Source organism: Tasmannia lanceolata, unplaced genomic scaffold, assembly GCF_043159265.1.
Source record: "Tasmannia lanceolata isolate RefF3 unplaced genomic scaffold, GAP_Taslan_0.1 ptg000011l, whole genome shotgun sequence".
Classification (NCBI taxonomy): Eukaryota; Viridiplantae; Streptophyta; class Magnoliopsida; order Canellales; family Winteraceae; genus Tasmannia; species Tasmannia lanceolata.
This window is the reverse complement of record NW_027518688.1, coordinates 27,449,898-27,509,455: the sequence shown is the minus strand read 5'-3', so window position 1 is coordinate 27,509,455 and position 59,558 is coordinate 27,449,898. Positions and strand designations below refer to the sequence as shown.

At 41.1% G+C, this 59,558-nt stretch overlaps 4 protein-coding genes and 4 pseudogenes across 4 annotated transcripts; 7 read left to right on the top strand and 1 right to left on the bottom strand.

The window, feature by feature from the left end:
• Positions 1 to 3,997: 3,997 nt before the first annotated feature.
• LOC143886103 (transcription factor SRM1-like) lies at positions 3,998 to 14,872 on the top strand (annotated as a pseudogene).
• Positions 14,873 to 17,635: 2,763 nt separating this feature from the next.
• LOC143886347 (putative GEM-like protein 8) lies at positions 17,636 to 20,108 on the top strand. The gene is made up of 4 exons (XM_077390293.1): positions 17,636 to 18,050; positions 18,200 to 18,280; positions 18,648 to 18,922; positions 19,541 to 20,108. The coding sequence occupies exons 1-4, from the start codon at positions 17,894 to 17,896 to the stop codon at positions 19,721 to 19,723; spliced, it is 696 nt and encodes a 231-aa protein (XP_077246408.1). The 5' UTR covers positions 17,636 to 17,893; the 3' UTR covers positions 19,724 to 20,108.
• Positions 20,109 to 22,284: 2,176 nt separating this feature from the next.
• On the top strand, positions 22,285 to 23,157 carry LOC143886346 (kunitz trypsin inhibitor 5 pseudogene; annotated as a pseudogene).
• Positions 23,158 to 27,899: 4,742 nt separating this feature from the next.
• LOC143886885 (kunitz trypsin inhibitor 5 pseudogene) lies at positions 27,900 to 28,761 on the top strand (annotated as a pseudogene).
• A 4,640-nt stretch (positions 28,762 to 33,401) lies between these two features.
• LOC143886345 (kunitz trypsin inhibitor 5-like) lies at positions 33,402 to 34,193 on the top strand. The gene has a single exon (XM_077390292.1). The coding sequence runs from the start codon at positions 33,461 to 33,463 to the stop codon at positions 34,055 to 34,057; it is 597 nt and encodes a 198-aa protein (XP_077246407.1). The 5' UTR covers positions 33,402 to 33,460; the 3' UTR covers positions 34,058 to 34,193.
• Positions 34,194 to 44,089: 9,896 nt separating this feature from the next.
• LOC143886344 (uncharacterized) lies at positions 44,090 to 45,504 on the top strand. Its single transcript, XM_077390291.1, has 3 exons — positions 44,090 to 44,647; positions 44,977 to 45,095; positions 45,265 to 45,504. Exons 1-3 carry the CDS (start codon positions 44,489 to 44,491, stop codon positions 45,410 to 45,412), a joined length of 426 nt encoding a protein of 141 aa, XP_077246406.1. The 5' UTR covers positions 44,090 to 44,488; the 3' UTR covers positions 45,413 to 45,504.
• Positions 45,505 to 49,221: 3,717 nt separating this feature from the next.
• On the top strand, positions 49,222 to 50,118 carry LOC143886884 (kunitz trypsin inhibitor 5 pseudogene; annotated as a pseudogene).
• Positions 50,119 to 50,581: 463 nt separating this feature from the next.
• LOC143886882 (RNI-like superfamily protein) lies at positions 50,582 to 58,867 on the bottom strand. The gene is made up of 2 exons (XM_077391051.1): positions 58,293 to 58,867; positions 50,582 to 51,861 (listed from the first exon to the last, which is right to left on the bottom strand). Exons 1-2 carry the CDS (start codon positions 58,642 to 58,644, stop codon positions 50,930 to 50,932), a joined length of 1,284 nt encoding a protein of 427 aa, XP_077247166.1. The 5' UTR covers positions 58,645 to 58,867; the 3' UTR covers positions 50,582 to 50,929.
• Positions 58,868 to 59,558: the final 691 nt, after the last annotated feature.

The window sequence follows — 59,558 nt, the reverse complement described above, 5'->3', positions numbered from 1 at the left end:
AAAAGCCACTTGAGGTAGCTCAGGAGTTCAAGAATCTGGGTATACATCAATAGAGGGTGAGAGAAATCAAATAAACAGAGCCGTTAACTGTCAAATGTTGAACCTGTTGCTCTACAGTACACCACCTTGCTGTAATGCCAAAACAATTGGAACCAGTGCTCATCTAATTTGATTACAAAATTAGGCACAAATTGCACCCACAATCCAGTTAGATTGCATCCAAAAAACTAGCCCTTGGAGAAGGCGAATCAGGATGTCTCACCTCGTCAAAGGAGATAATATGCAGTTGCAGAGAGACTAGTGGTTATTGGTTAACGGTTAACAGCTAACTTTTCTGTAATTTCACCAAAATGACATCATTAACCGTTAACTTTTCTGTACTTTTGAGGGCGAGGAATTCCAAGTCTGGGACACTGTTGATATCTTCATACAGTTTAACTTCGATTTTACTACTGCAGCAAGAAACCTATTCCCAACAAGTGCAAACAAACCAAGACGGGCCATTGCAGCACATATTCAACACTCCCTCATGAGCATCTGCCTATGTTTACCCCAATTCCAACATGTCCCCCAGAATGGGGACTTTTTTGCCTCTGGAATCCATTAACACTTTAGCGAATTGGTAGCTGCCTTCATGCCGGTGGGATTGCCATTTTCAGCAATTTTTAGTTCTGACCTCATATGAACTGGTTGAGGTTTTGTATCTCAACCTTGAGGTCGCAGGTTCGATTCTGCTTACGTACCAGAAAAAAAAAACTGGTCTGAATTTCAGCAAGGATTCTCCCACCCGAAGAAGATATAACTTCCAAAGAAACTGCAGGGGCTGCTTCTGCACAGGCATTGACTGCTAGGAGCAAATCAGGGATCTAAAATTCCACCCTGAAATTTTTTAAAGAGGTTACTTTATGAGATTTAAAAGTAAAAATACAGCCTAATGAGGGGGACAAGATGATGCAGGAGCATCCCCTGGATTTACTACATCAACCCATATTTCTTCCCTAATGTAGTTTCCTTCATGTATGTTCATTTGTACTACTGTTCTATGTGGCAGGGTAGTTTAGTCATTAGACTAGTTGATGAGTTGTTTTATGTCATTTTACTTTACTAGGGATAGTTTGGTTTTTTTGTGATTACTCATATACTTTTTAGTCATTTTCCTTCACTTAGGGTAGTTAGGTCATTTTTCTAGTACATTGTCTATAAAAGGGACTTTCCCTCCATTTGTAATAGTTTTGTTTAAAATTGAATTTGAAAAGAGAGATTTTTCTCTACATCTTGCATCTAATGGGATTTAGAGGGAAAACCTCTTGCAAAGAGGATTTTCTTGTGGAATTTTCATCCAAGGGAGAAATTGGGCATGGAAATCAAGCTCATCCATGGAATTTCAACATCTTTTGCCTTGAAATTCAAGGTTTCATCTGTCTTTACCAACATTCACAACACCCTTGCTGAATTTCAAGCTTTTTTCATCAAGAAGAGATTACAAAATCAAGATTCTGCTCTAAGTTTCAAAGTTACTAGAAATTTGAAGGTTCCGCATGTTTTTCTCCGTCATAAAAGTGGTATCAAAGCCTTGCTGCAAGGCTTCCTAGCTCTTGCAGATCCTGAAGAAATTTCTGCAAAACTTCAAAAAAATGCAGATTTCAAAAAGTTTCTGTTCTGATCTCTGAATTTGAGCACAAATATAAAAGATTATGGCGATTTCATAGATCTGTTGTTCCGGTAAGCTTTACAATTCATATGGACGAGCTTCTGTTGCTGGTGAATACGTTTGAACACAGGCTTCAGGTATCGGAACCAAAAACCTATATATCTGATAATAACCCGAGAAGAACCTGTAGTTCTGAACTCTAGAAAAAAATGTTTGAAAGGTTTGTTTGTGGAATTGGCTGTGATCTGGAACCTTAATAGTGTGCATGCATCTCCTCAAAGCATAGATCTGAGTAATGAGTTGCAGGAAATGGCTTGTTTGCACGGTCATTAATAATAAGAATCAGAGCTGGTAGCTTAGACCTGGGCATACAGTTAAAGAGATGTTGATGATGGAATGATTATTTTTAATGGTCATCCAACTGGGACATTGAATGTTCTGCTTTGCATGCTAAGAAGGAAATAAATTTTCTGTCGCCAAATTGTGCCTCTTCCCTGTTATACGTTGCTGCACCATCACTTTAAAGCCCAATAAAATAAAAAACCAGTGACATTGCGGTTTTGCTTCTTGGATTTGAAATCCTATTCAATCCTCAAGGCACCTAGTTTCCTTCACACTTGGAATTCATGTTGAGATCATGCATGCTTGAGTGACATCTGTCCATGCATACTTGAGTGATACATGCTTGTGTTGTCATCTGTTGCACGCTTGAAATCATGCATATTTGGGTTGCCAATGATGATTTTACAATGGGACTTGTTTTGAAAAGAGCTGAAATACTCCATCTCTTCTTGCTGGTAGCTTAATATGTGTTGATTTGAAGGCATGTTCATGCAAGAGCCAAATTTTCATGTTGCTGATTACGGTTCCAAGGGAATTTTGAACTAGTGTCAATAAAGATGTTTGTTCATTAGACTTTGTTTGAAGCTCTATCCCAACTACTAGCAGAACCTATTAAGTCCCTCGGTTGAGTTAGGTGAGGTTAAGACCTTTAAAAACCTGATCTGGTTTAGAGGTGCCTGAGTTCTTGTTTCAGTTCTTCATCAACTGAAAGAAGCAACTGAGCATTTACACTCTCCTATTACTCACAGAAGTAGTTTCCTTAAACAATTTTGAAAATTGTTCATCATGAGTACTTCGCAATTGATTGAGAAAAGTACATTTGAGCCAATCCCTCTGATTACATTGTTTGAACTTTGAAGGGCTGCCATCTGCCACATTCAGTTGTGAAGTGCTGACATAATTCTACACCAACTACAGGTTTTGTTCCAGCAAGCTTTGGTGAACAGGATACTAAAGCAGCAGAGCCACACATTATTTTCTGAACTAGGTGAGGAGTCTTCTAGGATTTTCACAGCACCAAGATCGAATTGGTTGCCCTTCAAGCATACCGTTCATCCAAGTGAGTGCAGAATTTCCAGGTTGAGCACAATCTGCAGGTTCATGCTCCAACAGTAACCTTTCCTCATTCAATCCTTCAGCATTGCATCAGATTTTGGCATTGGAGAGTTGTAGAGTTTTATTAGAACTAGCTTATGGAGAGACTGAAAAACAAAATTGTTGAGATACATTAGACGACGATAGGAACGGCTAAATTCAGCTCAAACCCAATCTCTTCCCTTAAGAGAGCATGTTTTTCAAGAAGGGGAGTAGGATAGATGTATCGAAGATAAATATGAGCGGGACTTTGACACGTAGAGCAGTCCATGGACCTTCTTCATGCACATACGGTGACAAACAAATGGAAATCCCTGAGTGTCATTGGGGAATGAAAGCCGAAGAGATATTTGAATGGATGAGCACCGTTGAGTGGGTTTTTAACATTAAGAAGGTCATTTCAGAGACACGGGTACCCTTAGCCGCATCAAGATTTCGAGGCAAGGCCCGAAATTGGGGGCTTACTTTGATACATCAACGACGGGAGATCTTACTAGTTTGGTGACTCCCCTTTAGCCACCTAACAGTGTAACCTAAGCATAACTTTTTAACTGTTTGGTGTTCTTGTTTAAAACAAAAAAGAAGAGAGAGAGAGAGAGAGAGAGAGAGAGAGAGAGAGAGAGAGAGAGAGAGAGAGAGAGAGAGAGAGAGAGAGAGAGAGAATGTGGGGGGGGGGGGGAGGGATGTTGAGGACCCACTGTTATGACATAGGATCTTACTAGTTTTGTGACCCTTTTCTCTTAAATCTTGGGGAAGGCCTCAATTCATCATAAAAGATACATATTAGGACATTTTTTATTTTTTTTTGAAAAAAGATAATCTTCATTAAACAGAAAAAAACAACTACAACGTGGCCAGAGAGAGAAGTACATAACCAAGGAGAACTTAAATATTTCCAAGATTGTGGATATGGATAGTATACTGCCTTGGGTCATGGACTCAAATGAGGCGGAGGTTAGAGCTGTAGTCCAGAGCATCAGGCTTCCAGAGGGAACCGTCACGGATCTGGTGGTTATGGAAGAAGATTTTCTTAACGTTGTCAGGTGGCTGAAGGGGAGTCATCCATTCCCTTGGAGATTTGCCCAATGGTTCGATGAGATTCTAGACCGAGTGGGGTCTTCATCTATTTCCTTCCATCATATTAGAAGATCGGCAAACATTAATGCCAATAAGCTGGCAAGAGCAGGGGAAAATAAGGAGAGTTTAGAATTGTATGATTATCTTCCTCCTTGAGGTTTCTGATTATTTTTGTAATTAATTAATCTATAGCCTCATGTAATAGACCATCTCGGCCACGGTGCGTCCCTCCTTTTCTTCTATTTAATATTGTTGAGTTGGGTGTCTTGAATTCAAACCAGTTTAGGGTATGAAATACTGTGTGCGACTCGGATTAGGCCCGTCTATTCATCAATGTGTGGGCTTTGCCCACCATTGCCTGGGGTCCGGGGGCTTTGCCCCCGGCTGCTTGGCCCGGCCTGTTTTATGTGTTTTTCGGCCCAATAAGACTAACTTATGGCCCGCATTATATAAGGGAGCTTTTAGGCCTTATTTCGTGAGCAAGTCTTGTAAAGAGGGTTGAGAGCTCAAAAGAAAGTGGTAAAGGGTGTGCTAGGGTTTCTAGTGGGTTTGGTGTGTGAGAGAGAGAGAGAGAGAGACTGATCTTCTCTTGTAATCTCTGAATCTTATAGTGGATTTTCTCATCGCCTCTGCAGTGGAGTAGGCATTTGCCGAACCACGTAAATCTTTGTGTCTTTGTGTGATTGCTTGTGTTTATTCTTTCGTTTTACTTTGCCATTGAAATCACATATTGCTATTTGGGGTTTTTCACAACAAATACAAACAATTGCCATTAAAAACAAGGATAGTATTTTCTGCGAAGATTTATCCATGCACTCTAGTCGATCCGGAGTTTGAAATCAAACTTCTCCTCAGGAGGATAGATGGGGTGATTAAGGTGAGATCCAATGTAGATCTCACTTTCTATTCGCTCATGGGATCCGGCTATCTCTCGAGCACAGGTTTAGGTTTGAGACGGGAATAACGAATCTAGGATATCAAATTCCTACCAAGATAACTCGAAGTTCCAACCAATAAGAATCCTAGTGAACCTAAAAAAGGATACAAGCCCTCTATTAGTACATGCATTAGATTCTTACATAGATTGATTTTTTTTTTCCATATTATTTTGAACTGTATTGTCTGAGCGAAACCGACCTCTCTCACTGCTGTGACTCATAATCACCACTGTTCATGTAATTTTAGTTTCTTATTTTAATGTTTGGATGCTTATTATTTTTATAAAACAGGTTGTTTCTTCTTGGATTGCATAAATATGGCAAAGGCGATTTGCGAAGCATATTTGAAACTTTGTGGTATCGAGGACACCTACACAGGTAGCCAGCCATGCTAAAAAATACTTTATCTGTTTGAACTCAATGAACAACGACAGGAGACGAACAAGCATTCATGATATTACCAGTGTGGGCAATGGGAATGTAACTCCTCAAGGGCCTATCGCTAGTCAATCATATGGGTCTTCAAGAGTTTCTGAGAAATCTTCAAAGCAGTCATCTCAACCCCCATTGGGTGCTTCTGGAGTTAGCATGTACAGGATGACTACTATAGGCCAACTCATTGAAGGACCTCTTGTTTCTGCAGTTGGTACCCCAGTGAATCTTTCTGTCCCATCACACATGGGCTTAAAGGATTGATAAACCACAAACAACTAGAAGAACAAACTTTAAAAAATAAAATAACACACAAAAAGATAAAACGTCAGTTTTTATTTTTATTGATTCACTGTATCTTTTCACAACCACAAAGTCCCCTTTTATAGAATTATTTTTACTCGTTAACAAAACTCACGTTTCTAACTATAAGAATAGAAAGCTATTAACAACTGACTTAACAAAAGACTAACTTGCTAAAAAACACTACTCACTTGCTAACTCACAGCACCGACTAAATAACACAAAATAGAAAGATTCCATAAAGACCTGACTAAGTAAAAATAGCAAGACTAAAAAAAGAAAAACAGTGTCTTTCTAAAACATAAACTAGGTGGGCTCCACTTATCCCATGTTTGAATTAATTATTTCAACACGCCCCCTTAATTCAAAGTAGGTGAATGATTGTACTCCCATCATCTGACGAAATTTCTTGAACTTTTCTTCTGGCAAAGCTTTAGTAAAAATATCTGCCACTTGATCTTCAGTGTAGCAATGCTTCAAATCAACTTCTCCTTTGGCAGTGACTTCTCTAATGAAATGGTGACGAATCTCAATGTGCTTCGTCCTCCATTGATGAACCAGATTATTTGTCAATGCAATTGTGGATTTGTTGTCACAAAACATCCACGTAAGCCCGCTTTGTTTCTCCTTCAAATCATGCAAAATCCTTCGTAGCCAAAATTGCTTGACAAGCAGTAGTTGTAAGAGCAATATACTCGGCTTCCGGGCTTGAGAGCGCCGTAGTAAGTTGCTTCTTGGATGCCCATGCTATGACACCCGATCCAAGGCTAAAATAATAGCCCGTTGTGCTTTTACGATCATCAATAAAACATGCCCAATCACTATAAAAAAACAAACCAATTTAGAGTTAGTGACTTTTGTGTACACAATACCAAAATTGATTGTGCCTTGGATGTATCTCAAAATTCTCTTTGCTGCCCCAAAATGATGCTTGCTTGGACTGTGCATAAACCTGGAAATAATGCTAACTGCAAACATAATATCCGACCTTGTTTGAGTTAGATAAATCAAACCACCAACAATGCTTCTAAAATTCTTCTCATCTGCCTTTTCAACTCCATCATGCAAAGTAAGTTTCTTATTAATATTCATGGGTGTTTTAGCAGGTGCACAATTTGCCATTTCAAATTTTTTCAATAAATCCAAAGCATACTTTTTCTGACATATGAAAATCCCATTAGATCACTGAATTACTTCAATTCCAAGGAAATAATGCAATAAACCCAAATCTGACATTTCAAAAAATTTCAACATGCTTTCTTTAAATTCCTTTACCATATCAAGAGAACTCCTAGTGTATATCATATCATCAACATATAAACAAACAACTAAGATATCATCCCTATGAATTTTAACATAAAGAGTTGGTTCACTAGCACTCTTTTGAAATGAGCTTTCAAAAAAATACCTGTCTATTTTACTATACCATGCTCTTGGCGCTTGTTTAAGCCCATAGAGTGCCTTCTTCAATTTGTATACTTTATGCTCCATGCCTTTGATCTCAAAACCTTGAGGTTGATCCACATACACTTCTTCCTCAAGTTCTCCATTTAAAAAAGTTGATTTCACATCAAGCTGAAAAACTTGCCAATTCTTTTAAGCTGCTAAAGCCAAAACAGTTCTAATAGTATCCATTCTAGCAACATGTGCAAATGTTTCAAAGTAATCAATACCTGATTTTTGAATTTGGATTTGTAGATCCACTTAAGTCCAATTGCTTCTTTATTTGGAGGCAAATCCACCAATGTCCAAGTATTGTTCTTTGTAATTGCATCAATTTCTTCCTTCATTGCATCACACCATTCTTTCTTTTTCATTGCATCAACAAAACTAGAAGGCTCCATTGCAAAACAAGCAACACATGAGTCATATATACCAGCAAGACTTCTCATTCTTAAGGGAGTGGAATCATTAGATGAACTTAGTGACTCGTCAAGATTTGGTAAACAAATATCAAGAGAAGGTGTCTCATATGATGTGTTTTCATTTAGAACACATACGAGGCTTCAACATCATTTTTTCCAATTCCAAGCTTCTTTTTCATTAAAAATAACATCACGGCTTATGATCAATTTTTTAGAAATGGGATCATAAAGTCTGTACCCTTTTGTCTCTACACTATAACCAACAAAAATACACTTTTTACTTTTATCGTCTAACTTTTGTCTTTTTTCAGATGGAATAAATGCATATGCTATAGAACCAAAAAATTTAAAATGACTCACATTGGGTTTTCTTCCACTCCATACCTCATATGGAGTTTTTCCTTTAACTGCTTTTGTTGGAGCGCAATTGCATAGGTATACCGCCGTGGTTACCGCTTCAGCCCAATAATCATTAGGCAACCTTTTGTCTTTTAGCATGCTCCTTGCTGCCTCAACAAAGATTCTATTTTTCTGCTCTGCGACTCTATTCTGCTGTGGAGTATAGCTTGCTGTCAACTGTCTTTTGATTCCACTTTCTTTGCAAAAATTCTGAAATTCTTTGGAAATAAATTCACCACCACGGTCAGTACGAAGAGTAATAAGAGAATGACCACTTTGTTTTTCAACAAGAGCCTTGAACTGTTTGAAGGTCGAGAAAGCCTCATCTTTTTGTTTAAGAAAATAAACCCATGTCATTCTTGTGTAATCATCAACAAATAAGATAAAATATTTATTCCCACTCAAGGATAAAGTTTACATAGGGCCACAAATATCGGCATGTATAAGCATCAAAGGCTTATATGCCCTCCAAGACTTACCACTTGGAAATTTCTCACGGTGGTGTTTTTCCAAAACAAAAGCTTCACAGACTTTCCCATCATATTTCAAAGAAGGAATACCAACAGTCATATTCATTTTTTGCAATAAAGATAATCCACAAAAATTCAAATGTCCATATCTTCTATGCCATAACATAGAGTCATCATTAGATGCAGTAAAAGCATTGAATACTAGTTTTGAAAACACTAGTGGAAACATCTTATTTTCTATCATCTTAATGGAGAGAGCCAGTTTCATACTTTTCTTATCATAAAGTTTGCATTCTCCTTCATCAAAGATAGCACGATATCCCCTTTTTATTAATTGACCAAAACTTAGCAAGTTTTGAGTCAACTCAGGAACATACATAACATCTTGAATTTGTTTCTTACCAACCATTGTAGAAACTACAATGGGACCAATTCCATGGGCATTAACATGATTGTTATCACCCATCATTACTCGTGGTTTGACAGTTTCATCTATTTCTAGAAAATAATCCTTGTTTCCGGTCATGGGGTTATTACAACCACTATCTAAATACCATATTTCATCATCCAATTCAACATTAGTAGTAAAACATGATAAAAACACATTATCTTCTTTTTCAACTTTCTTATCACCTTTCTCTTCATGATAGTTTGTCTGTTCCCTAGCCCTTTGATAACAATTTTTTTCAATATGACCATATTTTTGCAATAAAAACATTGTGGTAAATTTCTATTTTGATTTCCACTATCCTTATACCAACAATCCTTATCAGTATGATTTGATTTTTTGCAAATTGAACAAAATAAAGAAGTAGATTAATGGTTACCTCCACTTTGATTTCTTTGATAACCACTATATTGACCTCTACCTCTTCCTCTGCTGTGGAATCCACCACGCCCACAGCCTTTTTTTCCTCGAAAATTTTTATTTGTATTCTCTGATTTTTCTTTAAATCCACTTTCGATTGAAACGCTTGTTCCAGTGGATTTTCTGCAGTCCTATTCAATCTCTGCTCATGTGCTTGCAAAGAACCCATTAATTCATTCATAGAGTATTTAGATAAATCTTTAGACTCTTCTATGGCAGCAACTACATGATCAAATTTATTCGGAAGACTCCTTAACACTTTTTCAACAATTTTTTGATCATCTAATTTTTCTCCATAAGTTCTTATTTGATTTACAGTAGAACTCACTCTAGAGAAAAAAACTTGAATTGATTCAGTATTTTTCATACTCAAATTCTCAAAATCACGACGAAGGGTTTGTAACTTAACAGAGATTACCTTCGAAGTATCTTGATATTCCTCTTGAAGCAAATCTCATGCTTCTTTTGATGTAGTTGCAGCCATGATCTTTAGAAATATTGGTTCATCCATGGCTTGTTGGATGAGGAAAAGAGCCCTTGCATCTTTCTTTTTGCTCTCCTTTAATTCGTTCTTCTGTACCGCAGTCAATCTTTCTACTTCTGTAAAATTGTTATACCGATTATCTACCAATTCCCATAATTCATAAGACATAAATAACGTCTTCATCTTCATTGACCAAAATTAAAAATTATCACATTTAAATAAAGGAACACTTTGCTGAAAATTTGAAGAATTGATGTTACCTGCCATGTTGCGAACTTACCGAACCCTTGCCGGTGTTTTTTGAATTCGCCCTGGCTTTTCTGCTCAATGAACTTAAGAACTTCTGCTTTGATACTACATTGAAGGATTGATAAACCACAAACAACTAGAAGAACAAACTTTAAAAAATAAAATAACACACAAAAAGATAAAACGTAAGTGTTTTTTTTTTTATTGATTCACTGTATCTTTTCACAACCACAAAGTCTCCTTTTATAGAATTGTTTTTTTTTTTTGAAGAAGGCAACAGAATATGAATATATAGATGAATAAGCAGAACCGAGATGGTCCTGAAGGAACAATGAGAAAAGAAAATAGCAATACAAGAATTCAAGGGGGGAGATAGTCAAAGCACTCCAACTCGGCCCGAGAAACACCGCTCTTAGCCAGGGAGTCGGCTGCCACATTGGCTGATCTCCGGACATGCTGAAAGACCATGGAGAAGCCCTTAGCTCTATCCTCTATCTCCTCAAAGAAAGGCACAAGTCGCCAAGGGGGAGAAGCGGCTCCCGAAAGCCAGCGAATAACATTTACGGAGTCGCCTTCGACTATAAGTCTGTTGCACTCCAAGCACGGCATGGAGAGAATCCCGCTGTGTACGGCTCTAACCTCCGCCTCAGTCGAGTCTACAAATCCAATAGGCCCCGAATAGGCCCAAATGATTTCCCCTTTGTAATTCCGACATAACCCCCCCACTCCTGCCGCTCCTGGATTGCCGATAGAGGAACCATCAAAATTGAGCTTCAGGGACCCCGGCGGAGGGGGAGACCAGGAAGGTCGAGTTTTCACTTTGGTAACTGTTTCCATACAGATGGTTGGCCACCCTTCCCAGAGGGCATAAGCAGAAACAAATCGAAAAAGAGGAAGAGAACGGGCCCAGGAGATGACCGCTGCTACCACCTGAATATAAATCCAATATGGGGACCTGACCTTCCCTTCGAAGACACGCGCATTCCGCTCTTTCCACAAGAACCACCAGGAGGCTAATAGACACATCTTCCACAGAATTTTGCCTTTCCTCTTCCACGGAGCCCAGTCCCAACTCCGAATAAATTCAGCCATAGAATTGGAAGGAACCCAACTGACTCCGAACCGAGTAAAGAGAAGACCCCAAATATATGAAGCAAACTGGCAATGTATAAAGATGTGGTCAATGGATTCTCCGGCGGAGAGACATAGAGGGCAGTGATCCACCAGCCACATTCCTCTCTTCCGCAAGAAATCCATCGTCTGAATTCGGCCCCAGCTTACCGACCACCCAAAGAAAGCAACTCTCGGAGGGCACGCTTGGCGCCAAACCGCGGAGGACGCATGTTCCACTAGATGGGGGATCAGATGGTGGTAAAAAGATTTGACGGAGAAAATCCCCGACGGATTCCAAATCCAAATTCGACGATCTACGCCCGAAGACTTGATGAAGCAAGAGTCCAATAAGGAGATGAGGGCGTTGTAAGCGCTTAACTCTCGAACAAAGAAGGCTCTTCGGAACTTAGGAGCCCACGCCACTTGCCCTTGGACCCGATCAAAACATTCCGATACCCAAGCCTCTTTCTGAGATGAAACAATAAATAAGTCAGGAAACAAAACTCGGAGAGAATCAGCCGAACACCAAGGGTCCTGCCAAAACCGAATTCGATCCCCTCTATAAACTCTGAAGCGAACTCCAGGGGCAAATAAAGACTTCAACTGCAAGATGTCCCTCCATACCGTGATCCCTTTGCTTTTAAAATTATCAACGGATTCCCAATTCCCAAGAGATGAACCATACTTACTGGCAATGACCCGAACCCACAAAGAGGAGTATTCTTCGCCATATCTCCATAGCCACTTGCCCATAAGGGCCTGATTAAAGAGCTGGACCCTCCTGATACCCAAACCTCAATTTTTAATTGGCGAGCAGACTAGACTCCATTTAAGCAGGGAGACCCCCTTGGAAGACCCTGAACCACCCCACAGAAATCGTCTCTGAATCTGCTCTATGCGCTTAGCAACGGAAGCGGGACAGTGAAAAAGGGATAGAAAATAAATCGGCATATTAGAGAGAACGGCCTTTATTAGCACCAATCTACCTCCTTTGGAAACCAACCGACGCTTCCAGGTGGCCAACCGACGCTCAATCCTTTGTATAATAGGAGCCCATAGGTTGTGCCTCGGACGGCCCACTCCGAGAGGAAGACCCAAATAGGTAGCGGGAAAGACATCTAGCCCACAGCCCATAATTCCGGCGAAGGAGGATGCATCGCTCTCAGAGACATTAATCGCATACAACCGAGATTTGCCAAAATTGGATCGTTGACCCGAGACCATCTCATAACAACGAAGCATGGCTTTAAGGTTGAGAAGCTGGGAAATGACCGGAGAACAGAAAATAAGGGTGTCATCCGCAAACTGAAGTAGCGAGACTTCCACCTTACTATCTCCAATAAGGAACCCTTTATAGAGCCCCATGGCACTACCTTTTTTCAGTAAACTGCACAGGGATTCGGCCACGATCAGGAAAAGAAAAGGAGAGAGAGGGTCACCTTGCCGCAAGCCTCTAGAGGATTTGAAAAATCCTCTTGCTGAGCCGTTGATGAGAACAGAAAACCATGCGGATGATAAACAATTCCGGATCCACCCTCTCCACCTTGCCCCAAAACCCATTCGACCCATAAGATAATCTAAAGCGGCCCAATCCACACGGTCATATGCTTTCTCCATATCAAGCTTGCATAAGATGCCGCCTTCCCCTATCCTCCGGTAATAGTCAATGGCTTCATTTGCTGTTAATGAACAATCAAGAATTTGACGATTGCCTAGAAAAGCACTCTGATTTACCGAGATAATAGATGGAAGAACCACTTTGATACGGTCCGCCAGTACCTTCGCAAGCACTTTGTAGAGGCTGCCCACCAAGCTAATCGGGCGAAAATCTGATACTTTTGTGGCGCCATCAACTTTTGGAATAAGGACTAGAAAAGTTGCCCCCGTCCCTTTGTCGAGAAGAGCACCCTCAAAAAATTCTAGAAAAAAACGAACAAGATCTGATTTGACTGTTTCCCAACATGTCTGAAAGAATGCCAAGCAGAAACCGTCAGGGCCAGGGGCTTTATCCTTAGCCAGAGAGAACAGAGCGATTCGGATTTCCTCTTCAGAGAAGGGGATTTCCAATCCGGCAGAGGCTTCCAGGCTCAAACTTGTAAAACAAATGTCTTGGGGAATTGGGCGAACAAGCCCGTCAGCGGAGTATAATGATCGATAGAAGGCAATAGTTTCTCCAATAATCCTCTCCCGGTCAGATACAACCGCCCCCTCCACTTCTAAAGACTCAATTCGGTTCCTTCGTCTGCGAGCACTGGCTATGGCATGGAAGAAGGCTGTATTTTTATCCCCCTCCAACAACCACTTGACTCTGGATTTTTGCCGCCAAGAGATTTCTTCAAGCATTAACAACTCTTTATGTTCTTGGCGGAATCTTCCTTGTTGCTCAAAATCCTCCGCCGAGGCCAATCCACTATCAGCCAATGAATGAATCTCCATCAACCGGTCCTCAAGATTCCGCTTCCTGCCGAGTGCAATCTCTTTCTGCTCCTTAGCCCATGCTTTTAATTTCCCTTTGATGAACCTTAATTTTTTGCCAATAACGACATCACTGGGTCCCGTGAAGACACATTCCGACCACCATCGGACTAACTGAGCCTCCAAGAGGGGATTTTCCAGCCAAGCCAATTCAAACCGGAAGGGTGGGGGGCCCCAGGACTCCATTTTCGGGGATAAAAGAATAGGGCAATGGTCGGAGACAGAATGGGGTAATGCCTGCTGGTAAACTTCGGAGATAGCTGCCAACCAGTCACCCGATAAAAGAAACCTGTCAAGCCGGCTCCGGTTCGAACCTCTTGCCCACGTGAAAGATGAACCACCCAAAGGTATATCAGCTAGCTCATTGATCGCGATAAAATCAGCAAAAGTTCTCATACCCACATTAATGCGCTGACCCCCAAGTCGATCTCTTGAATCTAGAACTTCATTGAAGTCCCCCCCAATGCACCAAGGAGCGGAACATAGGCCACGTATCTGATTTAATTCTTCCCAAAAAGAACACTTCTCAGGAGGGGACAAAGGACCATAGACTCCTGAGAATAACCAGACTGAATTATCATTACATTTTCGGAAGGCTACAGAGAGAGAGAAGACTCCTCGCCAAACATCCGAACTGGCCCACAAGACTGTATCCCATGCCACCAATATACCCCCTGAAGCTCCTTTGGATGCTACGAAAGCAAAATTCCAATCAGAGTTGAACCCCATGCTTCTCATATCTATGTTATAGAATTGTTTTTACTCGTTAACAAAACTCACATTTCTAACTATAAGAATAGAAAGCTATTAATAACTGACTTAACAAAAGACTACCTTGCTAAAAAACACTACTCACTTGCTAACACACAGCACCGACTAAATAACACAAAATAGAAAGATTCCATAAAGACCTGACTAAGTAAAAATAGCAAGACTGAAAAAAGAAAAAAACATTGTCTTTCTAAAACATAAACTAGGTGGGCTCCACTTATCCCACGTTTGAATTAATTATTCCAACAGGGCGTCGGTTCCTGAAACTGTAGTTCATGGTGCCCCGATAAATCTGGTTCCCATGACATATCTGATGCCACATCCATGTGCCAATAGATGACCACCGTTAAATCTCTAGATGTACAAAAGAAAGAATTGGCTTCTCATGTTTTGGTTCTCATCGTCTCGACCTCTTTCGGCGGAATAAGATAATCTGTGGCAAACATTTAGACTTTGTTCTAGCCTGTAGTTGTGTTTTGTCAATTCATATCATGTCTGAATAAACCATGGAAAAGGATTTACTGTTGTTCCATGTGTATGCAGTCTCTGCAAGAAAAGGTGATTTGCTTAATGGATAGAGCATCTCTTTACTATATCTGTTGCGAGTACGGAGAGGAAGAAAGCTCTTTCTCATAACTGGACAACTCCTGACCCCGGAAAGCTGAAGCTAAAATTTGATGGATCGATTTTAGGTAATCGAGGTCCGGCTAGTGTGGAAGGGATCCTAAGAGATGGGCTCGGTCAAACTAAGTGGGCTTTCTCTGGCCCAATTGATATCAAGGATTCCGAAGAGACAGAATGATTGCTATTTTACAGGGTTTTAGACTCACACATAACAGTAACTTGGATCAATTGATAGTGGAAGTGATAGTGGAAGGAGACTGTTTGAATGTGAATAGATGGATGGATCTTAGAAATCCACATCCTTGAGATTCCTGAATGCCAATATAGAACTGGATGGTCTGAAGGTCCATGACACATCTTTTCATCATGTTAGGAGGCCGGCTAATTGCTACATGGATTGGCTGGCCCAGTCTGCGGGCGAGAGAACCAATTTAGAGCTATTTGATTGTCTTTTTCCTTAGAGATATTGTTTAGCCTGTCTTTTTTTTTTCTTGAGGTTCTTGATCTTGGTTTTCCTCTTGCATTGACCAAGGTTTAAAATTTCGGTTTTGGTATCGGTTTCGGACCTTGAAATTTCGAAACTTCGACCGAAAGACCGAAATTTCGGTTGAAATCTGGTACAAAAATCGAAACCAATATTTTATTCAAAACATATTTTTTAGGTCAAATTTTGGAAAAACCAGTGAAATATTAAATCGGTGAAATATTAAATTAATTTAAAAAGAAACAGATTTTTTAGGTCAAATTTCGGAAAAACCGAAATTTCGACCGAAATTCTGAAATTTTGGCCGAAATAAATGACAGTTTCGGTTTTTGGTGGTTTTGGTGTCGGTCTGGGTCGAAATTTAAAACCATGGTATTGACCACCTTGGTCTATGTAATTTTCCCTTTTTATTAATAAAATCTATCATATATGCCAAACAAGAAAAAAGGAGAAGTAATAACTAGTACTCTAATAAACTGTAAAACATTTTAACAATTAAAAAAAATGTAAAATTTCCACAGCGATATTAGTCTAGAGTGAACTATCACCACCGACTCTCTTTAGAGTCCTCTTTGGTTTTGAATTGTAGTTATATAGGTATTAGATATATAGCTTCTTTATTAGGATTCTAGTAGATTGGTTTGAAAAGAGTTTTATTTTTATCAAAAAGTACGATGTGTGGTTGTCAAAATAAGCGAAATACTAATCTATAAAAAAAGGTGAGCGTGACAGTAAAAATCTTAGAATGAATTAACCTTTTGTGCAATGCTTCTTGTTTCCACAGTTCTTCATATTTCAAGATTGTATGTAACGATCTTTCATAGCTCAAGTTTATTTTTGTTTTATCTCCCTTATTATCCAATATTGTTTCTTCTTCAAAATTACTAAAGGAAGTTCACATAGAGGGCCTAGTGTGCTTATATTCTCAGGAAGTATTCAGGTGACCGATTTGGCGATTATGAACAGTTGCATCTTATTGGCTTTTTCAAGTGATCATTGCCATAGAGATTGCGTGACTCATACCTTTAAAAAAATAAAGGTTTGGGTGATTCATTAGTGATAGCTTTACTTAATTTGATGTTGAAAGCTCCAGAAACCTTGTGGGTTAAGGCTCCTGGATCTCGACTTGTGGACGTGGAGCTGATGTGGTGATGCTTTTTGCTACATGGGTTCCATTGCTGCAGAACATTCATCGCCCTATGCTTGACGGCCATGTGGAAGTGAAAGTCCTCTTCTGGTAGTTTAAAAGATTCAAAGCACATATATCTTTGTGGAATATATGCCCTGACGTGGACACTTTATAAAGAGTAGGGCTTCTAGCTGCCGAACATATCCTTCCACCTCATATTGAAGAAAAGAATGCTAAAAAGCTGTGTTAAAGATAAGCATGTGGTATCAGATAATCTTCATTTAAGATCAGCAAAATTGACTTGCTAACCCTCCTGAGAGAGACTTTACAAAAAAAGTAGCTTTTCTTTGTAGATTGTGATGCAAACTCCTCTAATTTTCACAATAGTCATTCCTTCTATCTGCTGAATCCACAATATTACTGTGGTTGTCAGTGTGGGTATTAAAATATAGTTTTGGTTACCGAGTCCTTGTTCTTTGTTTTATATACCACTAAGATTCTTTTTTTTTTGGGTATGAAACAAGTCAAAGATCACAAATCCAATAAGACAGCTCAAAAGCGCAACTAGACATCAAAGAATGCTATCAGTATAAAAAACACCGACTTCACCGAACTGAATAAACAATCTAGTCTCCCTGATCTTATAGATAATGAAGTAAAGAAAAACATGGGTTGTCCTTAGTGGCTTATATGGTATTTTTTAATGAGTTTAATTCTCCAAAGAACATTTGCAAAGTGAAAAACTGATGAGTAATCTCTAAAATGAACTTTTAACTAGAACGAGTGTCAAATTGAATAACAAAGATCTGTCTTCTCTTTCCATTCAACAACAACAAAAAAAGAGAGATCTGTCTTCACTTGGGTAGATTGTGATTCAACATTGGGGACCTTTTTACTTTTCTTTTTGAGCTCATGACAATGCCTTTATTCCTGATGAGCTGAAGATGACTCTGCAACAGAAATTTGTGATTCAGCATCAACTTTATTCCTTTGAACACATTTCTAAATTCCACGGTTGTTCTACTATTAAAAGGACCATTCGTCGATCTGTTGTAGTGAAGAACATTTGAAGGTATCTCTGAAGAAGGGACTTCAAGAAAGAGAGGACCAAATATCCAAATAGTATGAAGAACTCAATTCACGATCATGTTATAGGAATTCCCATTAGCTCGGTTAAATGTACAGATGAGAGATCACCGGAGAGACCTGTTTCTTTTCCCAATACTATTAAACCATTTCTACGTCACTCTCCTCCAAATGGTTCTTCTCAATTCAAACATAGTAATTATCTGCTCTCTCTCTCTCTCTCTCTCTCTCTCTCTCTCTCTCTCTCTCTCTCTCTCATTAGGAATAAGGTCATTTTTTATGAATAATTTATAGCAATTTTAATTCTCAAGCTGGTCAGTAATGTGTCAATCTTGAAACTGCAGATAGAGTCGATTCGGTCATTGACTGGATGAACAAATTTAGCAAAAGAGCAGACAGTTTTGCACATGGTGTCCGTGAACATGGTAAGTGTATCTTGCAGTACTAAAAGATGGAGAATTGTTAAAAAAATTTGACATTTTGTCTTCCAACTTTTGAACTGTTTATTTTCTAAAGAATTTTCCAGCTGTCTTAAACTTACCGGGACCTTTTTTTTTTTATTCTGTGTTACTTATGGTCTTAATGAGGAACTTTTCAAGCTGAGTTTGTGTGTACATGAAGCAAAGATCTCTCTCTCTCTCTCTCTCTCTCTCTCTCTCTCTCTCTCTCTCTCTCTCTCACCATCGAAGTAGAGAGAGAGAGAGAGAGAGAGAGAGAGAGAGAGAGAGAGTCTAATATAAGAAATGTACTGGTGGAGAGATCTGATTTTCTTTTGACTGCTGAAAATTTCAGTGAGCCTGGGGCCCAACTTCTCTGAAACTGTGAAGGGTAAATTGAGTCTGGGGGCTAGGATTCTACAAGGTGGTGGTGTTGAGAAGGTGTTCAAACAGATTTTCATTGTTGGGGAAACAGAGAAGCTGCTGAAATCCTGCCAATGCTATTTGTCTACAACAGCTGGTCCTATTTCGGGGATGTTGTTTATCTCTAATGAGAAGATTGCATTTTGCAGTGACAGATCTCTTGCATTTAGTTCTGCTAATGGAGGATTGGTTAGAATTCTCTACAAGGTAATTTCAAGTGAAAAGAACTTTCATGGATCCAGTTTAGTTTTCATTGATTTGCAATTAAAAGATAACTAAACTCATCTTTCAGAATTCATAGTTGGTCACTTGCTTTGAAAACCATAACTAAATGCAACCACTCAAAGAAGTACTGATAATAAAACACAGCATTACAGGAATCAATTTTAGAATGTATTTTGAAAATTTTGGTGGAAATGGAAACCACTAAAAGAAAACATCTTGTGGGAAATCAAGAAATTCATACTGAAGGTCTAGAATTTTGAATATTTTCTTAAAGGTGGTGTTTTTCTACATCAGAAAGAGTAATCTTTTCCACAGTCGGATTTTTTCTGACTGCTGATAACAATCTATGTTTTGACCAAATTACCATGTGGGTCAGGAAGTAGAAATGTTCTTATGTATTTTGTATTGAATTTTCAATGAAACTGCAAAGTACAAGATCATTAATATATAGGCTATAGCTGATTTTTAGAAATGTCCACAAAATTTTCAAATGGGGAATTCAATCTAAGAATGTAACACACACACACACACACACGGAGAGAGAGAGGGGAGGCATCTATTCTTTACTGACATTTTCTTGAATCTTATGATTGTTTGCAGGTCCTAATTCCCATATGGAAGTTAAACAGAATCAACCCAAGTGTGAATGTGAACAAGCCAACCAAAAAATACATACAGATAGTTACTGTGGATAATTTTGAGTTCTGGTTCATGGCTTTCGTTAATTATCAGAAAGCTTTCAAGTATCTCCAACAGGCAATCTCACAATCTTCAATGAATTAGCATTAGTGAAGATATATTTTGAGAAGTCTTCCTCTTACCTTGCCGCTTTCAGTTCTATCTAGTGAGAAACAGAAACACGACAAATTACAATTTTGTTTCAATTTGGAGTAGCCGGTTTGTAATAACATAGCGTAGGTTTCAGGGAAGTTCTGCAAGAGGGCTCATCTATGTGGGAATGTGTGTAAAAAACTAGGGATGTATATATTGAAGGGTGCTTCATCAGAAACATGCTTGTATGTTTATTACCAAAACTAGATTTGTTGCATAACATGAGGATTATGATCGAAGAGCATTCAACTCCATATGCAAAATGATGTTATTTCCCCTTTCCTAAGAATGTTTAGTTGTCATGCATTAATATTCATTCTACTTGTTTTGTCTGCTACTAGTTTTCTAAAAATAGCCTAAGTTTTCTCTCACAAATCAAGAGGAAATAAGAAGTGAACATGATTTTTTTTACTTCTACTTTTCTTTGTTAGGTACCCCTCATCTTTTGAAAAGTACAATAGTTACTTTGTTAAGTTTCTTGTTGAAGTTTGACAGCTTTTATGAGAATGGTAAGAGACTTTAACAGCTGATTAGAAAATCTAATTTGAGGAGAGGGTAATTATCAAACATGGGAGTGAAGACCTCAATTCCCTATTTTTTGTATATATACATGCAGGGGCTGATATTTGCACTATTATGTTTTGATAACAGGACTACTCTTTGCAATTGGTTGACTCCTTGGAAGTTCCCTTTTCCTGATTAAAAAATTAGTTGTCATTTTTAAAAAAGGGAAATGATAAATGCGCCCCTTTTCTTCACTTGGGACACCAGCGGCAGTGTATCAATGACTGCAGAGGGGCTGATGTACTTCACGTCAGAAGGATTCAACGGATTTGATTGCCAGGTACACTGTAGTTGGGTGTCCCATGTGATGAAAAGGGGCGCATTTATCATTTCCCTAAAAAAGGTTCCTCGTACTTGCACTCCAATAATTTAATAAGGGAAATGATATATCCGCCCCTTTTGATCACCAGGAACACCCCCTGTCAGTGCATCAATGACTAAAGAGGGGCTGTCATACTTTTGTCAGAAGAATTCAATGCCCCTGATTGCCACAAACACAGACAGAGGGTGTTCCGATCAAAAGGGGCGGATATATCACTTCCCTTTAATAATTGCACTATCTTTACACTTTCCAACCCGATATTGACTCGATTAGTAACAACCTTCAACAGCTAATTGTGAATTTGTGAATGCATTTATAAAACTATGGCAGTGCATAAATCAGTCCAGAAAAAATGAAGGGAAGTGATATTTACTCCCCTTTTGATCACGAGGGACACCCACCGTCTGTGGATCAATGGAAAAAAAGGGACTAATGTACTTGATGTCAGAAAAATCCAGCGGCTTTGATTGCAAAGTACACTGGTAATGGGTGTCCTTGATGATCAAAAGGGCGTAAATATAATTTCCCAAACACCAATAGTATCATTATTTTAAGGGATTTGCTAACGTCCATCGCAAAAGGCATTTCGCGGATGGTCTGTTGCATGTGACAGTAGCCACCTCGTGAATGAAGACAAAATCTGCTAAACCTTATTTTAAGATGAAAAAAAAAAATAAAATAAAAATTTAATGCTAAATCCAATAGAGGCAATATAATACATGCAAACACGCCCTGGATGTGGACCAATCGAAATTGATCTTAATTCATGGCCTTTTTATAATGGGGCTCTTCTTCAGGGTTATACTAAGACAGGTTTATTTTATCCTTGGATAAGCAAGCTGTAATACTATATTAAGAAGAGCCCCAGGAACTTTTGATTTCAAGTCTGAAACTCTTCTTCTCCAGGTTTTGAGTTCAACAAGGAGGGTTTTTGGGTGGCCGTTGCTGTTCGGAGGTTTATGGAAGGTGATTACAGCCAAGAGAGAGAGAGAGAGAGACAGAGAGAGAGAGAGAGAGAGGTGAGCAGAGGGAAAAACAGAAAACAGATCCAACACGTCACGCATAAGGAAACAGATCCATGACCCAAAAATCCTGCCCTTCCAATGATTCTGATCTTCTGGTTTTGCCCCTTTAAATGTATGTTAGAACATATATAAAAAGGCCACAAAGGTCCGCATCTATCGGAAAAGTCTCCACAAACACTAGCATTCTGACATTCTGACGGAGAGATTAATGGATCATGAGCTCAGGACCCTTTAATAGTGGGGCCCAACAGATGAATGGTTGGATCATCAAATAAGTGGGCCCCAAATTTCGTCTCATTACCCAGAGAAAAGCCTAGGTGCACATATTCAAATATGTATGTGGTACACACCCATGGCCACAATAATTTAAATTTATTTTTCCTAAATCTGGGAACCGAAAATGAATGGTTTGGAACATACGTTAGCGAAAGGCAGCAGTCAGTAAATCCGGCAAACTTTGACCATATGTAAAAGAGATAAGAACGAAGACTTATCGAAGGCAGCTGATATCGTACTGTTCAAATACGACACGTTATCCTTGTATTAAAATGACTGTTCAATAAGATGTTACATATTTCATGATGCTGCTCTTCTATATAAGTATCAACCTTAACCCAATTGAATCCATATCTTCCCATCTCTCTTCACTAACGTTCAAGTTATCAACCATGAAGTTAAGCCTACTTCTCTCAGCCCTCTTACTTTCAGCCCTCGCCGTAAGTATCTCTCCGGCAACCGCCGAAGATGTACTTGACGTCGATGGTCACGTACTCCAATCTGGTATAGAATACTACATCCTTCCTGTCGTCCGTGGAAACGGAGGGGGTCTGGCTCTCGCTGGCAGAAATGGAACATGTCCATTCAATGTTGCCCAAGAAAATGCCGAATTGTCACAAGGTCTCCCATTGAAATTCCTTCCGGCCGACCAATCCTCTACCATACAATTGACAGAGGATGTAAATATCGAGTTCTCAGCGGCTACAATCTGCGTACAGTCTACGGTTTGGAGGCTAGGAAACCCCGATGATGCAACCGGACGGATTTACGTGACGACGGGTGGGGTGACTGGAAATCCGGGCAGGGAGACGCTCAGTAACTGGTTTAATATTGAGAAAAATGGAGATCACTACAAGCTTGTTTTCTGCCCCAATGTTTGTTCTTCATGCAGGGTTCTCTGTGGGGACTTGGGTATTTTTTATGAGGATAGGAGTAGATGGTTGGGCTTCCAGGGTGAACCATTTCCTGTCATGTTCAAGAAGCTGTAAACACGCATATGTAATCTAAATCTATAGTAAAAATAAATGAAGAGTAATTGAGATTACTCTTCAAGGTGTAAACACGCATATGTAATCTAAATCGATAGTAAAAAATAAATGAAGAGTAATTGAGATTACACTTCAAGCTATTATGTTATTGCTTATGTAATCTAAATGGAAAATAAAAAATAAATAAAGAGTCGTTGAGATTGCACTTTATGTTATTATGTTATTAGTTGTTGAATGTATTTTAATAAAGTGTAAATGAAGATTGAGTATCAGTAAATGGTTTATCAAGGCCGATAATCATGTGGTTGAGGTGGGGGTTTCATTGTCTTCAACCTTGAAAAGGATTCCTTGAATCCAGAAGCGCAAACAGCTAAAATTTCCAAAGGGGCGGGGGGGGGGGGGATATCACTTCCCTTGAAAATTCCATACTACCGTTTTCGATAAAAGCTCCAATATGACACATGAATGAGTCGAGCTCCTTAAACCGCGTGAAAAGGCCAAGCCTCTCTTTATAGACTCTTCCAAAAAATGAACTCTATTTAAATCTCTCTCTCTCTCTCCTCATGTTATTACGTTGTATAGATAACCAAAACCCAAAGAAAAGAAACTATAAATGCTAACTTAAGACCTAAACAATAAATCTAAATCATCTATCTAAAGCAACATAAATAAACATTAGACATTACAAAAAAAAACCCTAATTTAGAAATTCCGTTGTAGGCACATACCATATACATAAATCGTCATTGTCAAATCACATCCAAATCAAATGATTTTAGGCTCAATAGATTGGTAATCGAAAAACTTTCTAATGATACCAAAATCAATTCAAATGAATAAGATTCGATGCCTAAAAAATAAGTTACAAATACAACTCCAGTCAACTCAACTAAGCCTTTGTCCCAAACTAGTTGGGGTCGGCTAATGAATCCTTTAGAAAATTTTCATGAAGAAGGTGAAAGAAACTACCCGGCTCAAATCTAAAAAATAAGTTACAACTAAGATGACAAAAATAGAAGTTAAAATTTGAAAATAATGAATTATTTCACGCCCCACGTTCTTGGTATAGCTTCACCTGCATCTCCATCAGCTAGCGAGTATGAAAATCGAATCCATAAACACACTGTTGATTTCTGTAACCCTACTAGACCATGGATTTTTTCCCCATAGTTATTTCCCGTAGACACATGTAAATCGCCATCCTTTCCACCCTCATGATAATGCAGCAAAGATTCGTGACGAATCTCTCTCTCTCTCTCTCTCTCTCTCTCTCTCTCTCTCTCTCTCTCTCTCTCTCTCATAAGGGCTTTCTCTCACGCATAGAGGCTTGTCGACCATCTCAGGGTAGCCGTAGGTGATGAAAATAGTATAGTACGGTCGTATCTCCAAGGAGTGCCTTCTCTCTGCTGCCCACACATGCGATTCAAATTACTTAATTTTTCATGAGAAGGGAACTTCATCTTCCCTATAACCAGGGGCGGAGCCAGGAATTTGCCCCATGGGGGCGAAAAATAGTTGTTATATAATCAATAGATTATCTTAAAGTAAAAAAAAAAAAATACACAAATTTTAATTCAAATTACTTTCAATTTAAAAATTATATATATTTATTTTTTCTGCTCACAAAAAATTTGCTCACTTCATTGTCTTCCAAGTTAATTTCGAAGCTCTCACAAGTCCTAAGATTTGAGTAACTAAGCATTCGTAGCCCATGAGAGTATAGGCCCCTCCCCCATCAAAACATGAGGCAAAGTGATACATCATGTGTAAATGGCAGGCCCTGCTCCATAGCTGTAAAATGGTGGGACCCAGCTTATGCAATGGCTTGGGTGGAGATAGTGGGATGCATGCATAGCATCAAAACATGAATTAGGCCTCACCCATCAAAACATTTGTAAAATAGTGGGCCCCACCCATGCTATGCGTAGTGTGCAAAAAAAAATTACACCATAGAAAAAATTCCAAAACAGAGGACAATAATCAGATTTAGAATCAAAATCAATTTTCAAAATCCGAAAAACCGCAAGGCTGTTCCACTAAAAAGTTAACTCTTACTTTTATAATGACTTGTGTTACACCTTGTTGGGTAATCATTTAGGATGGTGCTAAGACCATGTGAGTCACCCGATCATGTTTTTCAAGATCAATGGTCTTGATATCATTTACATGTTCACTCATGTCCTTTTTTAAATCCCAAAATTATCACCAAGGAGAGGGCAATTTCGTAGTTTTAGTTACAAAATTTGTAGATCCACTTAAGTCCAATTGCTTCTTTCTTTGGAGGCAAATCCACCAATGTCCAAGTATTGTTCTTTGTAATTGCATAAATCTCTTCTTTCATTGCATCACATCATTCTTTCTTTTTCACTGCATCAACAAAACTAGAAGGCTCCATTGCAAAACAAGCAACACATGAGTCATATATATCAGCAAGACTTCTCATTCTTAAGGGAGTGGAATCACTAGATGAACTTGGTGACTCGTCAGGATTTGGTAAACAAATATTAAGAGAAGGTGTCTCATATGATGTGTTTTCATTTAGAACACATACGGGGGCTTCAACATCATTTTTTCAATTACAAGCTTCTTTTTCATTAAAAATAACATCATGGCTTATGATCAATTTTTTGAAAATAGGATTATAAAGTCTGTACCATTTTGTTTCCACACTATAGCCAACAAAAATACACTTTTTACTTCACGTCAAAGGATTCAACGGATTTGATTGCCAGGTACACTGTAGGTGGGTGTCCCATGTGATGAAAAGGGGCGCATTTATCATTTCCCTAAAAAAAGGTTCCTCGTACTTGCACTCCAATAATTTAATAAGGGAAATGATATATCCGCCCCTTTTGATCACCAGGAACACCCCCTGTCAGTGCATCAATGACTAAAGAGGGGCTGTCATACTTTTGTCAGAAGAATTCAATGCCCCTGATTGCCACAAACACAGACAGGAGGTGTTCCGATCAAAAGGGGCGGATATATCACTTCCCTTTAATAATTGCACTATCTTTACACTTTCCAACCCGGTATTGACTCGATTAGTAACAACCTTCAACAGCTAATTGTGAATTTGTGAGTGCATTTATAAAACTATGGCAGTGCATAAATCAGTCCAGAAAAAATGAAGGGAAGTGATATTTACTCCCCTTTTGATCTCGAGGGACACCCAGCGTCTGTGGATCAATGGCAAAAAAGGGACTAATGTACTTGATGTCAGAAAAATCCAGTGGCTTCGATTGCAAAGTACACTTGCAATGGGTGTCCCTGATGATAAAAGGGGCGTAAATATAATTTCCCAAACACTAATAGTATCATTATTTTAAGGGATTTGCTAACGTCCATCGCAAAAGGCATTTCGCGGATGGTCTGTTGCATCTGATAGTAGCCACCTCGTGAATGAAGACAAAATCTGCTAAACCTTATTTTAAAATGAAAAAAAAAAAAAAAACAATAATTTAATGCTAAATCCAATAGAGGCAATATAATACATGCAAACACGCCCTGGATGTGGACCAATCGAAATTGATCTTAATTCATGGCCTTTTTATAATGGGGCTCTTCTTCAGGGTTATACTAAGACAGGTTTATTTTATCCTTGGATAAGCAAGCTGTAATACTATATTCACGTTGATTAGGACACTAGAAACAAAAAAAAATAAAATTACCCGAGTAATGTAGCCAATCTGATCAGGAACAACAACTTATACAAAGATTTCTATTTCCATGAAAAATGTTTAAGAACCTAGTCTAACACCATTCCAACATCCGAATTTCGACCAAAATCCGAAATTCGCCGGATTTCGGTCAAGACCGAAATTGAAATCAATTATACCCGAAACAGTACATTATTTCGCCGAAATTCCAGTAATTTTGCCTGAAATTTCGGATTTCGCCCGAAATGGGCAAAATATCAACAATGGAGGTTGAAACCCTTCTTTTCCAGGAACTTTTGATTTCAAGTCTGAAACTCTTCTTCTCCAGGTTTTGAGTTCAACAATGAGGGTTTTTGGGTGGCCGTTGCTGTTCGGAGGTTTATGGAAGGTGACTACCGCCAAGAGAGAGAGAGAGAGAGAGAGAGAGAGAGCTGAGCAGAGGGAAAAACAGAAAACGGATTCAACACGTCACGCATAAGGAAACACGTGGCACAATAAGGGTTACAGGTGGCCGTTGCTGTTCGGAGGTTTATGGAAGGTGATTACCGCCGAGAGAGAGAGAGAGAGATGAGCACAGGGGAAAATAGAAAACAGACCCAACACGTCACGCATAAGGAAACACGTGGTACAATAAGGGTTATCGAGGCTGTTTCTCTCTGTAGCCGAAAATGTCCTCGTATGGATGATATGAGGGAAGGATATATTAATAAACTTTTTGTTGTATTGGTGATCCATGACCCAAAAATCCTGCCCTTCCAATGATTCTGATCTTCTGGTTTTGCCCCTTTAAATGTACGTTAGAACATATATAAAAAGGCCACAAAGGTCCGCATCTATCGGAAAAGCCTCCACAAACACTAGGATCTTGACATTCTGACGGAGAGATTAATGGATCATGAGCTCAGGACCCTTTAATAGTGGGGCCCAACAGATGAATGGTTGGATCATCAAATAAGTGGGCCCCAAATTTCGTCTCATTACCCAAAGAAAAGCCTAGGTGCACATATTCAAATATGTATGTGGTACACACCCATGGCCACAATACTTTAAATTTATTTTTCCTAAATCTGGGAACCGAAAATGAATGGTTTGGAACATACGTTAGCGAAAGGCAGCAGTCAGTAAATCCGGCAAACTTTGACAATATGTAAAAGAGATAAGAACGAAGACTTATCGAAGGCAGATGATATCGTACTGTTCAAATACGACACGTTATCCTTGTATTAAAATGACTTTTCAATAAGATGTCACATATTTCATGATGCTACTCTTCTATATAAGTATCAACCTTAACCCAATTGAATCCATATCTTCCCATCTCTCTTCACTAACGTTCAAGTTATCAACCATGAAGTTAAGCCTACTTCTCTCAGCCCTCTTACTTTCAGCCCTCGCCGTAAGTATCTCTCCGGCAACCGCCGAAGATGTACTTGACGTCGATGGTCACGTACTCCAATCTGGTATAGAATACTACATCCTTCCTGTCGTCCGTGGAAACGGAGGGGGTCTGGCTCTCGCTGGCAGAAATGGAACATGTCCATTCAATGTTGCCCAAGAAAATGCCGAATTGTCACAAGGTCTCCCATTGAAATTCCTTCCGGCCGACCAATCCTCTACCATACAATTGACAGAGGATGTAAATATCGAGTTCTCAGCGGCTACAATCTGCGTACAGTCTACGGTTTGGAGGCTAGGAAACCCCGATGATGCAACCGGACGGATTTACGTGACGACGGGTGGGGTGACTGGAAATCCGGGCAGGGAGACGCTCAGTAACTGGTTTAATATTGAGAAAAATGGAGATCACTACAAGCTTGTTTTCTGCCCCAATGTTTGTTCTTCATGCAGGGTTCTCTGTGGGGACTTGGGTATTTTTTATGAGGATGGGAGCAGATGGTTGGGCTTCCAGGGTGAACCATTTCCTGTTAAGTTCAAGAAGGTGTAAACACGCATATGTAATCTAAATCTATAGTAAAAATAAATGAAGAGTAATTGAGATTACTCTTCAAGGTGTAAACACGCATATGTAATCTAAATCGATAGTAAAAAATAAATGAAGAGTAATTGAGATTACACTTCAAGTTATTATGTTATTGCTTATGTAATCTAAATGGAAAATAAAAAATAAATAAAGAGTCGTTGAGATTGCACTTTATGTTATTATGTTATTAGTTGTTGAATGTATTTTAATAAAGTGTAAATGAAGATTGAGTATCAGTAAATGGTTTATCAAGGCCGTTAATCATGTGGGTGAGGTGGGGGTTTCATTGTCTTCAACCTTGAAAAGTATTCCTTGAAAAAGTATTCCTTGAATCCAGACGCGCAAACAGCTAAAATTTCCAAAAGGGGGGGGGGAGGGATATCACTTCCCTTGAAAATTCCATACTACCGTTTTCGATAAAAACTCCAATATGACACACGAATGAGTCGAGCTCCTTAAACCGCGTGAAAAGGCCAGGCCTCTCTTTATAGACTCTTCCAAAAAATGAACTCTCTCTCTCTCTCTCTCTCTCTCTCTCTCTCTCTCTCTCTCTCTCTCTCTCTCTCTCTCTCTCTCTCTCATGTTATTACATTGTATAGAAAAACCAAAACCCAAAGAAAAGAAACTATAAATGCTAACTTAAAACCTAAACAATAAATCTAAATCATCTATCTAAAGCAACATAAATAAACATTAGACATTACAAAAAAAAACCCTAATTTAGAAATTCCGTTGTAGGCACATACCATATACATAAATCGTCATTGTCAAATCACATCCAAATCAAATGATTTTAGGCTCAATAGATTGGTAATCGAAAAACTTTCTAATGATACCAAAATCAATTCAAATGAATAAGATTCGATGCCTAAAAAATAAGTTACAAATACAACTCCAGTCAACTCAACTAAGCCTTTGTCCCAAACTTATTGGGGTCGGCTAATGAATCCTTTAGAAAATTTTCAGGAAGAAGGTGAAAGAATCCACCCGGCTCAAATCTAAAAAATAAGTTACAACTAAGATGACAAAAATAGAAGTTAAAATTTGAAAATAATGAATATTTCACACCCCACGTTCTTGGTATAGCTTCACCTGCATCTCCATCAGCTAGCGAGTACGAAAATCGAATCCATAAACACAGTGTTGATTTCTGTAACCCTACTAGACCGTGGATTTTTTTCCCATAATTATTTCCCGTAGACACATGTAAATCGCCATCCTTTCCACCCTCATGATAATGCAGCAAAGATTCGTGACGAATCTCTCTCTCTCTCTCTCTCTCTCTCTCATAAGGGCTTTCTCTCACGCATAGAGGCTTGTCGACCATCTCAGGGTAGCCGTAGGTGATGAAAATAGTATAGTACGGTCGTATCTCCAAGGAGTGCCTTCTCTCTGCTGCCCACACATGCGATTCAAATTACTTAATTTTTCATGAGAAGGGAACTTCATGATCTTCCCTATAACCAGGGGCGGAGCCAGTCAAAGCATCATGTGTAAATGGCAGGCCCTGCTCCATAGCTGTAAAATGGTGGGACCCAGCTTATGCAATGGCTTGGGTGGAGATAGTGGGATGCATGCATAGCATCAAAACATGAATTAGGCCTCACCCATCAAAACATTTGTAAAATAGTGGGCCCCACCCATGCTATGCGTAGTGTGCAAAAAAAAATTACACCATAGAAAAAATTCCAAAACAGAGGACAATAATCAGATTTAGATTCAAAATCAATTTTCAAAATCCGAAAAACCGCAAGGCTGTTCCACTAAAAAGTTAACTCTTACTTTTATAATGACTTGTGTTACACCTTGTTGGGTAATCATTTAGGATGGTGCTAAGACCATGTGAGTCACCCGATCATGTTTTTCAAGATCAATGGTCTTGATTTCATTTACATGTTCACTCATGTCCCTTTTTAAATCCCAAAATTATCACCAAGGAGAGGGCAATTTCGTAGTTTTAGTTACAAAATATTGTGACGTCCCTCTTTAAATCTCAAAACTAGGGGTGCAACTCGGGTCGGGTTGGGTCCAACCCAGCCCAACCCGAGGAGCTCAACCTCCAACCCTAATCCAAGCCAACCCGACTTTCAACTCGGGATGGCTAACCCAACCCAACCCAAATTGGTTTTTCCCTAATCCGAACCCAACCCAATCCAACTCGAATTCCCAAGTTGGGTCGGGTTTAGACGTTTTAGATGAGATATTTAGTAAGGGAAATGTCACCCAAGTTCAAAACCAAAGGAAAAAAACAGTAAAATACTACTAGAATACATGCACATATTAAATAACTGCAAATGATGCGAGGAAAACATGACAGTCACAATCACAAGGATATGCGAGTGTTTAGTCCCGAAAAAGAAGGTTGAGATCATCCTTTCAATCAATTTTTGCGTGCTTCAATCTTGCGGTTGAGATCTCTTCTAGGTTAGGGTTTTTACTTTAGTGACTTTAGCCCTTTACTTTTTGTTTTTGATAAGTATCTATTATTACATTTGCAAAGGATAGAAAGAAACAACAAAACATCAGAAACTACAAAGCACAAAAAGTAAAAAATGTGTATTACTCTTTGTCGGGTTACGGGTCGAGTCGGGTTGCCTGATACCCAACCCGAATTTGGTCAACCCAACCCACCCAAAAATCGGGTTCAACCCATCGGGTTCGGGTTCAACCCGACCCAAGTTGCACCCCTACTCAAAACTGCTCCTTAGACAAGTGACCAATCATAAAGATTTTTTTGTATGAGGGCAATTTTGTAGTTATAATTATAAATATGGGCAATATATGTGGAAAGAACCAAAACCCTTTCTATCAAAAAGATATTCTGTACAACCACAAATCCGCAATGCACTCTTAAAGCCTAACTTTCGTCCATATCCTAATTCATAGGAAAAAAATTCTACAAAAATCGAGTGGGGGCAATTGCCCCTCCTTGGCTCCGTCCCTGCCTATAACCATCAATGATAAAAGAATTCTCAAACTCCTAAATAGTCATTAGCTCATGGAGAATTTGCACAATATTGTGATTTTATGAACGGCCGTTCGGATAAATGGGTTTTATAATCTAGGATAGTAAAATCCTGGATTTTACAAGCTAAAACCTAGATTTTATAAGCTAAGACATGGATTTTATAGTCCTAATTAAAATTGTATAATTCATGTTTTAGATGGTAAAATCCAGGATTTTACAAGCCTAGAATACATAATCCTTGTATATATATATATATATATATATATATATATATATATATATATATATATATTTATATATATATATATATTTATCCAAACAGCATTTTACGTGGCTTTGCAAGACAATCTTATTGTCAATAATCCAATTCTCTAACCACCGTACCTTAATATATGAGAAATTATATGATGAAAGGCCTTACAAACACATAAAGATGGTACGATGAAAGTACCACCCTTGATATTTAATCCACACAGCTACTCAAAAAGTGAACGGCCGTTGGATAAAATATCGAGGATGGGATGATGAGTACATGTTTGTTAAGGCCTTTCATCAAATAATTTCCTAATAGGAAGTATACTGGCCTATTATTAGGTCGATACAATTCCACAGAATACATCGAAAAATGGTGATAGGACAATGAGACTAATCAAAAGAAGTTCAGCCCTTGCATGTGGTGGCTGGAATGTTCCGCTGGATTTGGCTGAAGAGATCAATTCCTACCCTATGAGTTTGAGAAAACACATGGATCATGTACTGGGATTTCTCACACTAGAATGCACTCAATCACATGTAGGAATATGCATATGCGAGGGATCCGATATGATTTAAAGGAGTTAGACTTATGTACGGTTTATCTGAAATACATTGAATTATGTGCACACAATAATACAATAACTCAAAAGATGCATGATAATTAAACATAATTATCTTGATAATGCACGATGATTGATAAGGACGTCAAAATGGATTTTTTTTATTATCGGGATGTTCTCGAAGAAAATTAGCAAAGTTATATCTGCCAATCCAACACATGAAAGGCTCTATGTGTTAGATATGAGATTAAGGAAGAATTAACATAGAGAAAACGGTTTCTACACACATGTGTAGACAAGTTATCTACACACTAGCTTAAAATACAGTTGAGGGCATATTGTTTGGGTGATCCAAACCATTAATTTGATTGGCCCTCACATAAATAGGGTGTCCATAAAAAATCAGCTACATAGGATCATCCCAACCCTACGATTTGTGGAGGTAAAATGGACGTGTATAAACCTTCACAAATCTGTCTATTTTTTGCCTCCACGGTTCGAAGGGTTAGGATGATCATATGGAGCTGATTCTTTGTGGACACCCTATCTATGTGAGTGCCAATCAAATGAATAGTTTGGATCACCCAAACAATGTGGGCCTCCACTGTATTTTAAGCTAGTGTGTAGAAACCGTTTTCTCATTAACATAACCAAAAATCTCAATTATATCAGAGAGATATAAGTGATTTCATACATAACCCCGAATATAATGGTCCTGTAGGCTGTTAACAAATGCTTCATCCATAGTGGGGCCCAAGATATGAATGGGTTGGATCCAGACTTAATGAAAAGCGAGTCAGCAAATCCGGCAAACTTTGGTTAGATATAAAGCTTTCTCATGAGACCACGAAATTGGATAAGAGATCAGAGCATTGACTTACCGATGGAAGATGATATCGTAAAGCAAAGCAAAAAGTCTCACATATGCAGTTCAAACACAACTCCTCGTTTGTATTTTCTTGACTTTTCAACAACCCACTAATTCAAGGGGTGATATTTCATAATGCTACTCTTCTATATAAGCATCAACCTTAACCCAATTGAATCCATACCTTCCCATCTCTCTTCACTATCGTCCAAGTTATCAACCATGAAGTTAGGCCTGCTTCTCTCAGCCCTCTTACTTTCGGCCCTCGCCATAGGTATTTCTCCGGCAACCGCCGAAGATGTCCTCGACGTCGATGGTCACAAGCTCCAATCCGGTGTAGAATACTACATCCTTCCTGTCGTCCGTGGGAGGGGCGGGGGTCTGACTCTCGCGCGCAGAAATGGAACATGTCCATTCAATGTCGCCCAGGAAAATGCCGAGGTGTCTCAAGGACTCCCGTTGAAATTCCTGCCGGCCGACCAATCCACGACCATTCAAGTGTCAGAGGACGTAAATATTGAGTTCTCGGCGGCGACTATCTGCGTGCAGTCTACTGTTTGGAGGCTTGCGGGACCCGATGTTGTAACCGGACGGAGGTACGTGACGACGGGTGGGGTGACTGGAAATCCGGGCAGGGAGACGATCAGTAACTGGTTTAAGATTGAGAAAAATGGAGATGATTATAAGTTTGTTTTCTGCCCCACTGTTTGTAATATTTGCAAAGTTCTCTGTGGGGATTTGGGCATTTTTAATGAGGGTGGGAAGAGATGGTTGGGCTTCAATGGTGATCCATTTCCCGTAATGTTCAAGAAGGGGTGAAGACGCAGATGTAATCTATAGGATAGTAAAGAATAAATGAAGTGTAATTGAGATTGCGCTTCATGTTGATCAATATGTTTAAATAAAGAGGAAATGGAGATTATCAATAAAATGGTTTATCGAGGCCGTTAATCTAGTGGGTCTCACCTGTGGATGGTGTTAACTTACCAATTTCTCCAAAAGCTTAAGCTATTGGAGAAAGGTGTTATTTATCTTTTATACTTTAACACTCCCCCCGCACGTGTGGCCCACTTGGCAAACAAGTGGCCCATGCGGTCCCACTTTGGGCCGACCATCACATATGAATTTTTGCTAACTGAGAGGTTTGAACTCGAGACCTTTAGCTTTGATACCATGTTAACTTACCAACTTCTCCAAAAGCTGATACCATGTTAACTTACCAACTTCTTCAAAAGCTTAAGCTACTGGAGAAAGGCGTTATTTATCTTTTTTACTTTAACAGATGGGACATAGCCCACGTATCATCATAACTAGAAGACCACCGCATATTCGACTCTCATTTTACTTCTTTTTTGTTCAATTCATATTTTGTGCAAGAGAAAAACGAGATTACATGTGCACGTCATTGGACACAGTGGCCCGAGTACAACGAGTCCCTTGTGCCCGATTTGGTGAACTGATGGGAGTTCCTGCCAAATGGTTGACATTGCATTCTTCAATACGCTAACAGACAATATTGTCTTCCAATTCTTGATAAATGCAATCCACTTAATATCCCCAAAAGTTTGTGCTGACGAGCCTACATAGCCTTATTGAATCTGATATTTTCCCTCGAAATTTAAACCATTCTCTTTCTAACTAAATATATCACATAGAGATCTGTAGTCTATGATAGGTAGAGCATTCTTGATAGGTACAAGTTTATTTTGTTATAATAGTTCCGTGATTTTACTCACAAAGAATTCAGTTTTTCATGAGAAAAATAAACACACGAGGATCAAGTGTCATTTAATTCGAAATGATGGAGTTATAAAAGTTCGTTTTTGTAAAACTAAAGATCAAGTTGTTGATATTTTTACAAAGCTTTCGAAGATTGACATTCATCAAGATGAAGACAAAACTCGGTATGGTAGTGGTCTAGCTTGACCACTTGAACATTGCTCTAGTCATTTACTTCTTCGGGAGCTTGCAAGATAGACTTGACCGTTGCACTACCCAATGTATTGAAATTTACTACATACATGAAGCTTTCTTGCACCCATTGCAATTCCTCCATTGGAAGTCACTCTCTGGGGGTTAATGTCCTGGATACTTAGTTTTATGTTTTGGAATTGTGCAACTCATTACTTTTCATGTGTTAATGTGTTAGTGGTAGCTTAGGGAAGAAAAGAGTAATCAAGTCTTGTTAATCTCGGACTTGGAATGAAGGCTATATTTTAGGCCATGTATCTCTTTTTTTTCTTGACTGGTAAGCTAGAGTTAGGTAGACCCCTACCGGAATATTAATATAAGAGAGATGATACAGTGAAGAAACAAGACCACATCCCAATCCTTAAAACAATGTTTAAGGAAGGGGCAGAACAACCAAAGGAGACAATACCCTTGATAACGAAACTTAAAACAAGTAAGAGAAGAGAGAATACACGTGATCTCTACAGACAGTCCCCATACTCATTTGAATTTTAGACCCTATTGAAAGTGCTGTGACGACTCCTCAACTTCTGAACCTTTGGAGATTTTGTTTTTCTTTGATGGCGTGGGGGGAGCTCAATTTTCTTCTGTTGGGGGAGTTCTTCTTCATCTGCTTCCTGATCCGATTCCTGGGAGGAGTACTCTATTTCAGTCCTAATCATTATGCTATTGGGCTGATTTGTATTACTTGTGGTTGCCTTGATGGTGTCAGTGGGAGGACAATTTTGAAGAGAAACAACAATTGGTTCTTGTTGTTTAACATTGCCTTCCTCCTGACTCCTACGAATATCTTCTTCTTGAATTGTTTTTGCCAAGACATTGTCTTCCTCCTGATTTAGAGATTCTAAGATACTGAACATTTTTTGCCTGAGCGAGATTTTGGTGTGAATGTTGATGCTCACCTTCTTTTGCATTTCTCTTTATATCAGGATTCACTATCATTTCATTGGATCTCTTGTTTGCTTCAGTTTCACATTCCCTTGTGCCTGCATTTTCCAAGCCCAAAACATCATCCTGAGATTTCGTTGGAGAGACCTCCACTCCTTAACATCTTTATTTTGCTCTCTTTTGGGACAATTAAAATTCGAATGATTGAATGTTTTGCATTGGTGGGAAGATAGGCGTTTCCATTCGTAAACTATCTTCTGGTGAGAAGTTCCCCAAGAGGTCTTGAGATCAAGATAGTCTGGAAGGTTTTTTTCTGCTTCAATTTCTACACAGAATCTAGCATAACTCAATCTAGAGCTATCAGTGGTTTGGGCGTCCATGTACAAAAGGCTCACCCAACTTGCTAGCTATTTTACTTATCCCATGCTGAGCAAAACTTTAGGTGGAGCTCGGAGAGTCTAACCCAAATAGGAACTGTGGACAGTCTTTCAAGACATATCAGGGGTCCATCTTCGAAGAACAAGAGGACGACCACCATATGAAGTGTTACTTTCGAGGATCTTGTCACAACCTTCAGCAACATTGAATTTGAAGAGAAAGAAGCCCCGACGGATTCCAGCTATTTGGAAGATCCCTTTGATTTTCCACACCCTCTCAAGATGTTGTTTCAGAGCTATGTAATAAGGTTTTTTCCCCAGGAAATAACCAATCAGGGAGTTCTTCCACTTGCTTTCTGCCTTTCCTATTATTTCATCCTCAAGCTCAACTTCTAATTCACTTGAATCCGGGTCTTCATATGTATCCAGGTCTGAAGATTGGGTCGATGGAATCTGAGCAAATAAGGAGCTCCATGGAGTAACAGCAAGATGGTTCTTGATGGGGTGTAAAAAGACCAGCCTATCAGCTGCCGACACGTGGCCCGAGGATGGCCCACCGCAGACCCCGCGTCAGTAGGGGTAATTTGGTAATTGCAGCAAAGTAGGTGAGCTCGAACCTATAGCTGGCTGACACCTGTCCTGGAGTAATAACTCCCCAACTACCCCAGTTTTTCCTTTATAAAAGGGCTTCCAAAGCTCATAAAAAGGGTAATAACTTCTTCACCCACCACTCTAAAAACTAGCTCTGCACTCTTGCTCATACTGACTTGAGTGTCGAAGGGCCTGTCCGGAGTAACACTCCGGGTTAGTCATTCTGACCTCGTTTGCTCTTTGCGCAGGGCTCAGCTACTCAGCTCCCTCACCTCGGCTTCTCGGGTCCTCCAGTTCGGCTCTTACGTCACTGTCATATCTGTTACCGATTTTAGGCCTAACAGATTGGCGCCATCCGTGGGACCCTGAACTAAAGGTTGTTCCAATCACGTTACAAAAAATGGCAGGGCGCAAGAGTGCGCGGGTGCCAACCGCACGGACTACCCGAGCCGTGCTACCCCGCAGGACTCGGAGTGAGCGAATCGCCTCGCTCGTGGTGGCAGCTTCTGCTACGGCCGAACAGAGCCAGCCTCGTTCGGAACACCTCAACCCCATGCCCACTCCGAAGCAAGTTCAAGCTCTTTTTCAGCAAATGACAACTCTCGTTGGTCAGTACCAGCAGTTACTCCAGGTGCCTCCCCAACCTCCTCCAGAAGCTCCACGACCTGTCCAAGGAAGGCCAGATATCCACAAGGGAGAGTCGTCGCGCCACGGTGAGGACAGAACTCATCACTCCACCAGACAAGTTCGTCACCCCACAGCCAGGCATGCACAGACAGAGCCTCACCGCTGTCGGAGGTCGCGGTCTCGCTCAGCGCAAAGGCGCAGAGCTCACGAAGAGCGCGCACCACAAGCAAAATCTTGGTCCCGTCGTAGGAGTCCGGAAAGCCACTCCGGCTCCGCGGCCAGCCAATCGGTGGAAAGAAACAGGTCACCAGACCGTAGAGCTGACCCGATGCTGCGGAGGATGGAAGAAATGGACCACCGCATAGAAGAGCTGGCAAAAGATCACAGCCGGCCCGCTTCTAGGGTGTTCTCAAGCAGAACGCCGTTCACCGACGACGTCATGGGTGCCCCAGCACCCAGAGTATTTAAAATGCCAACTGTCCCGCAGTACGACGGAACCACTGACCCTGTGGATCACTTGGAAACGTTCAGGACGATGATGCTCCTCCACGAAGCGTCCGATGGCTTCCTCTGGAGAGCATTCCCGACAACACTGATCGGTGCGGCCCGGGACTGGTACTCCAGGATCAAGCCAAACTCCGTCAGCGGCTTTGAAGATTTTGGGGACGATCTGGTCCGCCATTTCATGAGTAGCCGCAGGCCAAGGAAAACAACCGCCTCCTTGATGGCCTTGCGCCAGGAGGACAACGAGCCTCTGAAAACGTTTGTCCACCGCTTCAACAGGAAGGCACTCCAAGTGCCAAGCCTAGATCCCTCAGCTGCCATGAACGCGCTCCTCGTAGGTGCTAGATCTAACGATTTCCGCCGAGCAGTAGCCCGCCGGAACCCGCACTCACTAGCAGATCTAATGGCCGGGGCAGAGGAATATATCAGTAGAAGAGACGTTGGCGGCCCTGGACTCAAATCGGAGAAGAACCTCTGAAGACAAGAACCCAACTAAACAGCGTAGGGATGACAAGGCCGTTAGAAGAGAAAAGTCCCCCCAGAGGAGGGAGGAAAACTTTACCCCTCTCAACACCTCCAGGAGAAGCATACTGGCCGCAATCGAGGGAGAAGAATTCGTAAGATGGCCAACCAGAATGATCTCCAAGGGAAATAAGAGAGACCAATCAAAGTACTGTCGGTTCCACAGGGACCACGGTCACGACACGGACAAATGCTGGCAGCTCAAGGAAGAAATCGAGCTACTGATTGGCCGGAGCTACTTGAAAAGGTATGTCCGAAATGACGACCGCAGACCGGAGCGCAGAGAGAAGAGTCCTAAGGGCCGCAGCCCTCGACGGTCGCAGCCGCCCCCTGCTAAGAACCAAACTCCTTCATCCAGTCCATAACCAGAGGCACACAATTCCCGGCCAAGGGGAGTCATAGGCACAATTATGGGCGGACCAGCCGCTGGGGGCACATCGTCTGCTGCTCGAAAAGCATATGCACGCCGAGTCGACGCCGTGCACACATGCAGCAAGAAGATGAGGACGGAGAATGAGATCTCCTTTTCAGATGCGGATCTCGACAACCTGATACTGCCACACGACGACGCACTGGTTATAACCATGCTCGTCGCAAACTGGGAGTTGAAGAAAATCCTGGTCGACAATGGGAGTTCGGCCGATATTTTGTACTATCATGCTTTCAAGAGAATGATGATAGGTGACGACCGCTTAAGGCCGGCGAACTCCGATCTGTTCGGTTTCTCGGGGGAAGTCGTGAAAATGGAAGGGCAGATTGAACTCTCAGTCCTCGTCGGAGAGCCGCCCTGCCAAGCTTTCGCCATGGTCAACTTCCAGGTAGTGAGGGCCACTTCGTCTATAACGCTATCTTGGGACGACCCGGGCAGAACTTAATCCACGGAGTCGCTTCAGCGTATCACCAGAAAATGAAGTTCATAACGCCAAACGGCGTGGGTGAGGTCAGAGGAGATCAACCACAGTCCAGGGAGTGTTATGCCATGGCACTCAAAAGGCAAAGATGCATCGGAATCCTTGCCGATTGAACTACTTGATCTCAGAGACGGAGCACAGCTGACCGAACCCGCCGAAGACCTCAGAAAATACTATCAGTAGTAGACCACCCGGCGTGGAAGTGACTTTGTAAATATCTGCTGAATGTGAATGACAAGCTCATTTGCAAATTTCTTCGTACTCATTACTTGGAAACCCAGTTCGGTAAAATTGGGTACTCATCAAATTGGAAACCCAGTTCACTAAAACTAGGGTACTCGCTGCTTGGTTCGCCACGGCTTCTCTCCGCAAAGACCGGGAGCGCACTCCTGGTCCGAAACCAGTCCGGATGCAAAAACCAAAGCTCCTCGGAAACCCAGTTCGCTAAAACTTGGGTACTCATCAAATTGGAAACCCAGTTCACTAAAACTAGGGTGCTCGACGCTTGGTTCGCCACAGCTCGTCTCCGCAAAGACCGGGAGCGCACTCCTGGTCCGGAACCAGTCCGGATGCAAAAACCAAAGCTCATCGAAAACCCAGTTCGCTAAAACTTGGGAACTCATCAAAATGGAAACCCAGTTCACTAAAACTAGGGTACTCACTGCTTGGTTCGCCATGGCTCGTCTCCGCAAAGACCGGGAGCGCACTCCTGGTCCGGAACCAGTCCGGATGCAAAAACTAAAGCTCCTCGAAAACCCAGTTCGCTAAAACTTGGGTACTCATCAAATTGGAAACCCAGTTCAGTAAAACTAGGGTACTCGATGCTCGGTTCGCCACGGCTCGTCTCCGCAAAGACCGGGAGAGCACTCCTGGTCCGGAACTAGTCCGGATGCAAAAACCAAAGCTCCTCGGAAACCCAGTTCGCTAAAACTTGGGTACTCATCAAATTGGAAACCCAGTTCACTAAAACTAGGGTACTCGACGCTCGGTTCGCCACGGCTCATCTCCGCAAAGACCGGGAGCGCACTCCTGGTCCGGAACCAGTCCGGATGCAAAAACCAAAGCTCCTCAGAAATCCAGTTCGCTAAAACTTGGGTACTCATGAAATTGGAAACCCAGTTCACTAAAACTAGGGTACTTGCTGCTTGGTTCTCCACGGCTCGTCTCCTCAAAGACCGGGAGCGCACTCCTGGTCCGGAACCAGTCCGGATGCAAACACCAAAGCTCCTCGGAAACCCAGTTCGCTATAACTTGGGAACTCGCCGCTTGGAAACCCAGTTCGCTAAAACTCGGGTACTTGCTGCTTGGTTCGCCACGGCTCGTCTCCACCGAGACCGGGAGCGCACTCCTAGTCAGGAACGGGCCCGGGCAGAAAACCAAACCCTTACAAAATCCCAAGTTCAATAAAACTTGGTCATCCTAAGCCGTTCAGAACATCTCCAGCCGGACTGGATATGACGTGTCTCGCTAGACGACAAAAATCAGTCTGGCTCAAGCCGGACTGACTCCCAGGTCGAACTGACAAATTCCGGACTGATTCTCAAGCCGGACTGACAAATTCCGGACTGATTCTCAAGCCGGACTGACAAATTCCGGACTGATTCTCAAGCATGAATGACAAATTCCGAACTGGATATAGCGCAAAGTGCTACAGGACAAAATTCAGCTCATCTCAAGCCGAACTGTATATAGCGCAATGCGCTACAGGACAAAATTCAGTTCATCTCAAGCCGACCAGGACTCGGTGTGATTCGCTTCAAGACAAAATTCAATTTCGTCTTTTAGCATATTGCGCTATATTCAGTCCATCTCAAGCCGAACTGGATATAGCGCAAAGCGCTACAGGACAAAATTCAGTCCATCTCAAGCCGAACTGGATATAGCGCAAAGCGCTACAGGACAAAAATCAGTTCATCTCAAGCCGACCAGGACTCGGTGTGATTCGCTACAAGACAAAGTTCAATTTCGTCTTTTAGCAGATTGCGTTATATTCAGTCCATCTCAGGCCGAACTGGATATAGCGCAAAGCGCTACAGGACAAAATTCAATCCATCTCAAGCCGAACTGGATATAGCGCGAAGCGCTACAAGACAAAATTCAGTAAATCTCAAGCCGAACTGGATATAGCGCAAAGCGCTACAGGACAAAATTCAGTCCATCTCAAGCCGAACTGGATGTAGCCCAAAGCGCTACAGGACAAAATTCAGTTCATCTCAAGCCGAACTGGATATAGCGCAAAGCGCTACAGGACAAAATTCAGGCCGGACTGACGGCTTCGCCGAACTGCTTTTCCAGGCCGAACTGACGGCTTCGCCGCACTGCTTTTCCAGGCCGGACTGACGGCTTGGCCGAACTGACGGCTTGGCCGCACTGCTTTCCCAGGCCGGATTGACGGCTTGGCCGAACTGCTTTTCCAGGCCGGACTGACGGCTTGGCCGAACTGCTTTTCCAGGCCAGACTGACGGCTTGGCCGGACTGGATATGACGCGTCTCGCTACACGACAAAAATCAGTCCGGCCCAAGCCGAACTGGATATGACGTGTCTCGCTACACGACAAAAATTAGTCCGGCCCAAGCCAGACTGGATATGACGCGCCTCGCTACAGGACAAAAATCAGTCCGGTCCAAGCCGGACTGGATATAACGCGTCTGGCTAAACGACAAAAAATCAGTCCGGCCCAAGCCGGACTGACAAACTCCGGACTGGTAATTTCTGGGCTGCTCCAAATTCCGGACTGGTAATTTTCGGACTGCTCCAAACTCCGGGCTGACAAACTCCGGACTGGTAATTTCCTGACTGCTCCAAATTCCAGACTGCTCCAATTTCCGGGCTGATGATTTCCGGACTGCTCCGATCTCCGAACTGGTAATTTCCGGACTGCTCCAATTTCCAGACTACTCTGATATCCGGACTGGTAATTTCCGGACTGCTCCAATTTCCGGGCTGATGATTTCCGGACTACTCCGATCTCCGGACTGCTCCAATTTCCGGACTGATGATTTCCAGACTGCTCTGATCTCCGGACTGGTAATTTCTGGACCGCTAATTTTCGGACTGCTCCAATCTCTGGACTGATGATTTCCGGACTGCTCTGATCTCCGGACTGATAATTTTCGGACTGCTCCAATCTCCGGACTAATAGTTTCCGGACTACTCCAGCCTCCGGACTGATAGTTTCCGAACCACCACCAATCAGAGATGTACTCACCACATTTCCCCAAGTCATCATAATAACTTGAAGAACTGGGGGGCAACTGATGGGGTGTAAAAAGACCAGCCTATCAGCTGCCGACACGTGGCCCGAGGATGGCCTACCGCAGACCCCGCGTCAGCAGAGGTAGTTTGGTAATTGCAGCAGAGTAGGTGAGCTCGAACCTATAGCTGGCTGACACCTGTCCTGGAGTAATAACTCCCCAACTACCCCTGTTTTTCCTTTATAAAAGGGTTTCCAAAGCTCATAAAAAGGGTAATAACTTCTTCACCCACCACTCTAAAAACTAGCTCTGCACTCTTGCTCATACTGACTTGAGTGTCGAAGGGCCTGTCCGGAGTAACACTCCGGGTTGGTCATTCTGACCTCGTTTGCTCTTTGCGCAGGGCTCAGCTACTCAGCTCCCTCACCTCAGCTTCTCGGGTCCTCCAGTTCGGCTCTTACGTCACTGTCATATCTGTTACCGATTTTAGGCCTAACAGTTCTGATGACCGCCCTGCACCTGGGGAGCTTTTTTGCATTCAGCAGATCTTGCTTCATGGCTTGAAGAGTCAGATTCTTCTAATATTTTCTATTCGGATTCCTCTTTGGATTCTCTGTTCACAAGACTATCGGCAGTTAGGGGTGGCAACGGGGCGGGTCGGGGCCGGATGTTGGGGTCCCCTTCCCCTTCCCCTTTGCGGGGAATTTCCCCCCTCCCCTTCCCCTTCCCCCTCTGCGGGGATGGTGGGGAATCCCCCTCCCCTCCCCGCGGGGAATATCTAATCCCCTTCCCCTTCCCCTCCCCGCATCCTTCGGGGACAAAATCCCCGCCCCGCCACCTCTTTGGAACCCAACCAAACCAGCAAATAGAGCTTCTTTCTTCTACGTCCATTACAGACAATATTGTGATGAATGCTATGATTCTATTCATGTGATCAACAAACAGATGGACAAAATCAGAAATGCATGGATGAGACAACAAACATAAATAACAGCAGGACCTCATCTTTCAGCAATTTTCTGCATAAATTATGGAATGATAAATAGGAAATGAGCACCAGGATTACCTTCATTAACAGGCAGCAAATGTGCAAAAAGTAACTATTTCAGTAGTCACAATGAACTTTAAAAGTCCATAAGTGGGCGCTCACACACGCAAAATAATGTTCATTAGTTCATTATGTATAGCATGTTAACCCCCAGATGAGTAGGGCTGCAACTTGAGCCGGGTTTTACCCGACCCGCATCGACCCGACCCGAAAATAGCCTGGGTCGGGTTGATGTTTCTTGGGTCTTGGGTCGAGCCGGGTTTAGAAACACAAAGCCCGCATGAATCTCGGGTCGAGCCGGGTTTGAAGGGGCCCGACCCGACCCGACCCGAGATACTTAAGCTTTATAATATGTAAAAGCCAAAAACAGGACTCTTTCCAAACCAGGGCCTCTTTCCATCTTCGTTTTATCTTTTCCCACTTTGGTACTAGGGTTTCATTGTCTCAAGAGAAGTAGAGAATCAAGGATGGAGCCTCACACGATCGAGCCTCACTCTTCTTTCACCTTGTTTCTGATCTCTTTTCTCTCAATGATTTTGATTTCTTCACCATTGATCTACTGTCTTTGATTTCATTTCTATCTTTGATAGATCGATCTACAAGTGCTAAGGATGCCATGATGTGGGCACTCTCACATGTGATTAACAAGGGAGATCTCCTTACTCTTCTTCACATCATTCCACCTCACAAATCTCAAAGAAACCCCCTCTCCTCTGACTCTTCACCTCACCTTGCCAACTCTCTTGGATCTCTTTGCAAGGCCTTCAAACCAGAGGTAATGTAAACAGAATGGAAAACACAAGGGGATACTGGATTTTTTTCTTTGTTTTGGGCCATCTTCTACTTTCTTACTAGATTCTCTTTTTGTTCAAAAAAAAAAAATGCCCACATTTTCCAGATGGGTTTTTGTATTCTCATTTTGTGTTCTGGTTTAAGGACTAGTAAGAACCACATTTCTAATCAATTTCTCCTAGATCTCTTGTCTTGAATGGTTTTCCTTCTTATCACATCAAAAAATTGATAAGTTCATTGACCCTTTAATTTTATTCTATTCCCATTTTGATAACTTTGTTTACTTCCTGTGTGGGTTTTTTAATCCATCAGGTGGAAGTTGAAGCTCTGGTTATCCAAGGACCCACATTAACCACTGTCATCAGCCAAGTCAAGAAACTTGAAGCTTCTGTTTTGGTCTTGGGTCAGAAGAAGCCTTCTCTAATCAATTGGTAAAAGCCTTTGTTTCACTTTTCATTATAATTAGATCTTGATCTGTGGCTTCTCTGTCCATCCACCCATAAATAGAAGGGAAAGATTGTAGTTTTTGGGTTACTTATCTGAGATCTTATTGAAGCATTTTAGATCAAATGTTGTTGAGACTTTCTTGTTGTTTTGCAGTTTCTTCAAGAGCAGCAATGAGGATTTCGTGGAGCAATGCATCAATAATGCAGAATGTCTGACATTGGGTGTTAGAAAACAGAGCAGGGGCATTGGTGGATACCTCATCAGCACTAGATGGCAGAAGAACTTCTGGCTCCTTGCTTAGTAGACGGTATAACATTTGACAAAAGACCCACATTTCAGCATGCAACCTTTGTACAAAAAGGTTAGATCTTTGCTCAGAAAAATTGAATCAAGAGTTGATATCTTGGTTACTATGTCATCTCTCAAATCCAATTCCTAACATAGTTTCTTATTCAATATTAAATTATGATGTTGGCATGCTATGTGAAAAGTCTGATAAATATCTACCAATCAAAATGTCATGGCAAAGAACCTTTCAACTAATCAAATGGAAGGAAATAGAAAGCAATCCTCAGCTCAAATGCTTTCCCTATATTAGAAGAGCAGTTCCATTACATTAGCTCACTCTTTACAACAATTAAAACCATATTATTGTGCCTTTAAACCTTAATCATCTTTTTTTTTTGAAGAAGGCACCAGAATATGAATATATAGATGAATAAGCAGAACCGAGATGGTCCTGAAGGAACAATGAGAAAAGAAAATTAAACCTTAATCATCTAATTTAACATTTACAAGCGGGAGCATCTCCATCCGTTTTCGAGGGGTTCCTGGCAGTTTCTGAGAGAGATTGTGCCTCACGTATCCGTAGATAGTACAGCCGAGGAGTGTCACTCCACATCCGAAAGCATTTAAAATCGGAATTGGGTTTCTAAAAATCAGCCATGATACTATGACAGCGACTGAGTCAAGACATCTAGTATGTTTAATTTCATTGCATGGCCTGCAATTTTGTTCATTTTTTGTTTTTTATGGTCATCTTCTTTGTGTCATTGAAGAATAGACTCATTATTAATCTCTTATCTTTGCCCAACTTTCCATAACTCATTGTTGATTTTTCCTCAATGTGAGCCCGTAAAAGAAATATTTCATGTTTAATTTTTAATTTCTTTTGGTGAAAATGATTGCTTGCCCATTCTAGAAAGGAAGTTGCCTTGCCAAATAAGAGTTTTCCTTAAAAAATTGCGTCAACGTGAAAAAACCCGACCCGACCCGACCCGACCCGAGATTTATCATGGGTAGGGCCGGGTTTGGGTCTCGTGGGTTTTCCGGAAAAAAACCCGACCCGACCCGACCCGAGATATTTCTCGGGTTGGGTTGGGTTCTTCAAAACCCGACCCGCCCGACCCGAGTTGCAGCCCTACAGATGAGCATGAGAAATGAGAATGGAGAAGATAACAAAATCAACAAATGACTTATTTCTTTAACTGCAATTCAGTCTAGTGCTGACATGAAACAAATTTCTAGTAGCTAAATTTTTCTTGTTGAAAATTAAAACCTGCAATCCAACCCTAAAATTCTGTTGGCACTACGATTTTTTGATAATTGCATACACTCAGCGTCTCAGGCTCTCAGCTTGTCTTTATTATTTCAACATCTGTGAAAAGGTTATTATAGTTCCCAAAATGCTCTCAGAAGCTAATTAAAAGGAAAAGACAAGCTAAGTTTATGTTTGGGGGAATCTTGTAGCCAATCCACAGAGTTTCTAGTAGTTTTCCTTAAAAAAAACATTTAAAAATTTACAAAAAAATGACATTAATTAGCGGGGCGGGGACAACTCCATCCCCTTCCCCTTCCCCTTTCAAATCGGGGAATCCCCTCCCCAAACGGGGCGGGGCGGATCCCCGCTTTTTCGGGTGAAATTGCCAGCCCTATCGGCAGTTATGCTTTATCTGTATTTTGGGTTGTCCCTTTGCTGACTTCTAAAGTTGCTTTCAATGTGTGCTGTCAGCATTTAATGCACTGTCTACACTCAATGGGCCGTCACTACCAATGAGAAGTAGTAGTTGCGTGGCTGTAGGTACCTGGAAGGAAAGAGTTTTTGGATTTTGAAGTCTGATCGCCAGCTTTCCCGCACAAAGCTTCGTGCTTTGCAGCTTGCACTAGACGGGAATTTAAAGAGGGACCAGAACTGTCAGAGGACAGCTGGTCATTAGTGCTAGTTTTTTATTTTTCTTGAGATGATGCTGACCTATGCGATCTGTCGTTTGCAGCTACACCTGAAGGGCTAGGAAAAGGACATGGCTCTCTTGGATTGTGGGTCGTCTTCAACCTCCCTACCTTTCCAGCTTGGGATAAGGCAGCGGAGATGAAATCACCCAGTGTTGAAGGTTTTGGAGGAGAGATTGGCCTCTGGTCAGTTACTAAGGATTTAGGAACTGGGGACTATTTTTTCTTCTTTTTGAGATTTGGTGAGACTGAGATTTGAGGAGACTCCTCATAATCTCTTTTCTCCAAAACCAGATCCAAAGGGCTAGGATCATGCCCTGGATCGGGGGGCTGATTAGAATGCATTGAATGAAGAGGGGAGAATAAAAAACTAAGAAACAAATGAAAATGGCAGAGAAGTAAAAGCAGGAGGTAGCATTTACTGAACTAAGCTTAAACTGAGCTGAACTTTAAGAAACAATAATGTTAAACAGCAATAAGCTAAGCTTAAACAAGGGAACAAGGAAGAAGGTCACCGAATGGGAGTACATCTCGTTGAGCAATCTTCCCCGCTAGAGCAATCTTCTTCCCTACAAGAAGTTTGGGCCATGTATGTGGTAGCTGGAATGTTCCGCTAGGATTTGGCTGAAGAGATCAATTCCTGATGACTGATCACCCTATGAGTTTGAGGAAACACATGGATCGTGTACTGGGATTTCTCACACTAGGAATACACATATGTATATAGGAATACACATATGCGAGGGATCGGATACGATTTAAAGGAGTTAGACTTATGTACGTTTTTTTCGGAAATACATTGAATAACATGCACACAATTTACAATAGCTCGCACATAGTATACTTAACTAGGGAAGTCGTTGTAGTGAAATATTTAGGGGCCGTTTGGATACGCCGATTTTAGAATCCAGGTTTTTAGTTTAAAAACAGTGGAAAAGAGGGTTAGCGATAAGAGAAGAAGCGGACCAACCGTCGTTTTTTACTCATCTCCCTTCTTTCCATTTTTTACTCATCTCCTTTCTTTCCATTAGCAAGAGAGTAGAAGATCCTCTCATTTTCCAGGTTTTAGAAATCTCAGGTTGCGGGAGAGATTTTTAAAACTTGATTTTCTTGCTTAAAATCCAAGAAACACTGCCAGGAGAGCACACAGCAGCCTGATCATGAACCCTCTTTTACACTTTTCAAACCAAAAACCTGGATTCTAAATTCCGCATACCCAAACAGCCCCTAATGCTGGAACTCATTGAAATGTGTTGATCCAAGTTAAGGAATTAGGTGTGTAATTCACAATTATTTTATATTTAATAATATTTAATTTGAATGTATTTAGAGCACTCAAAAGATGCATGCTAATTAAACATAATTACCTTGATAATGCATGATGATTGATAAGGACGTCAAAATGGATTTTTTATTACTGGGATGTTCTTGAAGAAAATTAGCAAAGTATAATATCTGTCAATCCAACACATGAAAGGCTTCGTGTGCTAGATATGAGATTAAGGAAGAATTAACATAAATGAAAATTTCAACTATATCAAAGAGATATACGTGATTTCATACATAACCCCGAATATGTTAACAAATGCTTCATCCATAGTGGGTCCTAAGATATGGATGGGTTTGATGAAAAGCAAGTCAGCAAATACGGCCAACTCTGTCTAGATATAAAGCCTCCTCATGAGACCACGAAATTGGATAAGATGCAGAGCATTTGACTTACCGGTGGAAGATGATCTCGTAAAGCAAAGACAAAAATCTTACATCCTCAGCTCAAACACTACTCCTCGTTTGTATTATATTGACTTTTCAACAGCCTACTAACTCAGCGGAAATGATATTTCATAATGCTATATACTCTGAGAAATGATATTCTCTTTGGGAATGGTTCACTACTTGAGGATAAATTCACCCCCTTTCACGTTTTTCTTTGCTTTTAAAAACTTAATGAATAACGTTAGGTGGGGGGAGCGGGGCAGATTTTATCCGTCAGAGGGGGGGGGATATCTCTTCTATAAGTATCAAACTTGACCCAATTGAATCCATATCTTCCCATCCCCCTTCACTAATTAACATTCAAGCTACCAACCATGAAGTTAGGCCTGCTTGTCTCAGCCCTCTTACTTTCGGCCCTCGCCGTAGGTATCTCTCTGGTAACCGCCAAAGATGTACGCGACATGGACGGTCACAAGCTCCTTTCCGGTGAAGTCTACTACGTTGTTCCCGTCGTCAGCGGGAGGGGCGGCCGTCTGACGCTTACGGGTAGAAATGGAACATGCCCATTCAATGTTGCCCAAGAAAATTACGAGATTTTCCTAGGTACCGGGATGAAATTCTGGCCAGCCAACCAATCCAAGAACGTACAGGTGTCAGAAGACGTAAATATTGAGTTCTGGGTTGCGAACATGTGCGTGCAGTCTAAGGTTTGGAGGCTAGCGGGGCCCGATGATGCAACCGGAAGGAGGTACGTGACGACGGGTGGAGTGACTGGAAATCCGGGCAGGGCGACGCTCAGTGACTGGTTTAAGATTGAGAAAAATGGAGATGGTTACAAGTTTGTTTTCTGCCCCACTGTTTGTAAAATTTGCAAGGTTCTCTGTGGGGATTTGGGCATTTTTAATGAGGATGGGAATAGATGGTTGGGCTTCAATGGTGATCCATTTCCCGTTATGTTCATAACCAGTGCAAACGCGTAATCTATAAATCAAGTGTAATTGAGATTGTACTTCATGTTGTTAAGTATGTTTAAATAAAGAGGAAATGGAGATTGAGTTTCCAGTGGGTCTCACCCCGTGGATGGGTCATATCCCACATATCGTCATAACTAGAACCACCGCATATTCCATTTTATCAATTCATCTTCTGTGCAAAAGACATTGTATTCTTGATAAATGTTTGTGCTGATGAGCCCGCATAGCCGTATTGAATCTGATATTTTCCCTCAAAATTTAAACCATTTTCTTTCTAACCAAATATCTCACATAGAGATCTGTGATAGTCATCCTCTAGGACCAGCCAAGGATGGGCTATAGGCCAAAAACATGACCCTCATGGTATGATTCCACAAAAGGCTAGTTTAAAAGCAAACGACTTGAAAAACTGCAAGAAAATTCTCCAATCAAACACAAGAATCACTCAGATCAATACGATCTTAAGATGAAACACAGCCCACTAGAGGAACAGCCAACATCTACTACGCACGTGCTAGGTGCACCAGCATAGAGCTACTATGGACAGGATATCTCACACAGGGAGGTCTATTATTAACAGAAAACAGACCGGTTGCCATCTGTTAATATACTCAAAGACTACATTTGATACCTCAATTTTCCAAAGACAACAAAATACAAATCTTCTTTACCACACCCAACGAAAGACCATATGACCATAAGAAATTAAGTACTGTGCATGTCTTTTTACAAGTTTTGTGCATGCATGAGTGATGATTAACTCAAGAACACAATGTCCTTCAAACCAATAAATCAAGATTTAAAAGAGGGCCAGAAACAGGAGCAGAGGATTCAAATCATCAAACATTTCAAGACTAGTTACTCACTCCTCCTTTCTGGTGGCAATCATTTTGCAGCTGCTAATAAGATCTAGCTGCGTTAATCCAGCTAAAAAGAAATCCATCTGCCGGATCACTGTCCAATAAACTGCCCAAAAAATTCACTTTACAGAATTCTGGAAACTGCAATCTGGCTTGATCACAGAGAGCCTTGGTAATATGTGGGCAAGCCCTCACGTCCAGATATTCCAAGTACTTGCAGAATTGCAACAACAACTGTATCCCTGAAACAGTGATCCCTGGGCAGTTATTGACCTTCAACAACTTCAAACCCGACTCGAATCCTCCTTTCCCCAGTCCCAGAAAAGCTGTATCTGTTACCTCACGACAGCACCCAATGTCAAGGACCTCAAGATTTTTGCAGTGAGACAGGACACAGCTCAAGGATGAGTTAGAGATTTTTAGACACCAATCCATCCGTACGTACTTCAGACTGTGACCAAAGGAGAAAGCGAGGGCCTTTACTGATTCGTCGGAGACTTCCCGGCACCCACCCATGACTAAGATCTTGAGGCACTTGCAGTATTTTGCCAAAGAAAATATGGATTCATCACCGACATCGCAGCAATCCAACATCTTTAGAGTCCTTAGTGAGGAAGAACAGAACTGGGAAAGTTTAGAGATCCCAACATCTCCAATTTTGAAGCATTTATTGATGTCTAGATACTTGATGTGGCGACACCCATCGACAAGAGTCACGAGTCCATTGTCAGTTATTTTGATGCATCCCTCCAGTCCGAGTTCTTCCAGATGATGACAGTTTTTTGAAAGAGCTTGTAATAGTCCATCTGTGACGAACTTGCAACCAGGAAGATGTAGGCTCCTCAAATTGTGGCATCCGTTAGCAACAGACACAAGTCCCTTATCAGTTAGTTTTCGGCAGCTGGAAACATCCAACGACTGCAGAGAGGGAAGACCCTTTCCCAGATATGTCATTCCAACATCTGTAATGCCTACAGAAATATCAAAGGATAATTTAATTCAAATATGAGTGTCGGAGCATATAAATGGCATGCAAGTATGACCAGCCAACAATGGTGGATTGAGCAGAATATGGTGCTGATGAGCCTTCATCAGAGGCGGCTCGCCGGCTCAGAGATAAGGAATTGAATCCTAGTGGAATGGCCGGTTCCTTCATCTCATTGTTATGGGTTCGAGTCAGCTTCCTTACCCTAGAAAGCCAGAGCCAGTCTTCTTTGGAACCAGCCAATCCATCTTTAACCGACGGAAGATACAGTCCAGGTAGGTTTCAACACTCAGGCAGAACAGCGGAATCACACAACACTTGTATAATACGTAATTTAATTCATTTTTTTGTTTTGATGGGTATAAGATTATGAGTAACGATTGGAGTTCATATCAGTAGGCAGAGCATATAAATATCATACAACTAGGGCTGCAACAGGGTCGGGTTGGGTCGGGTTTTTCAAAACCCTAGCCCAACCCTGGAACCCATTATCTCGGCCCTGACCCGCCCTGACCCGAGCCCTGACCCTGAGTCAGGGCCGAAAAACCTCAACCCATTGCCCGCCCTACAGGGCTCAGTGCTGGCCCTGGCCCGCCCTGATTGGCCCTGATTGGGCACGGCCCTAATTGACCCTAGTGCAAATACCCGTTAAGAGTGCCAAAAATAAAGCAACCACTTATCATATAGAACAAAATGATCAATAAACAGAGAAAGGGAACAAAATAAGACTATGAATTCAACAACATGACGGGCAACAAAGACAATTAATAATAATAATCTAAAGAAACATGAATCCAAGATAATAGAAAACATTAGCAAAAGAAACATGCACAGATGGTTCAATTCTATAATAGAAAACTTAGGGTGGGGCCGGGTCAGGGTACCCGAGGCATTAACCCAGAACCCGACCCGACCTGAGTCAGGGTCTAAAATAATGAACCCTGACCCACCCTCAAGGTTGGAAAATCCAGCCCTGACCCTGTTCGGGCTCAGGGCGTGTCAGGGCGGACAGGGCCAAACTTGCACCCCTACATACAACTATAACCCTGCCAACAAATGGTACTCCGGCAAATCTTAATAGAGCACTCCGAATTGCAGTTGACCAACATAAACATTTTTTTTTTGGGGGTAAAATAGCTGATTTTATTAAGAGTATGCAAACAGTGCATGCACAGGGAAACCTTTTTATTTATTTATTTTGAAAAATAACTGATTTTATTAAGAGTATAGCAAACAGTACATGCATCAGGGACAAGACATCCAATTAATCATAAGCCATGTCTGGATACTAGGAATTTGGTTTCATGATAAATCGCCAGTCTCGTAGTGGAGATGAGGGTGAAAATGCTAAAAATCAAGAAAGGAAATCCAGAAATGGGGTGTCTGCCGTGATGAGCTGCGGCTAAAATGGGGAAAAGGTTGACTGGATTGTGAGCAGAGATTTTCATTTCCTGATTTTTAGCCTCCATCCCATCGTGAGAGACATTCATTCCTGGATTTCCTTTCCTGATTTTTAGCAACTTAACCCTTGGAATCTACCGATTTGTCACGAAAACAAATTCCTGGTAGCCAAACGTGCCCATATACAGCAAATATAAACCCACGCCATCCCATCTAACCCATACTCTACACGGCCACAAAAACAAACCACCACTAGAGGACTGGGAACGTCCAAATCTTCAACTCTGATCCGTTTATCGCCAACTTGTCTGCGTGAGCTTTAGCTGAACGCTTCATGTGACTGAATTCTGGGCACACCGTGATGCAAAGATCTTGTATCTCTGATAAAATCTCTGCAAGTTTTCAAGGACCCCGAGCCCTGTTAGTTGTTACTTTCCCACACCAAGTTTTAGAGGGGTCTCCCTCAATGACTCGACACATTACACCCGTCATAGTTACATGTTTACACAGAGACACTCGACACACTAATGTGCACATGCAGATAATACATGTATACAATGCAAACACTTCAAATAAGGGGTTCCACGAGTAGCTATGAAAGAGAAAAGTGTCGCCAATTGTCGCCTTGCACCAAAACTTATTTTGCGCCAAGTCAAGACCTTGTCTTTAAGCTTTTGAGAGCCTTTTTTAGAGTAGTTCCCCTCAATTTATTCAATAAAGAGATTTATGAGTGTTTTAAAATGCGGGTACAGCACGGTCGAAGAAAAACCTAGTCGACTCGACACAACGCGGTTGAGTACTCGGTTGACGCGGTTGAGTACTCAATTGACACGGTCATAATTCGGGAGAGTGAAAGGATTGTTTATTGACTCCGTAGGGCGAAATGAGGAACACGGATGTGGCGCAATGTGGAACGCAGCCAAGGTAAATGGGAGTCGACTCGGGGGAGTTTTAAAACTACGGATCTATCTACACTACTCTACATTACTTCATGCCCAAGTTACCTTGGTCGTGATTTGTATTCACATCAGTCCCCCAGCCCAGCCCAGCCCACCCTCCTTCTCTTCCTCCTCTCTCCCCATGTCATAGTTCTCGGCTGAGAGACATTCCAACCTCCTTTTCCCTTCTTTTCTCCCCTCTTTAACTCATGGTTGTGAGAACCCCTTCTCCTCTCTCACATCAGCCCCCCCCCCCCCCCCCCCCCCCCCCCACACACAATCTTTTGTAGCTTCCTATGTTTTTCTTCCTGTTGGACGACCAAGCCACGAGGCCCCAACACGCTCCTTCCCATGTATGATTTCTACTCTCCTTTCTGTTTCTATCACCCCCTTTCCCTCTCTCTCCCTTGATCCCCTTCCCCTTTCTTCATTTTCCTTTATTTCTTTAATATTTCCCTTCTACTGCTTATCCCACTTTTCCCAACCATCCCATAACCCTTGCCATCATCACTAACATACACTGATCCATTCACCCTTATTACCATTCCCTTTGCAACCTTTAGGTATTGTTTTCCAGCCTTTTTGTTAGATTTAACTTATTTAGATAAATTATTTATGCTACATATGGTTGAGAGTTGAATTTTCTTTCCTAGTTAGTTTGATTTTTATTCACATATTTGATGTACGGAACACTGTTAGGGTTGAGTATATTTCTTATTGATGAATGAACTCCATGGCTATAAATTTTCTATGAATTCTCTATTTGTGAAAGGTTATATCGCGATATTTAATTTGTCTGGGAATGTTTGTTTGCTGATTTATTGAAATTTTAGTAACCTGTGTAATGCTCCAAAGCCCCCATATCTGACTTGTGAACCCTAGGGTTGCCACATTCTTACAAGTTATTACTTAAAGGACTTGAATAACACTCTAAAACTAAATAAAAGATTTTTAATCCTCTTGAAGGGCCCATCCTCCAAGTTAAATTAAGGATGGTCACATCACTATCATGGTGGGAAACATGTCTTGCCTCTGGTTTTCTATCTAGACCAAGCTCATGCAGGACAATCAAATGTTGAACTAATATTCCGCTATTATACCAAATATGAAGCAGGGTGAAATTTTGGATTTTGGCTCCTAAAATAGGTGATTAGGTCAGCAAAATAAATCTGTAGGGATTAGGATAGGTTTGGGGTGGTACGGACATATGCCAGGAAGCTTTCAAAGGATGCTGGGAAGGTGTAAAATTAGTTTTGGGGCAAAACGGAGGGGTGCAAGGTTAAGGCTGAGATGGGAATGTTAAAACAAGAAAAAAATTAGGGTTTTGATATTTAGACAAGGGGAAAGAAAATTTTTGGTTCCCGGGCAGATTGTTTTTGTAGATGAAATCATCAAGAAAAAATAAGAGAGAAAAAAAGAGAAACATATATTCTAGATAAGAAAGAAACAAGAAACTTATCTCAAGGCAACCCACCAAGAGTTTTCTTTGGCATCTCACCAAAGAAGCTTCGGAAAAATCAAGACATCACACCTTGAGGATGAAGGCTTCACACCCACAATTTTGCAAACTCTCAAAGAACAATATTTTCTATTCATTCATTCCATCACCATAATAGAGAATCATAGAAAAGTGCCCAAAGGCTTAGAATATATAAGAAGAAAAAAGAGAACTAGAAAGTTCTAAAACCCTAAGAAAACCTAAGACTTTTGGACCAAAAGATCCTCTAATGACTTAAAAACTCTCTCCCCACTTAAAAATCCCTTAATACATGTGTGGGGCATGGGGCATCTTTAAAACACTCAAAATTCAAAATATTAAGTGATTTTGAGGAGAAAAGACCATGGTGCCTCTACTATAACTCAAGGGACTAAAAAGACACCTAAAACACACTCAACAATTAAAATATGGCCCTCAGATGGCCTCCATCAAACTCCCTCGACCCCGACGAAGAAGCTTCGGGAAGTCATGTCGTCGGTATGACGAAGTGTGATCATCATGTGCACTTTCGGTGTATTCCTTATAACTTGCTAGCTGAGGCAAAAAAAACTCTCAACTCTTCTGCTTCATTAGGTTTCTAGACGTCTGCTCGCATGTGTTGTAGTTGATGTGTAAGCTCTTCCTACCGAGTTTGCTGAATAATTCGCCTCTTCCAGGTGTGTCGGATAATAATTGCATCCCTTTTTATTCTCATGTAATGTTCACGGGCTAACCTTTGTCGGAACCAACTTTGTATGACGATAATGGCTCTAGTCCGTTGCTCTAGTTTCATGCTCTCCAAAGAAGAGATCAACAATGATTGTTTCGGCATGAGCTCCTAACTCTGTGCAATACAATCCACGCGATCAAGATGAGATAGTTACCTATCAAATTTGGAGTTTAAGCCTTACAATAACTCAACTACTAGATCGTAATTGCATTATAGACAACATGTTTCCACCCTGGACTCTAATACCAAATCTGATGCCGGACGACCGAATGTTGAACTAATATTTTGCTCTGATACCAAAATTGATGCAGGACGATCGAAGGTTGAACTAATATTTCGCTCTTATACCAAATCTGATGCGGGGTGAAAATAGGATTTTGGCATTGATTAGGTTGGGGCAATAATTTTATAGGGTTTAGGCTAGGTTTGGGGTGATGAAACATATGCCAGGAAGGTGTAAAATTAGTTTTGGGGCAAAACAGAGAGGTGCAAGGTGTAGGCTGAGATGGGAGGGTTAAAACAATAAAAAAATTAGGCTTTTGAGGTTTTACGCAAGGAGAAAGAAATTTTACTATTCCTGGGCAGATCGTTTTTGTTGATGAAATCAAGATAAAAAGAGAGAAAATAGAGAAATATATATTATAGATAAAGAAACAAGAAAGTTATCTCAAGGCATCCCACCAAGAGTTTACTTTGGCTCTCATTAAAGAAGATTCAGAAAGATCGAGGCATCACACCTTGAGGATGAAGGCTTCACAATGACAATCTTGCAGACTATCAAAGAACAATCTTTTTATTCCTTCATTCCATCATCATAACAGATAATCATAGAAAAGTCCCCTAAGGCTTACAATCTATAAGAACAAAAAAGAGAACTAGAAAGTTCTAAAACCCTAAAGAAAACAGACTTTTGGACCAAAATACCCTCTAATGACTTAAAAAACTCTCGCCCCACTTAAAAATCCCTTAATACATGTGTGGGGCATATTTAAAACACTTAGAACTCAAAAAACTGAGAAAAGGCCACGGTACCCCTACTATAACTTAAGGGACTTAAAATACACGTAAAACACACTTAAAAATTAAAATATGGCCCTAGATGGCTTCCATCACAACAAGTTACATTAGCTGCTTAACTAGTTGAGGGTTTATTACAATTTCCTAGTTTGACTAGGATTAACTTTAGGTCTTTTAGGAGAAACCCCTAACACATATACATTCTAGCATAACCATGCGGTTAGGAGTAGATGTGAGATGAAACCAACAAAGAAATCTCACAAGAGAAAGAGAGGATATTCTCATGGTTTTTGCTTGTGGGGAGATGAAGGGGGCGAGCGAAACAGATGATTTTCTAATGATTTTTGCACGTGGAGAGAAGAAGAGGGAGAGTGGATTTTATTCTCTTGGAGAAGAAAAGCGTACAGTCTTGGTTGACAGAGTAAAGGGAAAGAGTTATGGCTGGTGGGTTTTGGGTTACTTCAGTTGTAATCCTTCTACTGTTGCTTTCTCATATCAGAAGACCATGATCTCGCCCATAGACATAGGCCTTCGTACCGAACCACATAAATCATATATATGGTCCCTGTGTGTTAGCTGTTATAGGATTAATGTATGGTTATTCTATCTTGACTTTAACTGTGATTTTGATAGAATTTTACAGCGTCTTCTACAAATCATACCTGTGGCTTATAATAAATTCAAAAATAAAATCGTCAGCATTACTCATGAGTAATGCACAAAACAAACAAAAAATCCAATTTTTTAATGGAAAAATCTCATCCAACTTATCCTCGAAATTACCACGAATGCTAAATCAATAATTCTTTGAAACTGAAGTAATTGGTACCCAAATTCAGTAAGAAAGGTCTTACCTTTACAATTCTGTAGACTGAGGATCTGCAAGCAAGTGAAACTGGCCGCGATGACAGAGAGATCGGAGTCAATGACGCCTGGGTAGAACGAACGAGAGGTGGATTGAGAGAGATCCAATTCGATCAGGCGAGAAAACCTAGCAGCCATTTTCTGCAGCATAACAGGGCCTGCCCTAGCACAGAGCTTCTTCCTCTCGGTGCTCTGTAAGAGCAACCATCGCTTACATACGAGACCAAAATCGTCTCTGTCTTTGTTGCTTTGTAACTTGGCCAGTATGGCCCTAAGCTCATCGTCAGTCAAGATCTCGTTGATGCAAACCATAATTTCTTCTGGATTTCTCAATTCCGCCATTAGAAACAAGAGTAGAAGCGCTCTTTAAGAAACCCTAACTTACGGAGATCGGAGAAGGGGACCGGGAAAAAAACACTAATTCGGACTCGGATTTGGCGCAATCGGTTCATAGAAATCCGGAGTAGATTCAGAAGAAGGTCGAGAAGCCCTAATCCTATCCTGATCAGGACTCGTCGAAACCCTCTCTCTCTTCTCTCTCCTCTCTCTCTCGGGTAGAATAAAAATCAGAGCTAGCTCTAGCTGGAATATGCCCAAAATGGGCCCCACATTTTCAATAGATCCAGACCATCCATCTGGTAAGGGCCACTTTGAATCTACCGATCAGAAAAATCAGATCGAATTCAACTTTTACATTTGCATGTGGGTAGACACTAGACAGGTAGATGACCATAATTTATCTGATTGGACGATTAGGATCATCTGATAAATTGGGAGTTCTAAGGTGGGACCCACTAGATAGACAGTCAAAAGTGCTAAGCGAATAAAATTGGTGACGTATGCAATTTAACCATTATTCCCCAAGAAAATGCAGGTAGTTGGCACGTCGCCATTTTTAGGAGCAAGTGGGCCACCATTAAATGATATGCAAAGGGAAGTAATATATTCGCCCCTTTTTCTTCCTGGGCCACCCGTCTAGAGTGTTTGTGGCTACTCGTGAAGCCCAATGAAGAAAAAGAGGGCAAATATGTCACTTCCCTATGCTTCAAGAGAAGCAATCGGACCGCAGGCACGCACGGCCCGTGCCGTGCCGCAGGCCTAAGTCCGTAGCCCGGCATGGCCCACGTCTTCGTGCCGTGCCGGCATGCCCATGTCCATGTCACTAAGTAATCATGCCGTGCCGGGCCACGGGCCGGCATGGCCCAGTTGCCACCTTGAATTCTAAACAGTAGTCGTGCAACCAAAAGGTACAGTGG

Bases quoted from the DNA above. Each gene is read 5' to 3' on its own strand.
- LOC143886347 (XM_077390293.1), top strand. From the start codon at position 17,894: ATGAAGAACTCAATTCACGATCATGTTATAGGAATTCCCATTAGCTCG. The intron at 18,051-18,199 runs GTAATTATCTGC...TTGAAACTGCAG, and splicing joins TTCTTCTCAATTCAAACATA to ATAGAGTCGATTCGGTCATT. The intron at 18,923-19,540 runs GTAATTTCAAGT...GATTGTTTGCAG, and splicing joins TGGTTAGAATTCTCTACAAG to GTCCTAATTCCCATATGGAA.
- LOC143886345 (XM_077390292.1), top strand. From the start codon at position 33,461: ATGAAGTTAGGCCTGCTTCTCTCAGCCCTCTTACTTTCGGCCCTCGCC.
- LOC143886344 (XM_077390291.1), top strand. From the start codon at position 44,489: ATGATGTGGGCACTCTCACATGTGATTAACAAGGGAGATCTCCTTACT. The intron at 44,648-44,976 runs GTAATGTAAACA...TTAATCCATCAG, and splicing joins GCAAGGCCTTCAAACCAGAG to GTGGAAGTTGAAGCTCTGGT. The intron at 45,096-45,264 runs GTAAAAGCCTTT...GTTGTTTTGCAG, and splicing joins AAGCCTTCTCTAATCAATTG to TTTCTTCAAGAGCAGCAATG.
- LOC143886882 (XM_077391051.1), bottom strand. From the start codon at position 58,644: ATGGCGGAATTGAGAAATCCAGAAGAAATTATGGTTTGCATCAACGAG. The intron at 51,862-58,292 runs GTAAGACCTTTC...ATATTTCTGTAG, and splicing joins CAGTCTACAGAATTGTAAAG to GCATTACAGATGTTGGAATG.